Source organism: Chelonia mydas, chromosome 9 (genome assembly GCF_015237465.2).
Source record: "Chelonia mydas isolate rCheMyd1 chromosome 9, rCheMyd1.pri.v2, whole genome shotgun sequence".
NCBI classification, from domain to species: domain Eukaryota; kingdom Metazoa; phylum Chordata; order Testudines; family Cheloniidae; genus Chelonia; species Chelonia mydas.
In genome coordinates this window covers 60,005,176-60,076,354 of record NC_057855.1, presented here as the reverse complement: position 1 = coordinate 60,076,354, position 71,179 = coordinate 60,005,176, and the positions used below count along the sequence as shown (strand labels likewise).

The 71,179-nt window shown below is 50.9% G+C and overlaps 1 protein-coding gene across 1 annotated transcript; it reads right to left on the bottom strand.

The window, feature by feature from the left end:
* Positions 1–24,947: 24,947 nt before the first annotated feature.
* Positions 24,948–62,530, bottom strand: XPNPEP2 (X-prolyl aminopeptidase 2). Its single transcript, XM_037908823.2, has 21 exons — positions 62,285–62,530; positions 51,149–51,222; positions 50,499–50,609; positions 45,310–45,373; positions 44,382–44,486; positions 43,846–43,932; positions 43,458–43,604; positions 42,901–43,002; positions 42,095–42,176; positions 41,277–41,472; positions 40,293–40,382; positions 40,053–40,162; positions 39,155–39,232; positions 38,580–38,651; positions 38,230–38,290; positions 37,630–37,699; positions 34,282–34,386; positions 33,619–33,678; positions 33,172–33,248; positions 25,404–25,502; positions 24,948–25,326 (listed from the first exon to the last, which is right to left on the bottom strand). Exons 1-21 carry the CDS (start codon positions 62,331–62,333, stop codon positions 25,126–25,128), a joined length of 2,040 nt encoding a protein of 679 aa, XP_037764751.1. The 5' UTR covers positions 62,334–62,530; the 3' UTR covers positions 24,948–25,125.
* Between the last annotated feature and the right edge of the window lie 8,649 nt (positions 62,531–71,179).

Below are 71,179 nucleotides of genomic sequence, written 5' to 3'. Positions count from 1 at the left end.
GACTGCTGCGCTGGGCATCACAAAATGGGGAAGAGATGGCCAGCCCTCTGTAGAGATAGAGGTGGTTAGGGACTATTTAGAAAAGCTGGACGTGCACAAGTCCATGGGGCCGGACGAATTGCATCCGAGAGTGCTGAAGGAATTGGCGGCTGTGATTGCAGAGCCCTTGGCCATTATCTTTGAAAACTCGTGGCGAACGGGGGAAGTCCCGGATGACTGGAAAAAGGCTAATGTAGTGCCCATCTTTAAAAAAGGGAAGAAGGAGGATCCTGGGAACTACAGGCCAGTCAGCCTCACCTCAGTCCCTGGAAAAATCATGGAGCAGGTCCTCAAAGAATCAATCCTGAAGCACTTAGAGGAGAGGAAAGTGATCAGGAACAGTCAGCATGGATTCACCAAGGGAAGGTCATGCCTGACTAATCTAATCGCCTTTTATGATGAGATTACTGGTTCTGTGGATGAAGGGAAAGCAGTGGATGTATTGTTTCTTGACTTTAGCAAAGCTTTTGACACGGTCTCCCACAGCATTCTTGTCAGCAAGTTAAGGAAGTATGGGCTGGATGAATGCACTATAAGGTGGGTAGAAAGCTGGCTAGATTGTCGGGCTCAACGGGTAGTGATCAATGGCTCCATGTCTAGTTGGCAGCCGGTGTCAAGTGGAGTGCCCCAGGGGTCGGTCCTGGGGCCGGTTTTGTTCAATATCTTCATAAATGATCTGGAGGATGGTGTGGATTGCACTCTCAGCAAATTTGCGGATGATACTAAACTGGGAGGAGTGGTAGATACGCTGGAGGGGAGGGATAGGATACAGAAGGACCTAGACAAATTGGAGGATTGGGCCAAAAGAAATCTGATGAGGTTCAATAAGGATAAGTGCAGGGTCCTGCACTTAGGACGGAAGAACCAATGCACCGCTACAGACTAGGGACCGAATGGCTAGGCAGCAGTTCTGCGGAAAAGGACCTAGGGGTGACAGTGGACGAGAAGCTGGATATGAGTCAGCAGTGTGCCCTTGTTGCCAAGAAGGCCAATGGCATTTTGGGATGTATAAGTAGGGGCATAGCGAGCAGATCGAGGGACGTGATCGTTCCCCTCTATTCGACACTGGTGAGGCCTCATCTGGAGTACTGTGTCCAGTTTTGGGCCCCACACTACAAGAAGGATGTGGATAAATTGGAAAGAGTCCAGCGAAGGGCAACAAAAATGATTAGGGGTCTAGAGCACATGACTTATGAGGAGAGGCTGAGGGAGCTGGGATTGTTTAGTCTGCAGAAGAGAAGAATGAGGGGAGATTTGATAGCTGCTTTCAACTACCTGAAAGGGGGTTCCAAAGAGGATGGCTCTAGACTGTTCTCAATGGTAGCAGATGACAGAACGAGGAGTAATGGTCTCAAGTTGCAATGGGGGAGGTTTAGATTGGATATTAGGAAAAACTTTTTCACTAAGAGGGTGGTGAAACACTGGAATGCGTTACCATGTTGCCCAGAGTCACAGTCTTTTGGAGCAGGATGCAATTAATGGCCCTGCAGACGTCCAACAGTCGACTTTCCCACTCCGAACTGGTTAGTGACCGATCCGTAGAAGTCTGGAGTAGCCAGCTTCCATGATGCAATCGCCACGTGCTTCTACAACGGCAGGGCAGCTCTCATTCTCGTGTCCTTGCGCCGCAGGGCTGGGGCGAGCTCATCACACAGTCCCAAGATTGTGGCTTTCCTCATTCGAAAGTTCTGCAGCCACTGCTCGTCATCCCAGACGTGCATGACGATGTAATCCCACCACTCAGTGCTTGTTTCCCGAGCCCAAAAGTGGTGTTCCACTGTGGTCAGCACCTCCGTGAATGCCACCAGCAATCTCGTGTTGTAGCTTGTACGCATGGCAAGATCAATGTCTCACTCCTCTTGCCTTTGTAGTTTAAGGAATAACTCCACTGCCACTTGTGATGTTAGTCAGAGCGAGCAGCATTCTGGTCAGCAGCTCGGGATCCGTTCCTGCAGCCTGAAGAGGCAGGGCAGGGTGCGCAGTACACAAACCATTGAAAGATGGCGCCAAATGAGACAGAAGCACAGGGATTTCTGGGATGCGAAGCAATGCATCACAGGGCATTGGGACAGGACCCAGGATGTCCCACGACTCCCTCCCTCTTCCCACAACTCTTAGTGGCAGAAGAGAAAGAGGGGCTTGGTGGGATAGCTGCCCAGAGTGCAACGCTCCGAATAGCGCTGCAAGTGCCACAAGTGTGAACACGCTATTGCGCAGGCAGCTGATAGTGTGAACACACAGTGTTTCCCTTCAGTGCTCTCTCAGCGGCGCTGTGACTCCCAGTGCTGTAACTCTGCCAGTGTAGACATGACCTTAGGCGGGTTTATAGTAAAACCGAATTGCCCACATTATAGCGCTGCTGCGCTGTGACGTGGGCTGTGTAGTCACGCTTAGTCACCGGGGGAGAGCTCTCCCAGCAATTAAAAAATAACCACCCGCAACGAGTGGTGGTAGTCTATATTGGTGCTTTTCAGTGCTAAAACTTTTGTCGCTTGGGGGGTGTTTTTTCACACCCCTGAATGCCTAAGTTTTAGCACTGAATGTGGCAGTTTAGACACAACAGGAGCTTGAGATAAAGATTCAGGTAAAAGGATTTGGAGACCTAAGGTTAGAGGTAAAAGAAAAGCATAAAATGCTCTCTATGGCCTGTACTTATTAACAAGTCGAATAAGGCATTTCTCACCCCCTGGTTAGTTCTTGCAGCTCTTGTCCAGTTTAGAGAGCTGGGATCCACTGTTCATGAGACACCCCCACTGGCAGTCACTCCTCTGTAATGGATAACCATTTGGGCTATTTCTTCTCCTCTTATGCAGTCACAAGCGACTGTCTCTTAGCCCAGGGGGCCCCCTCTTCTGAGAACTCTGTTGGGGTTTGTTTGTCTTTGTAAATCTCCAGTCTGCATCTAGTCCAAACAGGTGTCTCTGAGGATGTTCATTGTTCTTATGTTGATTGGGTCAGCTCTCAACTCTCCCTCCTCAGGTTTCCCTCCCAATAGATGAGGAACAGAATATCCTACATGTTACATAGCTCTTAACTTGTTTCACATACAAACATCTCACAATAACCATGACAATCAGCTACTTCGTAGCTTTCGGCAGAAATCTCACGCGGCCCCTTTGGTGAAATACTGTGAAGATGGTCGGACACAAGGCTAATATGCCTGCCTGCCTGTGTTATAGGTGTCATGGACACCTATGCAGTGGACAGGTGAGGGGCTTGTGGGACTGAATGAAATGAAGTTGTGATGTGTCTCTTTCTTTCCCTATACGTGTCACCGTTGTTAGGCAGGCACAGGGGCAGGGTTTTCTGGTGGGGGTACGGTGGGGCTGTTTTCTGGTTTGCATCTCCCTTTGCCTAGGAACTCCATCTGCGAGCTGAGAATATTGTCAGTCTAGTTGAATTACTTGCCAGTCCTGTGAACAAATTTCACAGACTTTAAGGTCAAAAGGGACCATCATGATTATCCTGGGCACGTCTCAGGCCAGAGAATCTCACCCACCCAGGGGTGGCACGTCTGTAGAAATTTTGGTGGTGCCCAGAATGCCCAGAGCCTGCCCCCCACAAACTCCACCCCCCCCCCCCCGCACCTGCCTAAAGCTCTGGGAGGGAGTTTGGGTGCAGGAAGGAGGTCTGGGGTGCAGGCCCTGAGCTGGGGCAGGGGATGGGGTGCAGGAGGGGTGCAGGCTCTGGGAGGGAGCTTGGGTGCAGAAAGGATGAGAGGTTGGGCTCTGGGAGGGAATTTGGGTGAGGGAAAGGGTTTGGGTGCAGGATATGGGATGGAGTTTGGGTGCTGGGTGCAGGCTCTGGGCTGGGGCAGGGGCTGGGGTGCAGGAGGGGGTGAGGGGTGCAGGATCTGGGCTGGGGCTACAGGCTCCGGGAGGGAGTTTGGGGATGGGAGGGGGTGCAGAGGGAGGCAGTGCAGGCTCTGGGAAGGAGTTTGGGGGTGTCATAAATGTAAAGGGAAGGGTAACCACCTTTCTGTATACAGTGCTATAAAATCCCTCCTGGCCAGAGGCAAAACCCTTTCACCTGTAAAGGGTTAAGAAGCTAAGGTAACCTTGCCTCCACCTGACCCAAAATGACCAATGAGGGGACAAGATACTTTCAAATCTGGAGGGGACAAAGGGTTCTGTCTGTCTGTGTGATACTTTTGCCAGGAACAGATCAGAAATGCTAAGCCTTCCAACTGCTGTTAAGTTAGTAAGTAATCTAGCTAGAAAATGCATTAGATTTCCTTTTGTTTAATGGCTGGTAAAATAAGCTGTGCTGGAGGGAATGTATATTCCTGTTTTTGTGTCTTTTTGTAACTTAAGGTTTTGCCTAAAGGGATTCTCTGTGTTTTGAATCTGATTACCCTGTAAGGTATTTTCCATCCTGATTTTACAGAGGTGATTCTTTTACCTTTTCTTTAATTAAAATTCTTCTTTTAAGAACCTGATTGATTTTTCATTGTTCTTAAGATCCAAGGGTTTGGGTCTGTGTTCACCTATACCAAATGGTGAGGATTATTATCAAGTCTTCCCCAGGAAAGGGGGTGTAGGGTTTGGGGGATATTTTGGGGGAAGACATCTCCAAGTGGTCTCTTTCGCTGTTCTTTGTTTAAAACTCTTGGTGGTGGCAGCATAGGGTTCAAGGACAAGGCAAAGTTCGTACCTTGGGGAAGTTTTTAACCTAAGCTGGTAAGAATAAGCTTAGGGGTCTTTCATGCAGGTCCCCACATCTGTACCCTATAGTTCAGAGTGGGGAAGGAACCTTGACAGGGGGCCAGGGGGATGTGTGGAAAGGAGGTGGGGATGCAGGCTCTGAGAGGGGGTGTGGAGGTGCAGCACTTACCTGTAGCTCCTAGGCAGGGCAGGCCGGGGGGCCTCTGCACGCAGCTACCCCCATGCGCTGCCCCCACAGCTTCCTATTGGGGAGAAGCAGAGGCGCTTGGGGTGGAAGCAGCGCGCATAGACACAGACCCACCCTGCCCAGGGGCCGCAGGGAGGTGCCAGCAGCCACGTGGAGCAAGCAGGCAGGAAGCCGCTCAGCTCCGCTGTGCTGCCGGAGGTGGGTAGGGGCCCCAGGTCGTTTTAAATCACCTGGGAGATGCGGGGAGGGGGGGGAGAGCCCAGGGGCGGAAGGCAGGGCTGAGGCAGAGACCCGGCCTCAAACATTGCTGGAGCCCTGTGGGCCAGGAATATTCCTAGTGCCCAGGCACCACGGACTCATAAAATTCGCCACCCTTGCATCCACACCTCCTGTAATAGCTCCTACCCTCTGGCTGAGTACCTCTAGTCCTCAAACCATAAAGTTACAGAGAATCCACCATTTACACTAGTTCAGATCGGCAAGTGACCTGTGCCACATGCTGCAGAGGAAGGTGAAACCTCCCTGGGATCTCTGCCAATCTGACTTAGGGGAAAATTCCTTCCAGACCCCAAATATGGCAATCAGTTAGACTATCAGCATGTGGGCAAGACCCCCCAGCCAGACACCTGGGTAAGAATTCTCTATAGTAACTCAGAGCCCACCCCCTCTAATGTCTTATCTCCAGCTGTTGGAGACATTTGTAATAGCAATCGTGGATGGGGCACATGCCATTGTAGGATGGGGCACATGCCATCCCCTCCAGGAACTTATGAAGCTCAGTCTTGAAACAAAGTAAAGGTTGTTTTTGTGGGTTTTTTTTTTTGTCCCCGTTCACAGGCGCTGACTTTCAGCTTTCCCCAGGGGTGCTCCATCCCCGCTTGGCCCTGAGGCCCTGCCCCCACTCCACCCTTTCCCCCAAGGCCCCACCCCTGCCCCACCTCTTTCTGCCCACTCCTCTCCCTCCCCCCAGCACCTCCCCCATGCTGCCGAACAGCTGAGCGGCGCTGCGTGAGAGACTGTGACACGTGGCTAGAAAGAGTTAAACATCCTGCAGAATAAATAACCCTCAAAAGACATGTGGGGAGATAATGTTTGTGGTTTTGGATGTTTACATATGTGTGAGTAGGGTGGACAATGTAATCAACAGTCCCTGTCTATGCTGTATTCTGATAATTCAGACGTCAAAAGAACATCATCATGTAAATGAATTGTAAACAAGGGATATCTTAGTATTCATCTCACTTTGAAATGTACTGTGAATGGTGGATGAATGAGCAAATGGTCTTATGTTAATTCATATAGCTAAGTACCGGTGATGGACCTCCTTCAAAGTCATCCTAATTACCTTTTGTTCCCTGAGGAATTCCAACTCGTCAAAAGACATGAAACTGTATAAAAGATCCTTGGGTCCTGATTCTGTCATCTCCAATCTGCTTAGACTTCATCAGGGGAAGTTTGAGTCGCAAGACTGAGGTCCCAGTTATGCTGGTACGCCCTGAATATGAGATTTGGACATTGGACTGTCACCTATGAACTGAATTCTAAATGAACTCTTTGCAACTGCAAAGCTCACCATCTCTACTATGCAACTGCAAAGCTCACCATCTCTACAATGAATTGAACTCATGTCTGTAGATATATTGATATTTTAACAATACTCTCTCTCTCTTGTTTTTTAATAAATTTTAGTTTAGTTAATAAGAATTGGCTGTAGCGTGTATTTGGGTAAGATCTGAAACGGTCATTGACCTGGGAGGTCATGTGTCCGATCCTTTGGGATTGGTAGAACCTTTTCTTTTATATGATGAAATAAGGTTTACAGAAATTTTCATCACATTTGACGTGGGTACCTGGATGGAGGCCTGAGGCTGGATCACTTTAAGGGAACTGTGTTGTTTGGGTTTCTGAGTAACCAGTAAGGTAATAAAGAAGCTGTTTTACGCTGGCTTTGTGAATCTAAGTATTGGAATATCCACCAGCTTTTGGGGGTTTGTCTGCCCCATTCTTTGCAGTTCACCCTAATTGAGTGACCACAGCTGGCTCCCCACTAGGACCCCGGTCACAGTGGTGTAGTTGTGCTTGGATACACATTACCACAGGTGACTGGGTTTTTGTATCAGAACCACACACTTGTCAAAATTTAATTTTCATATTGGAGAGTTTAAGGGTTAAAAATCAGTTACAGTGAGTGACCCATGATCAAGATCCTGACAAAAAACCTGGAAGAATTGTGCTCACAGAAGGGGTTGTCTTTTAAGAAAAACGCCCCAGAGCAGGAACTGAAAAATCTAATTGCCAGTGATAAGGAAGCAGACCCAGCGAAAATGCTTGCAGTGAGAAATCAGCAGCTAGAACTTGAACAAAAGCAAAAGATAGCCGATATGGAAGGAGAAGCTGCTGAAAGAGAACCCCTGTGTTTTGAACATGAACAAAGAATGGCATATATTTGATTGCAGGAACTAGAAGCTAATGCAAAAGTGCACAGACTTAAGTTCCAACTCAAGAGAATAAAGGAACAACAGGAACTGTATCATCCTGAAAAACCAGCTCCTCTCAACAGCAAAGATGGAGATAAAATCTATCTAGGTTGTAACAATGTTGATATGTTGTTTGACTCTAAGGGCATGGCTACACTTACAGATGTAGAGCGCTTTGAGTTAAACCCACCTTCGGAGAGCGCAGTAGGGAAAGCGCTGCAATCTGTCCACACTGATAGGAACAAGTGCACTGGTGTGGCCACATTTGCGACACTTGCAGCGGCATTGGGAGCGGTGCATTATGGGCAGCTATTCCACAGAGCACCTCTTCCCATTCTGGCGCTGTGGCTTGTGGGAAGGGGACGGGGGATGCGGGGCATTCTGGGTCCTGTCCCAACACCCTGTGATGCATCGGTTTGCATCCCAGCAATCCCTGTGCTTCCATCCACATTTGGCGCCATCTTTCAATGTTTTTTGTACTGCGCGCTCTGTCTTCCCTTTCGGTCTGCGGGAATGGAGTCTGAACTGCTGAGGAGTATGATGGTGAATCTCGCCAGCACATCACGTTTGACAGTCGAGTTATTCCTTATGATCCAAAGTGACAGTGAGGGCTCCGACGATGATATTGACTTGAATAACGCATATGACATGAGTTTGCTTGTGGCATTCACAGACATGCTCACCACCGTGGAACGCCGCTTTTGGGCTCGGGAAACAAGCACTGAGTGGTGGGATCACATCATGATGCACGTCTGGGATGATGAACAGTGGCTGCAGAACTTTCGGATGAGAAAAGCCACATTCATGGGACTGTGTGAGGAGCTCGCCCCAGCCCTGTGGCGCCAGGACACGAGATTGAAAGCTGCCCTGAAGGTGGAGAAGCGGGTGACTATTGCAGTCTGGAAGCTGGCAACTCCAGACAGCTACCAATCGGTCGCTAACCAGTTTGGAGTGGGGAAGTCGACCGTCGGAATTGTGTTGATGCAAGTTTGCAGGGCCATTAATCGCATCCTGCTCAGAAGAACCATGACTCCGGATAACGTGCATGACATTGTGGATGGCTTTGCACAAATGGGTTTCCCCAGCTGCGGAGAGGCGATAGATGGCACACACATTCCAATTCTGGCACCAGCCCACATAGCCTCAGAGTATGTTAATCGGAAGGGGTATTTCTCTATGGTTTTCCAGGCGCTTGTGGATCGCCATGGGTGTTTCATTGACATTAACACAGGCTGGCCTGGAAAGGTGCATGACGCACGCATCTTTTGGAACACTGGCCTGTTCAGGAAGCTGCAAGCCAGGACTTTTTTCCCAGAGCAGAAGATCACCATAGGGGAAGTCAAAATGCCCATTGTGATCCTTGGAGACCCTGCTTACCCTTTAATGCCGTGGCTCATGAAACCCTACACAGGGAGCCTTGACAACAGCAAGGAGTCGTTCAACAACAGGCTGAGCCGGTGCAGAAAGACTGTGGAGTGTGCTTTTGGCTGTTTAAAGGGCTGCTGGTGCTCTCTGTGTGGGAAGCTGGACCTGGCTGATGATGGCATCCCTGCGGTTGTAGCCGCGTGCTGTACCCTCCATAACATTTGTGAAGGGAAGGGTGAACGATTCACTCAGGCATGGAACTCGGAGGTTCAACGCCTGGAGGCTGAATCTGAACAGCCAGAGAGCAGGGCTAGTAGAGGGGCCCAGCACGGGGCTGCAAGGATTAGGGATGCCTTGAGGGAGCAATTTGAGGCTGAAAGCCACTGGTGATGTCTGGTTCCCTGCACGGGAGTGAAGTGCAATGGTTCCAATGTTAGTAGGAATCTGTGTTTGCTATGCTGACTTGCAGTACCTGTTTCTTTCCTGGGCTAAGGTATCTTTTACTTTATGCAATAATAAAGAACGTTTTCAAAGCCAAAAAATCCTTTTATTGTGTAAGCAGAGTCAGGATGGGCTCCACCCTGACATCTGGTGGTGAGGTGTGGCAAGTAGTGGAAAAGAACTTCAGGGGCTGATCTCAATTTGCATAGGCACACCCACCCCGCCTAGAATGAGGCCATAACTGCCCAAATGGTCACTTTGGCTGTTGTGGGATCCCCAGTGTCTTTGTTATTGGGGCGGGAAGAGTAAATTGTTATTACCCTGATTATGGGAACTGTGCTTGGAACTGTACTTGGCCTTTTGTTATGATGGAGGGACTCACCATCAACTGAGTAGCACTCGCTAGGCAAGGGACATGGGTTCCAAAACTCTGTGAATGGAGAGAGACTTGAGACAGGTATTAGTACCTGGTGGTGTGGGCCCCTTTGTGAGGGCCTGAAGCACCAATTGCACCTCTGTCTCTCTCCACTGTGGAATGTCAGAGCTAATTTTGGGTCTATTAAGAGTCTTGCTGCAGGTACTGTGCTGCATTCACTTTGGCCTTATGGTGCACCAGCACTAAGGCCCCCACTACTATGAGCTGAAATCACTAAGAGCACTGTGTCAAGTAGTGGGGAGCCGAAAGATCTAGAGTGCAGTGGTGCTGTTCGTGGGACGGCGAGCTGTGCAGAGCGGAGCTGTTTGTGGGACGGCGAGCTGTGCAGCGTGGAGCCGGTCATGGTGGAGCGGAGCCGTTCGTGAGACAGCGGTGTGTTCGTGAGATGGCGAGCTGTGCAGAGCGGAGCCCTGTGGGGCAGTCAGCTTCAGGACATGTAAGGTACCCCTTTACCTCTTTCCCCCACACACAGGCACATTTTAGCCAGACTGGGGAGTAACACTCTGCAGATGAACTTTTGAACTCTGGGGCTGGACTTTTTGGATTTTGGGTGATTTGAGGATTGCTGGACTCAAGAGACGTTTGGGTTCTGGGACTCAAGAACCCGAGGGAAAGGATGTGGCCCAATTTTCTGGGGTGGGTCTTTGCTCATGGTTTGGTTAATGAACACTAGTTGTGGTGTTTCCCCAATTTAATGCTGATGTCGTTTACCTCATGTTATTAAAGATTCTCTACTACACCGAGACTCTGTGCTTGCGAGAGGGGAAGTATTGCCTCTTTGAGGCGCCCAGGGGGTGTGTAAGATTTTCCCAGGTCACTGGGTGGGGGCTCGAGCCAGTTTTGTATTTGCTTTGATGAGAGGGAACCCCTGTGTACTGAACCCGGCCCTTGCTGCTATCAACTTGGCCTGGCAGAAGGGTTACAATTGAAAAGAAACATAACTGCTTGGGAAACAGAAAGGGCAAGGGGGTGGGATGGGGAACGGTACAGTCACAGATTTGCGTATGTCCTGTTATCATACTCAGCCTTCCTGTCTGGAGTGCTGTGCAACGAGTGCTGCACTTCAGGATGGCTATACTGCATGGAGATGGGAGTTGAGTGCAGTGGGTAAGGGTCGTAGTTTCCAGGGCTGGGTGGTGAAGCTACAGGTGTTGGAGGCAGCTGGTGGCGGTAAGAACCCAGATGTTGGGGAAAGTGGTGACATGGGGGCACAAGGGAAAGAGTGTTGGGACAAGGGCTGCAGGGGGGCTCGGGCACGGTAGTGCTCCGCCTGCATGGCTACGAGCGCCTGGATCGAGTCCACTTGGCACTCAATTAAGCTTATCAGCCGATCCATGCTTTGCTGCCGGAGCACCACGCTTTTGTGCCGGCGCTCCTCATTCTGTGGGCGGATCCTCCTTTCACTGTTCCGCCACTCCTGCACTTTTCAATTTTCATTACTTGAATACTGCATTACTTCATGCAACATGTCTTCCTTGCTTCTACGTGGCCTCTTTCTGATTCTTTGGGGTCTTTCGGCCGGTGATAACACAGACAGCTGAGATCTCAAGGTTGCATCTGTAAAGGCAAAATGCAACACTTAACAGAGGCAGCATTGTTCACACCAGACAGAGCAATGATTCCCCCGTACTTAAGGGCAAGCACAGTCTACACAATAGCATAATTTGCCCGTCCCAAAGCGAGCGCACATAACCCACGGGAGCCCCAAAATGGTGAGTAAGCACAGGGTCAAGCGTGACTGATTGTTTCACGGCTGTACTGTCCTCTGGGTTTCTGTGCCTTGGGGAGAGCCAACAGCGGCAGGGGGCCCCTATACTGAATGCTGTCCCTACATTTTCCACAGGAGTTTGTCCTGGAAGATATCTCACTGCTGAGGGTGACCTGGGAAGCAAGGGAGGGTCTTCTACTGCAATGCAGATTCTGCCGTGCCCCATATGCAGCTTGCCTGTGTGCAGCAATGGTCCTCCCGCCCCTCAAGGCACAGTGGCATGGACACGTTAGCCTTACTGGGACAAGGAACACAGTGGCTCTCCTGAGAAACCTGCGCAAGCGCATTGCCCAAGTTCTGGATGAGACCTCTGAAGAGATCACTGAGGCCAATTACCGCGATGTGAGAGAGCACATCAACGCCCTATTCCGCATCTAGGCATGAATGGAGCTCATACCCTCCTCACCCCAAGAGTCCTTACCGAATAACTTCCTTCCCAAAATAAAAGCCGCTTACCGGGAACCTCCTCTGGTGTTTGTCCTTCCCTTAGCACTGGCTGCCGCGACTGGCTACCTTCCTTCTGGCTTGAGAACAGCTCCTGGCTGCATGCATCTAGGGATTCTGGGGTGTCTTCCTCCGCCTCAGCACCCTCGCTCCTGCTTTGCTGCTGCTCCTCCTCCTCCTGCCTTGTTGAACTGGGCTCTGAAATGTCCATGGTGGTACTTGGAGTGGAGGTGGGGTCGGCCCCAAGTATCATGTCCAGCTCTTTGTAGAAAGGCAGGTTGCAGGGGCAGAACCAAAGAGGCTGTTTGCCTCGCTGGCTTTGCGGTAGGCATTCCGCAGCTCCTTCACTTTAATCCTGCACTGCTGTGCATCCCAGTCATGGCCCCTTTCCATTCTGTCCCTTGATATCTGCCCGAAGGTATCATAATTCCTACGGCTGGAGCACAACTGGGACTGAACAGCTTCCTCCCCCCAAACGCTGATGAGGTCCAGCACCTCGCCACTGCTCCATACTGGGGATCGCCTCACATGAGGAGGCATGGTCACCTGGAAAGATTTGCTGAGAGAACTCCATGTCTGGCTGAGCAAATAGGTAGGGGATTTTCAAAATTCCCAGAGAATTTAAAGGATGGGTCTGACAGTTGGTCACCTGAGGGCAGGGCAGTAGAGTTCACAGTGATGACGAGAGTGGCTAGAACAGGCATTGTGGGACACTTCTGGAGGCTGATCAGAGCACACTAACAGACGAGGGTGTCCACACTGGCGCTGCGGTGCTCCAGCGAGGGCGCACAGAACATTATTTTACTCGCTGACGTGGAGTACCAGAAGCGGACCAGCTGCAGAGTCAGAGCGCTCTACGTGCCTTGCCAGTGTAGACAGGTAGTGAGCTAGTGCACTTGGGGCTCCTCTAATGCGCTGTAACTTGCAAGTGTAGCCAAGCCTTAAGCAGTTGTCTGTGTGTAACAAAATTTACCCCAACAGTGCCACATTTTATGTAAATGCTTTTACTGTGAGCTCAGGTGAAGGTAACCCCATAACTTATGCAGAGAAAGTAAAAGTCAACGGTAAAAGCTGTTTAGGGCAAATTACAGCTTCTAACATCACTCTTGTTAAAGCAGATTTTGTCAAAGAGGAAGATTATTCATCAGATCAGAGTATGAATATTTTAATCCTTGTGAAGCTCTGTACCTCAGGGGAACACCCAGCACCCCCCTGTTCATCCTTGTAAAATGATTGTGTGATATCCAGTACAAAGTTTGTCATGTCAGGTGTCTTCAGAAGGCTCATGATGCACTGAGCATTGTTATAGTGATGTGATAGGTTATAAATTCATGTATATAGTTATGAGGCTGAAAATGTGTCTTCATGGCTTAAAATAAACCCAGGCAAAAACTCTCCAAGAGCAGAGACGCAGTTCTCACCTCATCAGGGCATGTATGGGACAAACCCAGCCCAGCCTCACAGGAACAAAGGACGCTGGCCTAGGCAGCAACAAAATGATCTGTTTGACTCTCAAGTGAGTCACTCCCCTTCCTTTGGTCAGATTGGGACTGTGATGAGGTAATGCTCATCTGACTCTGAAGGGGGGGGTGCAAAGCCAAGAGGGAAGAAAGAATATGATAAAAGGGAGAGAAGTTTGCCATGCTCTCTCTCTTCCACCTCCATCTACAGACATTACCACCGGGCAACTGAAGTGCTGAACAAAGGGGAGAGCCTGGCTGAAGAGCAACCAGCCAGCCTGTGGTGAGAAGCATCTAAGTTTGTAAGGGCACTGAACGTGTTAAGATCAATTTAGAATGCATTTTGCTTTTATTTCATTTGACCAAATCTGACTTGTTATGCTTTGATTTATAATCACTTAATCTATCTTTGTAGTTAACAAACAAACACATTTATTCTACCTAAAGCAGTGCATTTGGTTTGAATTGTGTCAGAGACTCCCTTTGGGATAACAAGCCTGGTACATATCAATTTCTTTGTTAAATTGATGAACTTATATAAGCTTGCAGCATCCAGCAGGTATAACTGGACACTACAAGATGGAGGTTCCTAGGGTTGTGTCTGGGACCGGAGATATTGGCTAGTGTCATTTGGTTGCAAATAGCTGGGAGCAGCTTACAAGACAGGGGCTGTGCGTGAACAGCCCAGGTGTGGGGGTTCTGGCAGCAGAGCAGGGTAAGGCTGGCTACCGGAGTCAAGGATTGGAGTGGCCTAACAGATCACTGGTTCAGACAACACCAGGCAGGAACGTCACAATCCTTTATGAGTTTACTTTACCGTAAGTGTGCCTTTAGCCAGAATCCATCTTGAATGGAATGGTGTTAAACATAAAGGTATAGCTGGTGTAAGGAAGTTATTGCCTAAGGATCTTTTGATTGGGGATGATATTAAAACTTTGTTCAGTCAAGTTGATGACATAAACCAGTCACAGGAAAGAAATAATCCTGAACCTATGTCTACTAGGGGCAAGGATTTGCCTATGGAGGGTTTCTCCAAATGTTTGTATGAGGAAGATAGCTGTGCAAAGAAGTAGTGCATATGTGGAAGAAATTTCTGAGTGCCTGTCTGGTAGAGCAGACAGAAAAAGCCTGTCAGCCTATGATGGATGAAAATTTATCAGCTGACCCGGAGTTGATTCTGGATAAAACTAAAGCCCAGGAAGGAAGTTGTTCTAAATTTGTGTCTGCTATGGATGATGACATTGTAACTTGGTTGCATCCAGTCAATGTCATAAATAGTTCCCAGAGACCAAGTGATTGTGGTGCTTCTATTTTGCCTGTTGCTAGTATGTTGCTGGGTAAAGATATGACAACCTTGTCTGATCAGGGTGATATCATAGCCAGGGCACAAGGAAAGCATGAAGATGATTTGACTGTGTTACCCACTGACAATGTGGAAACTTGTAACAAGAAAGAGAATGTTTCTAATCGTGTGACTATGAAGTCTAGCGGTTTACCTGAAGGGGAGTTTTGTGAAAATCCTCCTGATGGGACAGAGGTGATTCTGGATTTAAATGAAACCCAGAAAGAGTCTGTTGTTGCTCAGGAAAATGTTCCTTTAGAGCAAGCCCTAGGTAAAAAGGGTAAGGGAAGAATTTCTGTGAAAAATAGGTTGTTGATTAGAAAGATTCCTGAAGAGAAAAATTTTCAGGGTAATTTTTGCAAGCAGTTTGCAGCAACTGATGGGTGTGGAAGTGATCTGATTGAGTTAATCAGGGTGAATCACTGCATAGAGAAAGCAAGAGTTTGTTTGGAAGCCTTGTTCCAGTTCCTAACTGCCAGAGTCTTTCTGATGTATATAGATCCACTGACTTTGCTTTAGAAAGACCTAGTGTGGATAGCTTTGAGAAGGTTTCAAACGAAATAAAAATTGTTAGGGAATTTAAACAGCCCTGTAAACTTAACCAGCTTGTTGGGGAGACAATGTTGTTGGAACATGACTGTCTCCATGTTGATTCTTTTAAGTAAGCAACCTTTGACTCAGGTACTGAGGAAAGATTAGGTTACTGGGTTACAAGGATGCAGGGGAGAGCAGGCAAACTCTCATCTCTAGATATTTTGGAAATGATTTGTAGTCTCTTAGTGGACTTGACATCCAGGAGCGGTGAGTTATATCTCCACGTGGTGCCTTACACCAGCAATATTCAGAGCCCAGGAGCCCAGCTCCACCAATGTTTGGGGCCAGGTGTCCCCCCGGCCCCACCTGCCACCCCCCCATTCCTCCCCCGGGCCCCGGAGCAGAGCATCCCTGCCTCTGCCTCTTCCGTGCAGCTCCATGCTGCCTCCCTGCAGCAACTGCTGCCGCAGGGTCCTAGTGCCTCCCATCTCGACTGCCAGGGCAGACTGACTGAGCCTGCCCTTCCACCTCAGACCCTCCCCTTTTCCGGCAGGACCCTCCACCAGCACAGGGGCCCCCCCTGCCTGCAGTCACCTCTCCTGCCCCATGCTGGGCAAGGGGCAGCCCCATCCCTCACCCACAGTGAGGCTACAGTCAGGGGCAACAGCAGGGGAGGAGGCGCATGCAGCACTCCCCGGCACCCACCATGGGGGAGGCGAGGGAGATTCCTGGACCTGAGACAGGCCTTAGGAGCATGTGCAGTGACAGTGGTGGGGGTGAGTGTGCTGCTGGGGGGGGGGCAGGAAAGGGGGGCTCCTCCCCCAGAGCTCGCTGCTGCTGGCAGGGAAAGGCTGGGGGGAGTCCTCTTCTCTGGCCCCTATCCCGGAGCAGCCTGCCTCCACCCCAGAGCCCACACCCCCAGCCAGAGCTTTCAACCCCCCACCACACCCTCAACCCTCTACCCTAGCCCTGAGCCCCTCCAACACCCCAAACACCTTATCCCCAGTCCCAACCAGAGCCCTCATCCCCCTGCACGCCAACCCTCTGCCCCAGCCCTGAGCCCCCTCCAACACCACAAACCCCTCATCTCCAGCCCCAGACAGAGCCCTCATCCCCCCACACCCCAACCCTCTGCCCCAGCCCTGAGCCTCTCTAACCCCCAAGCCCCCCATCCCCAGACAGAGCCCTCACCCCCCACACTCCTACTCTCACCCTGAGTCCCTCCCATACCCCAAACCCCTCATTCCCAGCCCCAGACAGCGCCCTCACCCTCTACACCCCTACTCTTTCCCTGAGCCCCTCCCATACCCCAAACCCCTCATCTGCAGCCACACCCCACAGCCCTCACCCCACAGTTCTCACCACTGCACCCCTTCCCTCTGTACCCCCTGCCTCTGCACCCCCTCCCATCCCCAAATTCCCTCCCAGAGCCTGAACCCTGCACCCCAATCCCCTGCCCCAGCCTAGGGCCTGCACCCCAGACCTCCTCCCCCACCCAAACTCCCTGCCAGCGCCTTGGGCAGGTGGGGGACAGAGTTGGAGGGGTGGAGTTTGGGCAGGGGCGGGTTCTGGGCACCACCATTTCTACAAACCTGCCACCCCTGTTGACATCTGATTCCATGTAGAAGTAGAGGTTGGTAATGGAAGGACAAAAGAACCTTGAGTCTAACATGGTAGTGAAAATAGATGGTATCTCTTTAAGACAGGCTTGGAATTGGTAAAGCTTGAGGATTTGAAAACTAGTAAACAAGCTCGTGTTTGTGTTGATGCAAATTACCTGACTCACTGGGGGGAGAAAGACTTGCCCGTAGCTGTTAGCAAAGAGGATGCACCTAGCCAGTCAATGGATTCTGTTACACAAACGAGTTCAGATTTTGACCCTACTGGAAAGGGAGGAAGGGAAGGATTAACCCTTGCAAATAAAAACCACATATTAACCCTAAAATACCAAAACACCAAGGAAGGGGTTAAACTGAAAGCCTTTGTTAAGGAAGACCCTGAGGTCAAGAAAAAGCTACAAAGATTCAAAAGGGATATTGAACAAGCTGACCTAAAGAATGATTTGTCTAAACCAAAGGCTTGGCATGACAAAAATAATTGTAAATGTACACTTGTGATAGAACTGATGTTAATGTTATTGCTAATGATTGAAACTAATTTGTTGCTGATACCAAGAACTGTAAAAATGTACAATGTGCATGGTGTTTTGGAAAAGTACTTGAACATGTTAAGAGTGGTACATAATAGAAACCCTTATGATTATGCTGTTTGGTTCAACAAGAACACGCTTTGTGTTAAAAAGCCTAATGATGTTGAGGCTTCACAGCTGATGAATAGACATATTTCCAAAACTTTCCACAGCAGAAAAACCAATACAAGCTTAAACTGCTATGCACAAAGGGAAACTGAGGTACAACAAGCCTTTATGGCTGAATGCCAGAGTAAGTACTCTCTGAAGAATGTTAATGGCTATGTTAACACATAGACCAAACCCTGGAATCATTGAAGTGTTTCACAAAGTATGTACTAAGTTTTGGCTGGGGCCAAAGCATGCATCAATAATTTGGCCTTACAAAGAATTCAATATAAACACAGCTCATATCTATGTTGGAAGGTACTTAAGGTGTATCCAGGAGCTTTAATTTCGCCCTTCCACACCAGTCTCACATTGGGGCTGTGACTTGTGGCTAGAAAGGGTTAAACATCCTGCAAAATAAATAATCCTCAAAAGACATGTGGGGAGATAATGTTTGTGGTTTTATGTATTTACATATGTATCAGTAGGGTGGACAATGTAATCAATAGTCCCTGTCTATGCTGTATTCTGATAATTCAGAGGTCAAAAGTACATCATCATGTAAATGAATTGTAAACATGGGATATCTCAGTATTCATCTCTCTTTGAAATGACTGTGAATGGTGGAGAAACAAGCAAATGGCCTTATGTTAATTCATATAGCTAAGTACTGGTGATGGACCTCCTTCAAAGTCATCCTAATTACCTTTTGTTCCCTGAGGAATTCCAACTTGTCAAAAAGACATGAAATTGTAAAAGATCCCGGGTCCTGATTCTGTCATCTCAGATCTGCTTAGACTTCATCAGGGGAAATTTGAGTCCCAAGACTGAGGTCCCAGTTATGCTGGTATGCCCTGAATATGAGATTTGGACATTGGACTGTCACCTATGAACTGAATTCTAAAGGAACTCTTTGCAACTACAAAGCTAACCATCTCTACTATGAATCTGCACCTCAATGAATTGAACTCATGTCTGCATGTATATTGTATCAGAGGGGTAGCAGTGTTAGTCTGGATCTCTAAAAGCGGCAAAGAATCCTGTGGCAACTTATAGACTAACAGATGTATTGGAGCATAAGCTTTCGTGGGTGAATACCCACTTCGTCGGATGCATGTAGTGGAAATTTCCAGAGGCAGGTATAAATATGCAAGCAAGAATCAGGCTAGAGATAATGAGGTTAGTTCAATCAGGGAGGAGGAGGCCATCTTCTAACAGTTGAGGTGTGAACACCAAGGGAGGAGAAACTGCTTTTGTAGCTGGCGAGCCGTTCACAGACTTTGCTTAATCCTGAGCTGATGGTGTCAAATTTGCAAATGAACTAAAGTTCAGCAGTTTCTCTTTGAAGTCTGGTCCTGAAGTTTTTTTGCTGCAGGATGGCTACCTTTAAATCTGCTCTTGTGTGTCCAGGGAGGTTGAAGTGTTCTCCTACGATACCCACACGAGGAAATAAGGAAACAGATCAAAAGAGCCAGACGTGTACCCAGAAGCCTTCTGCTGCAAGACAAGCCCAAGAAAGAAACCAACAGAACTCCACTGGCCATCACATACAGTCCTCAGCTAAAACCTCTCCAACGCATCATCAGTGATCTACAACCCATCCTGGACAACGACCCCTCACTTTCACAGGCCTTGGGAGGCAGGCCAGTCCTCGCCCACAGACAACCCGCCAACCTGAAGCATATTCTCACCAGCAACTACACAACATAGTAACTCTAACTCAAGAACCAATCCATGTAACAAACCTCGATGCCAACTCTGCCCACATAGCTACACCAGCAACACCATCACAGGACCTAACCAGATCAGCCACACCATCACCGGTTCATTCACCTGCACGTCCACCAATGTAATATACGCCATCATGTGCCAGCAATGCCCCTCTGCTATGTACATCGGCCAAACTGCACAGTCCCTACGTAAAAGGAAAAATGGACACAAATCAGATATTAGGAATGGCAATATACAAAAACCTGTAGGAGAATACTCAACCTCCCTGGACAGACAAGAGCAAATTTAAAGGTAGCCATCCTGCAGCAAAAAAACTTCAGGACCAGACTTCAAAGAGAAACTGCTGAACTTTAGTTCACTTGCAAATCTGACACCATCAGCTCAGGATTAAACAAAGACAGTGAATGGCTCGCCAGCTACAAAAGCTGTTTCTCCTCCCTTGGTGTTCACACCTCAACTGCTAGAAGAGGGCCTCATCCTCCCTGATTGAACTAACCTCGTTATCCCTAGCCTGATTCTTGCTTGCATATTTATATCTGCCTCTGGAAATTTCCACTACATGCATCCGACGAAGTGGGTATTCACCCACGAAAGCTTACACTCCAATACGTCTGTTAGTCTATAAGGTGCCACAGGACTCTTTGCCGCTTGTATGTATATTGATATTTTAAACATACTCTCTCTTTTGTTTTTTAATAAATTTTAGTTTAGTTAATAAGAATTGGCTGTATCGTGTATTTGGGTAAGATCTGAAACATTCATTAACCTGTGTCATAAATATAAAGGGAAGGGTAACCACCTTTCTGTATACCGTGCTTTTAAATCTCTCCTGGCCAGAGGCAAGACCCTTTCACCTGTAAAGGGTTAAGAAGTTCAGGTAACCTCGCTGGCACCTGATCAAAATGACCAATGAGGGGACAAGATACTTTCAAATCTGGAGAGGGGGAAACAAAGGGTTCTGTCTGTCTGTGTGATGCTTTTGCCAGGAACAGATCAGAAATGCAAGCCTTCCAACTCCTGTTAAGTTAGTAAGTAATCTAGCTAGAAAATGTGTTACATTTCCTTTTGTTTAATGGCTGGTAAAATAAGCTGTGCTGGAGGGAATGTATATTCCTGTTTTTGTGATTTTTTGTAACTTAAGGTTTTGCCTAGAGGAATTCTCTATATGTTTTGAATCTGATTACCCTGTAAGGTATTTACCATCCTGATTTTACAGAGGTGATTCTTTTACCTTTTCTTTAATTAAAATTCTTCTTTTAAGAACCTGATTGATTTTTCATTGTTCTTAAGATCCAAGGGTTTGGGTCTGTGCTCACCTATACCAATTGGTGAGGATTACTATCAAGCTTTCCCCGGGAAAGGGGGTGTAGGGCTTGGGGGGATATTTTGAGGAAAGACATCTCCAAGTGGTCTCTTTCCCTGTTCTTTGTTTAAAATGCTTGGTGGTGGCAACATAGGGTTCAAGAACAAGGCAAAGTTTGTACCTTGGGGAAGTTTTTAACCTACGCTGGTAAGAATAAGCTTAGGGGGTCTTTCATGCAGGTTCCCACATCTGTACCCTCGATTTCAGAGTGGGGAAGGAAGCTTGACAACCTGGGAGGTAATGTGTTCGATCCTTTGGGATTGGTAGAACCTTTTCTTTTATATGATGAAATAAGGTTTACAGAAATTTTCATCATATTTGACATGGGTACCTGGATGGAGGCCTGAGGCTGGATCACTTTAAGGGAACTGTGTTGCTTGGACTTCTGAGTAACCAGTAAGGTAATAAAGAAGCTGTTTTACGCTGGCTTGGTAAATCTGAGTATTGGAATATCCACCAGCTTTACGGGGATTGTCTGTCCCATTCTTTGCAATTCACCCTATTTGAGTCACCACAGCTGGCCCCCACTGGGACTCCGGTCACAGAGGCGCTCGGGGGGCGAGAGGGGGGAGCCGATGGAGTCCGCTGAACAGCTGATTGGTGGTTGGCTGCTGTTGGGTGCTGAGCACCCACTATTTTTTTCTGAGTGCTCCAGCCCCAGAGCACCCACGGAGTTGACGCCTATGCTCCTGCTATTCCCCTTGGGAGGCTGTCGCAGAACTTCACTCCTCTGAAAGTTAGAAACTTTCCTCTAAATTTCAAGCCTAAACTTGTTGATGGCCAGTTTATATCCAGCATTGGCTCTTAACTTAAATACCTCTTCTCCCTCTCTCGTGTTTGTTCTCTATAAATACATCAGAGGGATAATCATGCCATTTTGTAAGGCTAAACAAGCCAAGCTCTTTGAGTCTCCTCTCATAAGGTAGGTTTTTCATTCCTTGGATCATCCTAATAGCCCTTCTCTGCACTCGTTCCAATTTGAATTCATCTTTCTTCAACATAAGGTCAGCACTGCACACACTATTCCAGATGAGGTCTCACCAGTGCCTTGTATAATGGTACTAACACTTCCCTGTCTCTACTGGAGATACCTCGACTGAGGCATCCTAGGGTTGCATTAGCCTTTTTTATGGCCACATCACATTGCAGTGAAACTAGATATTCTCGTGTGACAGAATACACTCCTGTATTCACACCCTATGCACTGTTGCAATCTTTGTACAAGGTATGCCTTGTAAGGGATCATTTGAAAACTCATAATTTGCTGGTCAGTATTGTTCTGATAAAGTGCGTGGCAACACTGTATGTAAAGTTATAAGATTCCCCTGTATGGTGTTAACACATGTAGATGATCATAATGGTCCCTTCTGACCTTAATATCTATGAATCTATGTTCCAAACCCCACAATCCTGCCCAAGCAGAAGAGGTCTGTTTGTTTTGAACCAAGGAGTGTGTTCGCCTTAATTTGCGTGTAAGCAGTAAACAGAGTCAGCAAGCAGGAAGGGAAAACAAAGGCAGATCAAACAAGTGAAGAAGAAACAGCAGGGAACATTCTTCCACGCAGACTTTGTCTCCTAGTGCCCAGCTGGAAACGGTTTTCAAGAGGGGGGACTGAAACTATAAAAAGAAGGGGCAAACAGCCCAAGGCAACCCCCCTGCCCCTGTGTGTGTCCCTGTCTCTCTGGCATCACACCTAGGAAAACAGCTGTTGGTGGGGATGGGGTCCTGACCTGAAGAGTTTGGTCAGTAATCGTGCTGGAAGCATGTGGTGAGAAATTTTGCTTGACTTTAATATAGTTTAATTTAAGCAATTTATCTTTATTTTTCTTGTAAACATTTCTGACTTTTATGCCTCATTGCTTGTACTCACTCAAAATCTCTCTTTGTAGTTGATAAACCTGTTTTTATTGCTTTATCTAATCCAAGGTGCTCAAGCTGAAGCGTCTGGGTAACTCTATTTAAGATAATAAGATGGCATATTATTCCTTTTAAAGGAATAATGGACTTAATATATTTTGCACTGTGCAGCTGAGGGCTGGGCAGTACAGGACATACATCGCTGGGGGGAGATGCAGGGCTGGAGGTGTGCAGGGCTCACCCTGCGGTGTAACCAAGGCTGGTGAGAGCCAGAGTGTAGCTGGCTGGCGTGGTCCAAGTGGGAGCTACTTCAGCAAGGCATTGGAAGGCACCCAAGGTTGCAGGGCAGGGGGACAAAGCCGCCGCTCCCCAGCCTGGATTGTGCTCTGGTATGTCATATAGAGGGATAATGGAAACATGGTGGACTAGTAGTGATAACTGGAGCACAGGTATTGAAGGGTATGTATTGTTTGGTAAAGACAGCCGTAAAGGGGGTGTGGCATTGTATGTTAACAATGAGGTAGACTGTAAAGAAACTAGAAGAGAAGGAATGGATAAATACAGGAAAACACACCTTGCCATGGGGCCTCGCTGAGGGGCGTTTGCATTGCATTCTCTCACACTGCTCCCTGCGCCCTCAGGTTTCTTTATATTGCAAGTTCCGCAAGGGAAACCAAGGAGGAGAAGTGACTTGCCCAAGCCTCAGCAGCAGAGCCAGGAAGAAACCCAGGTCTCCTGACTCCCAGACCAGTGTCCTATCCATGTGACCCTGCCACCTGCTTCTCCGGGGCTGATTTGACCTGTGCCAGGTGCCACGCCAGCCCCTCGAGCATCATGGCATCTGGGAGGCACAAAGATGGCTTAGAGCTGATGGCTTTAGAAACTGGCCCAACGTCTGCAGGTGGGTAACTGCCTCCTTGCTCTATTAGCCCCCTTCTTCCCATCTCCGCTGTCCCTCCCTCTCTGCTGGCATCCGCAAGCCCACCCCCTCTATGCTGCTCCCCCCCTCCCATGAGCTACTCTCCCCTGCCCCTCCCACTGCAGACTATCAGCTTTGCCACTCTCAAGAGATCAAAAATCATGAGATTACCGCCCCCCCCCCCATCATGAGATTTTAAAAAAATACTACGGGGGCAGGGATTGCTCCATCTTTTGATGAACACTTCCTGCCCATCCCTAGTGTGTGTGAAATAATTAGTGGGGAGTCAAGGAAACAGCCACCCAGGCAGGACAGCCCATTCAGTCAGGGCAGCCAGCTGTGGGGCAGGTGGGTCTCCCTGCTTCCTCAAGAGTCTTTAGCCTCCCAGCATTATTTACAGGGAGCTGGGATCCCTGGGATGCTAACAACAGTGCTATAGCCAGAGTCCATGTCAGGGGCATGGTTTTCAGGGGCACTCTGCCCCCCTTCCCCCCCTCCCCCCACCTGCCACTGTGGCAGCATAAGGGACATTAAACTGGGTTGAAACAGAAAGAGGCTTCTGGGATTCCCCATGCATTGGGCAGTCACCACTGGTATGGCACTGGTCTACGGGCTCTCTGCTGCCCTGATCCCAGGCCTGTTTCAGGGGGTGGATCAGGGCATGGCCAGGGAGAGCTGTATGTGAGAGCAGCCCTAAGGCTGCTCTAATTTACATCAGGTCCAGGCAGTCCCTGCACTTCCCCAGAATACATGGGACCTGATTTTCCATTACCCTGGTCATTTGCACTAGTGCAAAGTGGGTGTCAGTCACTATTGTCAGGATGGGAGCATGCACGCCCAGTGTGCACAAGATGCGAGGCCATGGAGTATGAGGCCCTGGAGTGCAAAGGTGGCTTAAAGCTACCATAACACCCTGTCTGAAATACAGGGACAGAGTGATGGAGAATCAGGCTCCAGGTCTCTACATCGCCTGATGGGTTCAAATCTGGGCCTGTACCAGAGACTGGGCTACCCTAACTGTGGCAGGCATGGGAGGAGGCTAGGGAAGGGATGAGCCTTTGGAAATTAGCAGGGAGGTTGGAGAGGGCAGGCCCTGCCTGGAAAGGTGGACACTGGGGTGGAGCTGGCAGTCCAGCAGGCGGACACTAGTGGGCCCTAAACTAAAGGCAGGCCCAGGAAGTGATGACACAATGCTGCTATGTAGGGTGAATTTGGAATCTGTCCCATCAGCCAGCCTAGGTTCCACATGCATCTGGGCCGGCCACGTCAGCCTCCCCCTCCACAGAATTCAGTGCTTCACTGACACTTGCCCGTTGGCATGCTGTTGTGCCCCAGGCCTGTACATGGATGCCCAGGTGCATGCAGCAGCCCTGCACACATGCTCCCCCCCAACCCTGCACACACCAGCACTACACATATACACGCGCCCACCAGTGCCACAAGCACTTGCACGCAGAAGCCTTGCACAGGTACCTCAGCTCAGCCTGCACACCAGCGTCCCTCCCTGCATGCATCAGCCCCATTAATGCAACCGCTGGCTTGACACACACATACCAACCCTGCTCGTTTGTGCATGCCGCAGCCAAGCCCCACACCCCGAGGGCGCAGCAGCACAAGGGGAAGCTCTCAACCCCCTGCCCGGAGGTTACTTGTTTTTAATCATAAGCTAAAAAGGAAGTGAGGTAACAAGGGTGAGGGTGAGAAAAACATACAAACCACAGACTGCTTGGAAAAGGGGCTGGGAGACTGGCTTACAGCTGGGGGGTTAGACATGGCTGGGTGGTTGGGGGTGGAGTATCCCTCAGGCCTGTCTGTCAGGCAGGAGCGCAGACACCAGGGAGGTGATTGCCAGGGTGCCCAGGGAGGCGGCCACCAGCGTGCCCCGTGAGAAGGGCTGTGTGTTCCTCCTCAGCCACTCGTACTCCTCCTCCAGCTGCTGTCTCTGCAGCTCTGGCCCCACGAGCTGGCGGATGGTCTCATAGTGCGTGTTGAGATACTGGATCTGCAACCAGACAGGAGAAGGCCATGAGCGGTAGACGTGATGGGCAGCCCCAGCCTGCCCCGAGAGCCCCCACTCACCTGGTGCTCAGACAGGAAGCTGATGTCGATGAGGTTCCGGTCATAGGGCACCAGAGACACCACCTCGAAGGTCAGGTAGGCCTTCTCCCCTGCCCCATGCTGCAGCAGGAGAGAGAGAGTGAGGGGACCGAGCCCACCACCCCTCCCAGGCTGCTGTTTACACCCTGCCGGCCCTCCTGAGCCCTGACCTCCTCCTCCTCCTCACAGCGTGTCATGGCCCCAGTGCCACAGCCTCACTCATCTGCCACCACACCCCTCACTCGCTGCTGTGTGTCATGAAGTGCCTAGCTCTGTGCCACATGGTCAGTACCTGGCTTGAGAGACACGCCCCGCTCCCTCATGCCCTGTGGCCAAGGGAAAGGTGCACGAAGCTAAAACCCCACACGTGGGGGTTTCAAATCCCAGTGCCTCCTCCACTGACTGGTCTCCGTCTGCCTGGGTGTTACCCACCCTTCGCTCTCTGCATCCTCCTCTCGCCCCCCACCAAAGCATCTCCCCATTTTGCAGATGGGACAAGGTCACTGCAGACCCCCAGTCCCAGGGCCAGCTGCCTTGCAAATGGGCTGGGCCGGAGCAGCTCCCTGGGTGACACGTTGTCCCGCCCATGGCTAGAGCTCACCCGAGGTTTGTGAGGCTGCTGCTGAGCCCTGTGGTGTCGCTCAGGTGCTAGAGGCACAGGTGGGCACCTAGCTTTGCTGCCTCTGGCCACTGGAGAGGGAGGCTGGCCCAAGGGTTTGGCATTCGCCAACATGGGAGACCTGGGGTCAATTCCCTGCTTTGCCACAGACTTCCTGTGTGACCTTGGCCATGTCTCTTAGCTGCCACTGTTACAGGCTCTGATTTGGGTGAGTCACAGCCTCTCCCCACGCGATTAGCACCCAGGCCTCTCTCACATCTGAGCCAGTGTGAACCTCCCTCCCTTCCCTCTAACCGTGGCAAGAAGACAGAGCATCTCCCTACTGTTGGTAACCACACACCCTCCCATGCAGCCCAACTGGGAGGAATGGGGCATGGCTTAGTGCAGAGGCCAGTGCCTATTGGGGATGCTCAGTGTTGCTTATCTATGGTCAGCAGGCAGCATGGCTGGAAGCATGGCATGCAGGGCCTAGCAGGACAGCCCTTCCGTGCAGACAAAGTAGGGGCAACCGCTCCTTCCCCTCCCCCAGCCTGGCCTCAGGGGAGGGGCCAACTAGCCAAGCTTTGCTGACTGCTCATGGACAGCCAGACTCCCTGGAGCACACGTGTACAGCCAGCCCTGCAGCTCTGCTCCAAGTAACTCTGTACTGGGGTTGCTCAGCGCTCAGGTACTCCAGAGCAAATAGGCTCGGGGGACAAGGAAAAGGGGGGTTCTCAGGTGGCTGGTTCTGCAGACTCCCTGGGACTCATGAGTCCTGCTGGGCTCTCTCCAGCCCATGCATCATCCCCAGTATCTGACCCAGCAGGTGTGTCCCCCTGCATACAGCTCCAGGGAACCATCGTACAGCTGGACTCTGCTATCAGCGCTGTGTGACCGGGGCTAGGCATCAGCTCCCTCTCCGCAGCCTGTGAGTCAGTGTAGTGCCAGCTGGGAGCAGCTCTGGGGGGCTGTGGCTATTTTGTCAGTCGTGACTTTTGGCCCTTGCCTGAGCTATGGTCCCTTCACTCAGTTCCCGGCCCGGGATGTTCGTGAAAGGAGCCGTCACACCTTTCCCACTGCAGGCTCCTTCGCTGATTCCAGTCTGGGCTCTGCTGCAACCTGGCCTGGAAACAGCTCGGCTCCCTGGTCTCTTCCTTTCCTAGCTCTGGCTCCTTCCAGTGCCTCGCCCCCTTGGCCCCAGCCCAGTGAGTTGTGCTCAGGAACTGCCTTCCCAGCAGTGCATCTCTGCCATGGTTCCGGACCCGGTCCCACCTACATGGTGGCTCTCTTTTGGGATCCCACCAGGTTCCTTTCTCCAGCTCTGCTCTTTGCTCCCTGGCGTTTCTTCTCTGCTCACTCCCAAGCTGCCCCACCCGTGCTTTTCCACACCTCGCTGCCTGTCTGGGTCAACCTTACGTGGCTGTTTCTCCTCTTCCTGTGGCTGGACGGCTGAGACAGGTGTGTTTGCATTGAGCAAGAGGTGCCTGCCCTGCCACAGCTCACCGCCTCTCCCTTCCAATGTGGTTCCATTTGCCACACTCCCTACAGCCCAGTGTGGCCTGTCCTGCTCTCACACCTGGGGCTGCTAAGCCTCCATAACACCACTGAGGGTGAGGGCTACTACTCTTGGCTCCTGCTCTGCACACAATGTGCTCTGAGCTGTGATCGGCTCCACCCCAGCCCTCACTGCGCCCTCCACGTCCGTGCTGCAGCCTCTCCTGGGGATGCTGGCAAAGTGGCACCGAGTTCACTGATACTGGTGAAGGCTCATGTGTGGATCCCTTTTGGGGCTCACAAGACCCACACTGACTCAGTGGCATTGGTTTAACACATGGTTTTAAAATGCCAGGAGACCAAATCCAGCTAGACACCTATCTGGTCTCCCTGGTGCCCTAACTAGTGCACCCGCACTCCCTGGCTGGTGGGTGCAGCGGGGCACAAGGGCTATCATTTTGCACACACGCTACAGGGCCGCATCCTGCCACACAGACCCCGGGACGAACAGCCAGGCCCCACTGCCCCCACCCAGACGCCAGCATGTGCAGCTGGGTCCCTCTGCCCCACCCAGACCCCAGCACACACAGCCAGGCCATGCTGATCCTGCAGCCAGCAAGTTGAGCTCTTTGATGATCTGCCCAAGAACATGAATAAGTACAGACTCAATCTCCTGTGTGTTCAGAGTCTCATAGACTCCAAGGCCAGAAGGGACCATTGTGACCATCCAGTCTGACTCCCTGTATAGCACAGGCCAGAGAACTACCTCAGAATAATTCCTAGAGAAGATCTTAGACATCTCTGGCCTCACACACCCTTCCCCCAGCCATTGCTAAGCACCTGGTAGGGAACTCATAAAGCAGTGAGCAAACGACCAGGGAGCTTTGCAAACAGGGGCCGCTAACAGGGAGTTTGGAGAGGGACTTTGGAAGGGGAGTGGGAAGGGGGCAAGGTACACTTGCCATTCTTTAAAACCTTTACACTAAACTATAATCAAAACTTCTTGATTTAAACAAAAACCCTATCATTAACCTAGGTAACTAGGAGAAAATGCAGGCAGAAGCCCAGCAGCAGAGTAGGGGCTATCCGGTTTATTGCACTCAGTATAGCATGTATGATTACCTGCCCTGTGGGCGGGTGGCGTATGTGTGCATTCGGTGCAAGGAGCTCCTGGCCCTCAGAGACCACGAACGGGCTTTGGAGGCCAGGGTGGCGGAAATGGAGGAGCTAAGGGAGGCAGAGAGGTATGTTGATGAGGCTTTCCGGGACACTGTAGATTTGTCCCACCTCTGGTCAGACAGCTATTAAGGAGGATGAAAGGCCCAGAGAAGGAGAGCAGTCAACAGGAAGAGAGGGAAACCTTTCCATAGTTGGGACCCTCCTTCCAGATGACGTTGGGGTATCCTCTCGCATTGAAGTTACCTCACCGGGGGAGGGAACTCCAGTCATTAGGAAAAGGCAGGTGTTAGTAATGGGAGATTCGATCATTAGAAACATAGATAGCTGGTTTGTGATGACCGGGAGAACCGCATGGTGACTTGCCTGCCTGGTGCGAAGGTAGACTTATGTGTAGTGCTGGGGAGGAGCCGGTGGTCGTGGTACATGTAGGTACCAATGCCGTAGGGAAGAGTAGGAGAGACGTCCTGGAGGCCAAACTTAGGCTGCTAGGAAAGAGACTGAAATCCAGGACCTCTGTGGTGGCGTTCTCAGAAATGGTTCCAGTGCCACGCGCAGGGCCAGGTCGGCAGGCAGAGCTTCAGAGTCTCAATTCGTGGATGAGACGATGGTGTAGAGAGGAGGGGTTTAGATTTTTTAGGAACTGGGGAATCTTTGGGGATAGGGGGAACCTATACAGGAAGGATGGGCTCCACCTAAACTAAAGTGGATCCAGACTGCTGACACTTCACATTAAAAAGGTTGCAGAGCAGTTTTTAAACGAAGAGATGGGGGAAAGCCGATTGCTGCAGAGGCGCACGTGGATCGGACAGAGACTTCTCTTAGAGGAGAGTCTATTGATAGAGATGCTCTAGGGTTTAGTCAGGAGGAGGGGATGAAAGAGCACAAAGTATGGGCCAGATCAGACAAGAAACATTCACATAAAGAATCTGACACATCAGAAAAGGGCAGACAAATAAACAGTGACAAGTTTTTCAAGTGCTTGTACACAAATGCTAGAAGTCTAAATAATAAGATGGGTGAACTAGAGTGCCTCCTGTTAAAGGAAGATATTGATATAATAGGCATCACAGAAACCTCGTGGAGTGAGGACAATCAATGGGACACAATCATTTTACGGTACAAAATATATCGGAAGGACAGAACAGGTCGTGCGGGGGTGGGGGGGAGAGAATGGCACTATATGTGAAAGAAAATGTAGAATAAATGAAATAAAAATCTTAAATGAATCCACATGTTCCATAGAATCTCTATGGATAGTAATTCCATGCTCTAATAAGAATATAACAGCAGGGATCTATGATCGACCACCTGACCAGGCCAGTGATAGTGACGATGAAATGCTAAGGGAGATTAGAGAAGCTATCAAAATAAAAAAACTCAATAATAGTGGGGGGTTTCAATTATCCCCAAATTGACTGGGTACATGTACCTCAGGACAAAATGCAGAGACAAAATTTCTCGATACTTTAAATGACTGCTTCTTGGAGCAGTTGGTACAGGAACCCACAAGGGGAGAGGCAACTCTCGATCTAGTCCTGAGTAGAGAGCAGGATCTGGTCCAAGAGGTAACTATAACAAGAGCGCTTGGAAACTGTGACCATAATATAATAACATTTAACATTCCTGTGGTGGGAAGAACACCTCAACAGCCCAACACTGTGGCATTTAATTTCAGAAAGGGGAACTATGCAAAAATGAGGAGGTTAGTTAAACAGAAATTAAAAGGGACAGTGACTAGAGTTTCAGAGTAGCAGCCGTGTTAGTTTGTATCTGCAAAAAGAACAGGAGGACTTGTGGCACCTTAGAGACTAAAATAAATGTGTTAGTCTCTAAGGTGCCACAAGTCCTCCTGTTCTTTTTGCAGTGACTAGAGTGAAATCCCTGCAAGCTGCATGGACACTTTTCAAAGACACCATAATAAAGGCTCAACTTAAATGTATACCCCAAATTAAAAAACACAGTAAAAGAAGTAAAAAAGAGCCACCGTGGCTTAACAACCATGTAAAAGAAGCAGTGAGCGATAAAAAGGCATCTTTTAAAAAGTGGAAGTCAAATCCTAGTGAGGTAAATAGAAAGGAGCATAAACACTGCCAAATTAAATGTAAAAATGTAATAAAAAAGCCAAAAAGGAGTTTGAAGAACAGCTAGCCAAAACCTCAGAAGGTAAAAACAAAATGTTTTTTAAGTACATCAGAAGCAGGAAGCCTGCTAAACAACCAGTGAGGCCCCTGGAGGATCAAGATAGGAGCACTTAAAGACGATAAAGTCACGGAGAAACTAAATTAATTCTTTGCTTCAGTCTTCACAGCTGAGGATGTTAGGGAGATTCCCAAACCTGAGCTGTCTTTTGTAGGTGACAAATCTGAGGAATTGTCACAGATTGAAATGACACTAAAGGAGGTTTTGGAATTAATTGAGAAACTTAACAGTAACAAGTCACCGGGACCAGATGGCATTTACCCAAGAGTCCTGAAAGAACTCAAATGTGAAATTGCAGAACTATTAACTACGGTTTGTAACCTGTCTTTTAAACCAGCTACTGTACCCAATGACTGGAAGATAGCTAATGTAACGCCAATATTTAAAAAGGGCTCTAGAGGTGATCCTGGCAATTACACACCAGAAAGTCTAACGTCAGTACCGGGCAAATTAGTTGAAACAGTAGTAAAGAATAAAATTGTCAGACACATAGAAGAACATAAATTGTTGCACAAAGGTCAACATGGTTTCTGTAAAGAGAGATCATGTCTTACTAATTTATTAGAGTTCTCTGAGGGGTCAACAAACATGTGGACAAGGGGGATCCAGTGGAAATAGTGTACTTAGATTTCCAGAAAGCCTTTGACAAGGTCCCTCACCAAAGGCTCTTATGTAAATTAAGTTGTCATGGGATAAGAGGGAAGATCCTTTCATGGATGGAGAACTGGTTGAAAGACAGGGAACAAAGTGTAGGAATAAATGGTAAATTTTCAGAATGGAGAGAGGTAATTAGTGGTGTTCCCCAAGGGCCAGTCCTATGACCAAGTCTATTCAACCTATTCATAAATGATCTGGAGAAAGGGGTAAACATTGAGGTGACAAAGTTTGCAGATGATACTAAACTGCTCAAGATAGTTAAGGTCAAAGCAGACTGTGAAGCACTTCAAAAAGATCTCACAAAACTAAGTGATTGGGCAACAAAATGGCAAATGAAATTTAATGTGGATAAATGTAAAGTAATGCACATTGGAAAAAATAACCCCAACTATACATACAAGATGATGGGGGCTAATTTAGCTATAACTAATCAGGAGAAAGATCTTGGAGTCATCGTGGATAGTTCTCTGAAGACATCCACGCAGTGTGCAGCGGCAGACAGTCAAAAAAGCAAACAGGATGTTAGGAATCATTAAAAAAGGGATAGAGAATAAGACGGAGAATATCTTATTGCCCTTATATAAATCCATGGTACGCCCACATCTTGAATACGGAGTACAGATGTGGTCCCCTCATCTCAAAAAAGATATACTGGCATTAGAAAAGGTTCAGAAAAGAGCAACTAAAATGATTAGTGGTTTGGAACTGGTCCCATATGAGGAGAGATTAAAGAGGCTAGGACTTTTCAGCTTGGAAAAGAGGAGACTAAGGGGGGATATGATAGAGGAATATAAAATCATGAGTTTCAGAGTAGCAGCTGTGTTAGTCTGTATTCGCAAAAAGACAAGGAGACTTGTGGCATCTTAGAGACTAACCAATTTATTTGAGCATAAGCTTTCGTGAGCTGAGCTGTAGCTCACGAAAGCTTATGCTCAAATAAATTGGTTAGTCTCTAAGGTGCCACAAGTCTCCTTGTCTTTTTTTGAAAATCATGAGTGGTGTGGAGAAAGTGAATAAGGAAAAGTTATTTACTTGTTTCCATAATATAAGAACTAGGGGCCACCAAATGAAATTAATGGGTAGCAGGTTTAAAACAAATAAAAGGAAGTTCTTCTTCACTCAGCGCACGGTCAACCTGTGGAACTCCTTGCCTGAGGAGGTTGTGAAGGCTAGGACTATAACAGGGTTTAAAAGAGAATTGGATAAATTCATGGAGGTTAAGTCCATGAATGGCTATTAGCCAGGATGGGTAAGGAACGGAGTCCCTAGACTCTGTTTGTCAGAGGGTGGAGCTGGATGGCAGGAGAGAGATCACTAGATCATTACCTGTTAGGTTCACTCCCTCTGGGGCACCTGGCATTGGCCACTGTTGGTAGACAGGATACTGGGTTGGATGGACCTTTGGTCTGACCCAGTATGGCCTTTCTTATGTTCTTATGAACTGTCACCAGCTGTCACTTGGCTAAGCCCTCAAATCCCTTTACCCTCACCTGGGCTCCAAGTCTGGCCCAGCCCTCTAGAATTGAGGGAGAAAGTGCAGGGAAGGAGGGGAAGGGAAGGTGGCTGCCGACCAGTGATGCATCAGCAAGGCCTGTCCCATCAGGGGTGAGGAAGATTAATCACCTTGGTCTGAGCTTCCACCACCAGTGCCACGTCTTCAATGCGGATTCCAAACTCACCCTCCTGGTAATAACCGGGCTCTGGGGAGCAGACACAGGGAAGCCAGTGAATCCAGAGCCCTGACAACCCTGTCACGCTGTAACTGGGGTCTCTCTCACACCCCTGGGATCACAGAGCTCCAGCTGCATGATTCCCACTTCCCCAAATACCTCCAGGCCACAAGCTAGACACCAGGGCCCTGTCCCACAGCACTACCCCCCACCCCCTAGCCCTGGCAAGTGCCCAGGACTGCCATGGGGTCCTGGATGCATGTCATGTCATGGAGGCATGGGGTCCGGGGGATTTCATGAAGGGCGATGCTGCCTGAGAGTAGAAGGCACAAGAGCCCACGTCTCGGAGCACAGGGGTACTGGAAGTGCCCGGTACAGGGGTTGTGAGGGACATGCGTACCTATGGACGTGAACATCCCTTTGACCAAGGGCACGTTGTTGGACTGGAATCCCACTGGCCCTGCCGGGAGAAGACGCCAAGTTTATTTCTCCTTCTGGATGCTGGAGCAGGATGAGCCCTGAGACTGGAGACATCCTCTCCCTCCTCCATAAGCAGGGTCTAGTGGAGAGGGGGCTGCACCTTCCACGGGCTGCACCTTCCACATGCATAGGGCCTGGGGACCTGGGCTTATCGTGCATCTACCCAGAGCCCAGCCTGCTTAGCAACCCTTCACCCCCTGGCACCCCCAGACGATTCCCTCTGCTGGGCCTCTTGAGCCAGCCAGGCATCCAGCAGGCTGAGCTGCCACACTGCCCAGCCATTAGTATCCTTCAGACCCTGTGATGAGAGGTGCTGTGCTCCCTGGGGCCATGACGAAGTCACTGGGCGGGTGTGGGGCATCCAGTTGCCAGCAGGGGATTGAGAATTCTTGGTGGGCATAGGGCACCTGTATCACAGACACTGGCCTAGCAATGGGAGCAGGGAGACAGGGTGAGGCAGAGCTGTTGGCGCAGCTCCCCTGTGCCTGTCCAGTCCAAACTCCCAGGGGTGGGGGTGAGAGCCAAGGGGGCACAGGCCGTTGTGGTGTTTCCCTTGGGGACAGGCAACCAGCAGAGCACCTACACTCATGGACAGACAGAAAATTGCCGATGCCATGGCCAGTCCCGTGGCCGTAGTTGAGTCCAACTTCCCACAAGGCTCGGCGTGCGAAGGCCTCAACCACTCTCCCTGAAACACAAAAAGCCAAGAAGTCCTCAGAGAAGAAGCCATGCCCATCCCCAGTGTGCCTGCCTGCGTAGCAGAATGCTAAACTGTATTATACTGTTCACCCACTGGGTGTCGGTGTGTGTGTACTACCTCGTTTAAGCTAACCTTAGCCATACATGGCAGAGCATTAAAGGATCTTACAGTGACCAGGTCTGCTATGTCTCTCTCTGGGAAGGAATTTCTGTGGTCAGTCAATAGCTGGTACAGAAGCCTGACCTGCTAGAAGCAGCCCTGCTGCTATGTACAGGAAGTACATGACATAGTGTCAGAAGTAAACTAATGCCAGAGGAGAACAAACAGAAGGAACAAAGCAGCAAAGGTTGCAAACAGAAGGGAAAAAGGAAGAAAGGTTGCAGGATCTCATCAACATGCCACACTTCAATGCCCCCGAGAACTTCAGCTTTGACAAAGGGACAGACTGGAAGCAGTATTTTGGAAGATTTCCAATTGCTACACATTTATTTATTATTAAACTTTAATTTACGCTGTGGGGAAGCAGGCAGAGCATATCTTTAAATCCTTTGACTTTACTGAAGCCAGTCACAAAGATGACAAGGAAAGGGCTCTGGCTATATTTGATGCATACTTTATGCCTCAGAGAAATGTGGCTCATGAAAAACCACATTTTCACTAGAGAATTCAAGGACTAGGGGGAAATGGTGGACGTTTTATAAGAGCTTTGCATGCATAGACTGAAAACTGTGATTTTGGAACTGCAAAACATGAAAATATCAGAGACAAGCTGATTATGGGAGTAACATATAAAAATCTTTCACAGCAGCTACAACTGAAGACGACTAGCTGTAGCTACGGATAACAAAGTACTCTGAACTAGTCAAACAGCAGAACAAAAGGCTGGAGCACCTTCAGAAACCTGAAACTAGCTTAGACACTGTAAACAGACACTTGAGAGCACTAAAAGCCATTATCATAAAACCCCTGAGGCAAGAAGAGAGAACTCCAGAGGGATAAATTCCAGCCTGCATGCATTAGATGTGGAAAAAGTCCTATCCCAAGAGATGATGCATGTCCAGCCAGAGGCAAAAGATTCAATACAGGCACAAGATATGGACAGCACCAAAGCAGTGAAATTGAATATTCATAGCAAGACTATTGATTTTAAAATTGACTCAGGAACTGAAGTCAGTCATCTCAGAAGAGACGGACAAAAACCTGTCTAGCCCTGGAGGGATTCAGAACTGCATGGGCCAGTCCCCCACCGGAACAACTTACAAAGACAAAAGCTTTGCAGTCAGAGTGCACATGTGAAGAAAGGACCACAGACCAGCAGCCTTCTCAGCCCAGCATAGCTGCCAGGATGGGCCTAGTGAGGAAGGTGAAAGAACTCGATGGACTATTTGGTGATATTGGACTTCTGAAAGGGGATCCAGTACAAATAACCTTAAGAGACTATGCTGAACCATACAGTGTACGTACAGATCACAGGATTCCCATCCCGTTACTTCATAGAGTGGAAACTGAGTTAAAGAGAATAGAGTAGATTGGATTAAACCAGAAAATCTCTGAACCAACGCCATGGTGTGCTCCAGTGGTACAAAGAAAAATGAAAAAAAAAAAATCATTGTGGATCTTAAGAGACTCAGTGAAGCAGTTGTAAGAGAAACATATATCCTCCCAACTAGGGTTACCATATTTCAGGTTCCCAAAAAGAGGACACTGTCAGAGGGGAGGTGTTGGAGGGGAAGGAGGAGCTGGAGATGGGGTGCAGTTGGGGGTGCTGAAGGGGTACCTGCAGCGGGGGTACTCACTGGAGGTGAGGGGCAGTGTCACTCCCTGTCACGGTGGCAGGGCAGCTGGCACAAGCCCAGGATGCAGCAACAGACGTCAGTCAGCGCCTCTCTGCACGACCCCCTCCCCAGGGCTAGGAGCCAGCCTGGGTGGGCAGGATCCAGCAGCTGTGGCTTGCAGGGGAATGGATCAATCAGCTGCAGATGCAGAGGAGGGACCAATCGGAAAGCGGACCAATCGAGGCTCTTTCTGAACTGCTGCTTGTCTGCTCTGCAAAACCCCCGGACATTGCCTGTTATTTTTAAAATACCCCCCGGACAGAGAAAGGAGAATCAAAAAAGATGCTGTGTCCAGGGAAACCCGGACGTCTGTAACCCAACTGCCAGCACTGGGTAACTTCCCCCTCAAAGTGAAAGGAGGTACAGTATTCTCCAAGCTGAATGCCTCAAGCAGATTTTGGCCAGTTCCTTTAGCCAAAGAAAGTGCTAAACTGACTTCACTGATCACACCCTTTGGGGGACTTTGCTTTTGAATGTTACCTTGTGGGATTCCCAGTGCACCTGAAAGTTTCCAAAGAAAGATGGCAGAACTGCTAACAAACACAAATGGAGCTGTAGGTTTCATGGATGTCATTATGGGTCTTCGATAGGAGAACACAACAAATCCAGCAACCAAGGTCTCAGCCTAATCAGTCACTCTGGACTGAAGCTAAACAAGGAAAAGTGCATTTTCACCTACCCTAAATCAAGATTTTGGGACAGACAATAAACAAAGATGGAATCAGTCCTAGCCCTGAGAAAGTAGAACCAATTGGAGAATAGAATACACCAACGAACATACCAGAACCGAGACGAGTACTGGGGATGGTACATTGCCCTGGTCAATACCTACAAGACCCTTCTGCAGAGACAAAACCTCCGACTGAACTGTTAAAGTCCAACCCATCTTGGCTGTGGGGGCCAAGCCAAGAAATTGCCTTTAAAAAGGTAAAAGAAATGATCTCAACAGCTCCAGTTCTCACGTACTATGATGTGCTCACAATGCTCGGTGCGGATGCAAACAAGCTACAGCCTAGGTGGGGTACTATTGCCACAACATGGCTCTGAGTGGAAGCCAGTTGTATTTTGCTCTCTCACACTTACAGAAGCAGAAAAATGGCAGGCACAGATTGAAAAGGAGGGCCTGGCAAGAACATGGGCATGTGAGAACTTTCTCAGATCTCTGTGGACTGGATTCATTTACATGGGTAACAGACCAAAAACCTCAGGAACCCTCATCAACAGAAAACACCTGGATCAAGCACCACTGAGATGCCAGGGCTCTTGGGTGGGTTGATCCATCTGAAAAGCCAACTATGCCCCAGAGCACTGACTCTCAGGTTCTCCGTGGCCTTGTTCTCAGCATGGGGAGCAGCCAGTGATCCCAGGGCAGGGCTGTCCCCAGCTTGGCACCTACCTGACGTTTCGGAGGGGAAGACAAGCCTGGCCAGGTCGATGTTTCCCATCAGCACTCGTGTGTATGCTTCCTGCATGGGACAGAACAAGTCAGGGGCCACCTGCAGCACTTGTCATGGCTGCAGTGATGGCAATGCAAGGGGGCAGGGTGTCCATGCAGACCCACAACCCCTCTTCTGCATGGCATCAGAATTGCTCCGCTGCGGGCCCTATGACTGCTAGCAGCTAATGGAGACTCTCCTCTAGCTAGGTGGTGGGGCCTGTGTTTCTGTAGCAGGGGAAGGTGGGCATGTCCCAGCTGGCGCCATGAAGTCTCAAGTCTCAAGGTGTGGTGTTACCGTGGCTGTGAAACTCAAGCTGGCTGTGGATTTGAACAGGGTGCTGTCCTGTCCTTCTGCCTCTGGGCCCTCCAGGGGCTGGTGTCTGGGAGCCAAGGGATGGAAAGAGGAGAGGGCCCTTATTACTGACACAGGCAGGGAGTGGGGAGCCCTTGCCATCCCCGCCATGAGAGATGCACATCAGTCCAGGACTGTGGCAGATGGTGCCTGGGACCCAGCCACAGGCCAAGGGCAAGGGGTCCACATAGGGGCATGCTCAGTACCTTCTGGAAAGGGGTGGGCTCTCCCCAGTGGACAGTCCGGGTTATATCCGTGGTTCCATCCCTGCAGCAGAAGGAAAAGTCAGCAGCATCCCCAGGAGCCGTGCCATGACTTTGTGAGCCTGGGACTCCCCGCCTGCAGAGCACGGAGCTGGTCCCTCTGCTGGAGGGCAGAGCAGCTCCTGTCTGTCCTCCTGCCCGCTGTGGGACCGGAGGGGCACTGGGCTGGGTACGCCCTGGGGGAAGGCGGCTCAGTGCAACCACCATGGTTTGCCTGTTTCTGGACATGGTTAGTGCTGTTCTTGTGGGGACAGAGCTGGGGCAGCATGAACATGAGGCCTGGCCATACGCACAGATATTGCCCTCCGGAGTCCGACAGGTACATTTCATCCACAGACAACTTTCGGCTGCTGATGTTGGATGGACTGAAAGGGAAAAACCCCACAGTAACCAAGAGATTCCGCTAACAACCCCAGCGGACACCCCGACAGCCCCCTCGTGTACATGCTTGTGTACACTCACATACGTGCTCACATGCTACGGCAGGCCAGTCCGAGGGCCTGGAGCAACAGATAGAAATGGGAAAGCTCTGCAGGTCCCCTCCCCCAAGAATGCCCCCCCTCCTCACCACAGCATTGGAGCACCCCCCCGTGCAGCAGCAGGGCCCCCCACGTGCCATGTGTGCAGTGGGGAGCTGAGAGGAGCATGGCATTCAGCTCTGAGAGGGCTGCAGCTGGCTCCCCTCTCTAGGGCAGGGAGTCCCACTACCTGGGTCCAGCTCCTGGGGCAGTTCTGTCTCCTGCCCTGCTGGCTGAAAGATTACTGGTCCCGTGGGCAGTGAGTGTGGGGGAGGTCCTGGTTGTGGAGGGCACCAGGGTCTGTCCCAGCGGCACTGATCCCGTCCCTGGAGAGGCTGCTCCTTTGGTACCTGTAGTGGGCGAGTGCTGCGTTGAGCCCGCTGGCAGAGATGGTCTCAAAGCTGGGGCCCCTGCAGTGCTCCTTCTCTCTGGAAAGGAGAAAGGAGCCCGGGAATGGGGGAGGGATGAGACTGTGCAGCCAGGCCCCTGGGGGTGAGGAGGGGGCAGTGTGGCTGCCTCCAGGGACTGGGAGGGCAGGGGACATGGGTGCGCCCTACAGACCCAGGAGGGGTCAGAGCAAGCCCTGGAGAGGGTGCAGCTGGAGTGTGAAGAAGGGTAATCTAGCTGGACCCTGGCAATTGGTTCTCTGGTCTCCACCCTCCCCCGCCCATCCCCCTCCCCGCCGAGCCATGCATTGCTTCTTCCTCTTGGTTCCCAGTCTGGGGGGTGGTCTGGGGAAGGGAGGACACAGCAGGCTGGGGCTCACCCTGACCATCTCCCCCCCACACAGCTCCCTGGAGTCTGCTCTCCCCTCAGGCGGTGTGTAGCTGCCAGGGAATGGAAGGGTGATCAGCCTCTTTCTTCCAGTGCTCGGCTCTAGGACACCATCAGACTTCAACATCGCCTCACCACTAGGGGGCGCTGCTGATCTATATAAACCCGGCCAATGGAATGCTGGCCATGGGCACCCTAATGCTTGCCCTGCCCGCTCTCCATGCTCTGCAGGCATCCCTGTGTCTGCAGGCATCCCTGTGTGGCCGTGGCCATGCCCTGCTCACCGACAGGGTCAACAACACAGAGCGACTCCCTCTCTGGTCACTAAGGGCTCGTGGGGAGCATGGGCCCCAGAGCCAGATCCTGCCCCATGGGTCCATCTCCCACAAGGCCTGTGGCCCAGTCAATGTCCCATAGAGGCGGGAGTGGGAATTGCCAGGCTGGAGCCCAGGCAAGGGTCACGCTCATACTGACCTTCGTAGCTTGTCCACATAGCGAGCGCTGGAGAATTCATCCACCGACCCCTTGGGAACGTTCTTCTCCAGCCAGAGCAGGTACTGGATCACGGCCACGGCATCCCGCACCTGGGGGCAACCCACCAGGAGCCTGACTCTCCCAGGTGAGAGAAGCACCAGGCCCTTCCCCATGTCAGCCAGTCCCCCCTTCCGGGCCAGCCCCTCTGCAGAGGGAGAGCCAGCTCCTGCCAGCACTTACGTGGGCCACTCTCAGCAGCGCCTGCTCCTTGGCATTCTTCACTGCCTTGGTCATCATCACGGGGGAGTAGCTGCTTTCCACAAGCTTTTCCTGCAATGGGCAGGATGGGCCGGGTGTCAGCCGGCCAGAGGAGTGAGGCTTGCCAGCCACGCTGCCCCTGAGTGCCCTGTGCGTGCTGGGAGCAGGGGGACGGCTATTCCCCTGAGCTGCTGGCACACAGCAGCCCAGCTGGGGCCAGTGGCAGCTCCAGGCCCTGCACTTACCACCTGGCAGAAGAACTGGCTGGTTTCTGGGGGAGGAGGTGGGGGGGCGTGGGTGGCGAGTCACACACCCAGGGCCTCTCAACCCCTCCTCTCGCACACCTGGGGCCTCTCAACCCCCCTTCCCTTGCACACATGGGACCTCTCACCCCCTTCCCTTGCACACCCAGGGCCTCTCAACCCCCTCCCCTCACACCCGGAGCCTCTCACCCCCCCTCCCCTTACATACCCAGGGCCTCTCAATCCCCTCCCCTCATGCACCCAGGGCTTCTCAACCCACTTCCTCTTGCACAAACAGGACCACTCAGCCCCCTCCCATCACATGTCCGGGGCCTCTCAACCACCTCCCCTCACACATCCAGGGCTTCTCAACCCCCTTCCCTTCACACACACTGGGTCTCTCACTCCCTCCCCTCACACTCATGGGACCTCTCACCCCCCCTTCCCTCACATACCCGGGGCCTAACCCCCCTTCTCTTGCACATGCTGGGCCTCTTTCCCCCCTCCCCCCCCTGCTTTGCACACTCAGGCACATCACTGCTGTCCCCTCCTTGCATGCCAGCTCCTTACATGGGTAATGCTACCCCTGATGCCCCTCACACAGGCAGATTAGCCAAAGCCACTCCCAGCCCGGGGCTGGCTCAGCCTGTCCTGCAGACGCAGAAGAGAGGAGGTGGCAAAGGCATATCCCCTTGGCACTGGGAGGGCTGGGGCCGGCGCTCACCTGGGGGATCACTCCGTAGAGCCCATAGGTAGTGTATTCCGTCCCGATCCAGACCCGGACGTCTCCCTGGGCATAGGCCTGCACCCTGGCTCGCACCTGGCCGTACTCCTCCACCTGCACGCACAGGGGCCCCGGGCACTGTGCTCTCAGGGACTGCAGCGCCTCCGTGCTCAGGCGGCTGCTGTCCACAAACAGACTGGGGGGAAGGAGCACCGGGCTGGGCTCAGCTGTGGCCTCCACCACTGTCCAGCAGCAGCGGGGCCAGCACCCTAGACCAGAGCTGGGGAGGGAGTGGGGCTGGAGCCTGAACACTGGGAAGAGAGCCCAAAGGGGATTGGGGAGCCGGCCCAGTCCCCAGAAGACGCACTGGGGCTCAGAGGAAGTGGGGAGCCAGTTCTTGGGGGACATGAGGGGGCTCAGAGGATGTGGGGGAGCTGGTGCCCAGGAGATATGCTTGGGCTCAAAGGGGGTGGGGAGCCGATCTGGTACCCAGGAATGTACTGGGGATCAGAGGAATTGTGGATGTGGGGCCAGTCCTTGGAGGATTCACGGGCTCAGAGGGGATGGGGCAGCTGGTACAGTCCCTGGGGGAAATGCTGGGGCTCAGAGGAGCTGGGGGAGCCAGTCTGATCCCTGGGGGACACTCTTGGTCTCAGAGGGACTGGGGGAGCTAGACAGGTACCTAGAGGACATGCTGGGGCTCAGAGGGGCTGGGGAAGCCGAGGCCAGTCCACAGGGGATGTGCTGAGGCTCAGAGGGGCTCAGGGAGCAAGCCCGGGCCCCAGGGGATGTGCTGGGGATGGGGAGCTGCTCTGTACCTAATGTCTGATGTGGTCAGCAGTGCATAGGAGTAGAAGACAGGGTTGTACGAGATGTCATCTCCTCGGAGGTTGAAGAGCCCTGTAGGAACAAAGGTGTTATAGACCCTCCCTTGCGCACCAGGTTGCCTGCCCTGCCCTAGTGTTGCTCCCCGCTGGGTTCCTGGGGCAGTGCTGGCAGAGGGCATGGGCACGAAGTGACACTAGAGTGGTGCCATCTGTTGGGATGGGTGAACAGTGCCCAGCACAAGGGGCCCTGATCTCACCCCGTAACAGTGAACAGCCAGGCCGGGCAGGCAGTCTCGGCTTGGTGTGGGATGCCCAGCAGTGAAGCTGCTCTGAGTGGTGCTAAGGGCACTGGGGGCACCTGTTGGTATGCTGGGAGGGTCTGAAGGGTGCTGAGGACACTGGGGGGTTTGTTGGGGGGTTGGGAGGGTCTGAGAGGTGTTGAGGGCACTGGGGGTTTATTGGAGGCTGGGAGGGTCTGAGAGGTGTTGAGGGCACTGGGGGGTTTGTTGGGGGGCTGGGAGGGTCTGAGAGGTGTTGAGGGCACTGGGGGCTGTTTAGGTGCTGGGAGGGTCTGAGGGGTGCTGAGGGCACTGGGGAGCTGTTGGGGGGCTGGGAGGGTCTGAGGGGCACTGAGGGCACAGGATTGGCCGTTGGGGGGCTGGGAGGGTCTGAGGGCACTGGGGGGGTGGTGCTAGGGGCCTTGGACACCAGGGCTGCCAGCGAGAAGCCAGGGGTGTGGGCTGAGGCCATGGTAGGGAGGGTGCAGTGGCAGGATGGTCCTGGGCCACAGCGCTCACAGGCTGTCTCCTCCAGAGCCGACAGCAGCACTGCCGTGGGGCTCCTGTAATGCTGCTCCATCTGCCTCCGGATCCCGGACACTTTCTCCTGCCAGGTGCTGCCTGAAAGGACAGGGGGGGTTGGGCATGAGAGTCAGGTACACGCAGGGCCCCATGCGAGCCCCTGGCTCATCCCTGCCCTGCTGGAGACCATTCGTTCCTCCAAAGCCTGCCCTGGCAGAGGGCTCAGGGCTGGCCAGGACTCTCTCCGCAGCCACCCAGAAATGCTGTGCCCTCGGCGAGCAATCCAAGGACCTCCCAGCCTGACCCAGCCCAGCCAGACTCCACCAGGGGAGCCCAAAACATCTGGAGAGCTCCGGGGAGCACAAGCACCTCCCTGGGGCCAGCTGTGTGCGTGGCACTTAGACATTTGCCCTCCATCAGCACGAACAGGTACACGCCGCCGACATCCCAGCATGCCCAGCGGCATGCAGGTGATTGCTCTCCAGTGTCACCAGCAGGGGGCGCCAGGGAATGGGCTCACACGCCACACCTACCCGCAGGGAGCAAGTACCTACCCGTGAAGGTCTCTGGCAGCAGATAGATCTTGCTGGTGGGCAAAGGAGGCCGCTGCGTGCCCCAAACCAGGTCCACAAGGTTGTCCTCGATGGGAACCAGGGTCCTGCTGGAACCCTGCAGAACGCGGGCATAACTGTTCCAGAGATCTGAGAAGGGATGCAGCTGTCAGTTAGGCTCAAAGGTATGGTTAGTCTTCTGCGCCCTCCACAGGCACTGCTCCGGCCAAGGTTTCAGGGGGGAGAGCCAGGGCAATGGGAGCTGGGCTGCAGTGTTAAGCCTCCCGCCCCATGTCCTAGGCCTTAGAGGGCAGGTGCTGTGGAGTGGAATGGGGGGATGGAGGCTTGGCTCCTCGGGGCAGGTAGGAGACACAGGGAGCAGGGGTGATACCGATGGAGAAGAGGAAGGGATCCAGTCCAATGTTCTCGCCAGCGGGAATCTCTTGGAGCAGCCACTCGCCAATGGTATCAGTCCAGACTGCAAGACAGGGCACAGCACAGTGGCATGCGGGTTCTGGCGGGGGACGGGCAGGCTGGGAAGGGGGAGCAGGGCCCGGCACGGAGAGCTCAGGTGGCTTGTGTGTGCCATGCCTGGAGAAAGGCTCACAGCTCTGAGTGTCCATAGCTGATGGGCTGCCAAGCTGGTTCTGCCAGGAACCCAGGGCTCTGAGTCACTGCTAAACTGGCAGCCTCATGGTACCAGGGGCTGTTGTGTGCCAGGCCGGGTTTGCCTGCAGCTCTGGAGACCAGGGCTCCGCAGTGAGAGGCTGGGCTCATGGTCCTGGGACTCCCCAGCGCTGGGCACTCATGGCAGCATCTGGGCACAGAAAGGCCGCTGAGGCCCTGAGACTGAGGGTGGCTCTGGGACTGGAGTGGGCAGCAGAGGTCGGGCTTGGCACAATCTCCCTGCCCATTGTGGCTACTGACTTGTCTTCTGCAGCTCCCAGTTGCAGTCCATCTGGCGCTCAGCCTGGGTCCAGTACCGACTGTCTGTCCACAGAACCGCCTTCTTCGTTGTCACCACCCCAGTCCCTGAGACAGGGGAGGAGAAGGCTCATTAACCCGGTTCCAGACACTAGTGGTGCCAGTTGGGGGTGCTGTGGGGAGGGAATGCCCCTTCCAAGGGGGTTAGGGAGGACCCAGAGGGGGCCCTGTTGTGGGGGTGGGGAATGGAATTTGCTCCCAAGGAGTCTGTGAATTGGTGCCGCTGGCAGGCACATCTCACTGCCCCTCCCCTCCCAGAGGGGCTCTTGTCAGGACAGTTGCTGGGGTGGGCGACTCAAGCAGGGACCCGTTAGCCCCGGAGGCTAGTGCATCACTTGCCCTTTTGCTAATGCAGGGAGGGGCTTGCGTGGCACTGCACACTGGCCTGTTCTGCGGCTTTGCACAGAACAAATGACCCACCTTCCCAGCCTGCCTCTGCGGTGATGGCAGTGGGCAGCAGGATGGTGCCATGTGCCAACAGCCGGCAGGCGCAGATTGCAGACCCATAGCCCCTAAGGGATGGAAGGGACCTCAAAGGGTCACCTGCGTGGGTTTGTGTGCTACGGAGGGGGAAGGTCTGTCCAGAGCTAAATCTCACCCACCCCCACCCACCCTGTCTGGGATGCAGTCAGCTGGAGAGCTTGGGGCCTGGTTACTTTGTGTCCAGGGCGTGGGAATGGCCCCCCTGCGGATCAGGGAGAGAGCACACAGGGAGAGGCACCTTGTTCGGAGGGGGTGCTGGGAAGGGATGGGCCCACCAGGGGCATAATGAGGGTGCAGCCTGGCTAGAGAGGCCTGTGGGGTGGGGGATCCACGAGTGGGGGCAGGGAAGGTGAACGGGAATGCAGACAGGCCGTGGGGATGCACTCACCTGCAGATCCCGTGAAGCCACTAATCCACGCCAGCCGTGCATCCCGCTCAGCAATGTACTCACTCTGGGACACAGAGAGAGATGGCATGACAGTGCATGCCTGCCCCCTGCCACACGCAGAGAGACGCCATCACAGCGCACACCTACTTCCCTCATGCAGAGACACACCATCACAGTGCATGCTGCCCCACCCCACAGAGACACGCCATCACAGCGCATGCCTACCCCCCCACGCAGAGACACACCATCATAGCGCACGCCTACCCCCCCCGCAGACACGCCATCACCACGCATGCCTACCCCCCCCAAAGACACGCCACCACAGTGCACGCCTGCCACACCACTCAGAGACACGCATCACAATGCATGCCTTTCCCCCCATGCAGAGACATGCCATCACAGCATATACCTACTCCCCTCATGCAGGGACACGCCATGCCAGTGCACGCCTGCCCCCCTGTGATGCAGTGGGGATTTTCCCTTGTTAATGTTGTATGTGAGCCTATGTGAGTCCTACTGTTTTGCGTGAATGCTGTGTGTGCCTGAGTTTCCCTGTGTATTGCACCAATGTCTAGGTGGTGGGAATAAGGGGGTGTGACTTTTGTGGGGGCTGCTCCAGCTGCCTGCATGGATGCTATGGCCTCCCCTTCATAGCCTGAGACCCCGGGGGCGGGGATGCAACCAGGTGACTCTTGGCCCGGGAAGCGAGACAAAGGCCAGAGGAGGAGCAACGGGCAGGGCAGGGACCAGGCAGCTGGAAGCGAGTTGGCTGTCTTGGGGTACAAGCGGAGGGCCAGAGCCCTGACTCTAGGCTCCCCTCCTCCCAAGATGGACTTGGCTGAAAGTCACTGATTTCTGTGCTAACAAATTCTGTTCTATGACAGGGATTTCCCTACACCCCCCCTGAATTCCCCAACACCCCCCCTCCCCAGTTTTGAGAACTAGTCACATGCAGTGTTGCCAATGTAGTGATTGTTTGGAAATTTGAATTGAAATTGAAACATTAATACTGTACACACTTTGAAAGCATATAAAAAGCAGGGGTTCTCAAACTGGGGGTCAGGACCCCTCAGGGGGTCGTGAGGTTATTACATGGGGGTCGTGAGCTGTCAGCCTCCACCCCAAACCCCGCTTTGCCTCCAGCATTTATAATGGTGTTAAATATATAAAAATGTGTTTTTAATTTATAAGGGGGGGTCGCACTCAGAGGCTTGCTGTGTGAAAGGGGTCACCAGTACACAAGTCTGAGAACCGCTGATATAAAATGTATGATAACATACGTGTATCTGCAAAAGTATAATACATTTGAAAAGTATGAACATAGACTAGCTTCCTTGTACAGCTGTTGTTTTTTATGACAATGCCAGTGCATTCATTTCAGTGATGTTGGCCAACCTAATAATTTCAAATTATGATTTGTAAGCAAAGTCTAAATGAGCTCTCCCTGACAGCTAGTGATGAGCTGGGGGCTGGGGGGAAAGGCTTCAGGACCAGATTGTATTTGCATTCACACCTAATCTACCTAGGTATCCAGCAAACAGAGCTGTGTTGCCCAAGTGATAGATTTTGGCTGGGGTTGGGTTACAAATCACTTGAATGCAGGGGGTAATGAAATGTTGTTGTTCTTATTGTCTGAGTAAAGGGCAGCAGAACTGTACTTAGCCTGTGCTGATTGAGGGCATCAAGAGAGAGGGTGGGGACAGGTGTTTGGCTTGATGGTCTGCCTGAGTCACAAGTACTATTTGACCTGCCCATCTCCACTGTTTAAAGACAGAGCTGATTAGGCTACATAGAGAGTCTTTTGTTCTGTAAAGTGACCACTACGGCTAAAATCACTGATAATCAGGTCTAAGCGCTGAGACCTGCTGTGGGACAGGGTTTCTGTGGAAGAGATGGCCCAGTCTGCACTAGCAGCGAGGTTCCCCCACTGAGAGCTCAGCTGAAATCACTGAGAGCTGGGTGGAACCTCAAGAGACCAACTCGCAGATGTCACAGTGGCAGGTGGCAGCAGAAGGTGATGGCTCAGGGCCATTGGTAACAGATCAATGGAGTGAACAGTGGCACAACAAACAACAGTGGCCAGAGCAAACAGTGAGCAGCTGGAGGAATGAGCAAGGTGCCTTCTTGCCCCCAACCTCGGAGGTGAACTCATGTGAAAGCAACTCTGAACTCTGAGTCTCCACTGATCAAGGACGACACCGGTGAGTGTTAATGAGGCTGTTAAGAATACTGGAGACACAACACAGTTCATGCGAACAAACATGGCTGTGGCATCATACTTTCTATTTAAGCAAGAGATACCACACACTACAAACTGGAGGCCAATGTTAAGTGCATTGTCACTTGTTCATCCTGAAGTTGAACACTGGTTCTGAACAAGACCAGCAAATGCTCACTATCTTTCTGCAAGAAACTCAACTGACTGGCTAGAAGCATGTGGTGCAACAGTGAAAGACTCAACAGTTGAAAAAGTGTAGAACTCTCTCACCACATTCAAAAAATTCACATACATGGCTGATGAATGCACAAATGCAAATGGGCACCAAGTATTAAGTCATTGTGTATGTTATCTTGATGTCCGTGGTAGGCCAGTAGATGTATTTCTAGATGTTCAAGTTATAGAAGACACATTGGCTGCATCTGTGACAACCTACATCTTAGAAGAGTTAAATGCTTGTCACTTGGACCCCAAACAGATGGCTGCTTGTGCATTTGATGGACCTGCAAACTTCTCTGGAAGACATGGTGGAGTACAAGCTTTGCTCAGAGAAAAGTGTAACCCTAATCTCTCCTATGCAAACTACAGAGGCCATCTACTCCAACTAGCACTAGTATGAGCTGCAGACTCTTCAAAAGACATTTAAAAAGCTACAGATTTAATGTCTTCATTAGATTCTTTTTTCAGCAAGAGTCCAAAAAGACTGAATATCTTGGAAAATACAGAAGATATAGAAGATACACTGGGACTGAAGTTCAAATTAGTCCAACCTGGGAAAATCCTTTCGCTGTCTCTTGGCTGTTGTCTTAAAATTACTCCAGCCATTATTACTGGCTTTGGAAAGTATCTACCAAGATGGGATGGATCTAAGTAGTGAGGCTGGTGGATTACTTTTGCTTCTACGTTCAGAGAAGACTATTGCTGTTCTCTCTCTTGTAAGTCTACTGTTGAAACCACTTGGGTCATTAAACAATGCCATCCAGGCATCTGCTACAACAGTAGTAGATCTTTGTCCAGCAATAGAAGCTACATTTGGATCAATCAGAGAGCTATCCATTGAAAAAGTACTGGAAAAAGCAAAGACTTCAGTCCAGAAGTTGAGTAATGAAGGTATAATGAATGATGAAAAATGATGAAATGATGAAAAAGAACGCTCAACTGTAGCTGTTGTGACTGGGAGTAACAAGAGATGAATTCCTACTTTCTGCATCCCAGGAAACATAGCACAAAGATTGGGTCAAGCCACTAGTGATGATAAAAAAGAAGTTGAAGTCAAATCTTCATTTGTCATATGGTATTCCACTCTGTGTTCAAATTCTCTATTCTGTCCTGAGCACATGGCAGCCCCATTGCTTGTACTGCCTCACTCCACTCAACTGTCGGTGTTTTATAGGACCGAGATCTGTAAAAGCTACATAGAGGTTGAGTAGAATCTAGAAGTCGCTGTTGTAGATTTTTAAGAATCTAGTCTGTGTACTTTTTCAGTTGTCTTAACAAACACTTCTTGTCCTCTTCACTTAAGGATTCAATATATATTCAATATTGAATTTTCATCGTTGAATAGAATTTTGTGTTTTGAAAGAAGTCGCCTTCTGCCTGATCATGTGAATGAACTAATGAGCATATCAATTGAAGGAATGGAAGTACCGGACACACAAGAAGCCACCAAAGATGAACATATTGCATTCAAGAAGTTCATTAACAGAGTTGTGCGAAATTATAACAAGAAACCAAGAAGGATGTAGATGTAGTGCTTCATAGAAGGCTTGAGTAGCCAACTTTAAATTGGGTGATGATTTTAAAACATAAGTTAAATCTAATAAAATGGTCATGAAACATTTTTCAGTTTTTACTATGGTGCCATACAGCCCACCTTCAACCCCAGGGTCTCACCCCTCATCGGCCCTGACCCCCCCACCCCCGTAAATTCGAACAACCTCCCCTAATTTAAATTCCTGGGGAAAACACTGTTCCACACTGTGTTCCTATCAACTAATAAATCTTCTGTTTTACTGGCTGGCTGAGAGTCACATCTGACTGTGGAGTTGCGGGGCAGGGCCCTCTGGCTTCCCCAGGAGCCTCGCCCAGGCAAACTCGCTGCAGGAAGCGCACAGTGTGGAAGGGGATGCTGAACGCTCCAAGGTCAGACCCAGGAAGGTCGAAGCTGTGTAAGCTTCTTGCCCTGGAGACAAGAAGGCTCCCCCAGAGTACTGGCTTGCTTCGTATGGAGTAGTTCCAGAGCATCTCCCTGGTGACTCCATGACACCCCCATGCAGAGACACCCCAGCAAAGCACTTGCCTGCCCCCGCAGAGATACGCCATCACAGCGCTTGCGTGCCCCCACAGACACCCCAGAACAGCGATGCCAGCCACTCCAGGCAGAGACACGCCATCCCAGCACACGCCTGCCCCCTCCACGCAGAGACACACCATCCCAGCACATGCCTGCCCCCCACACAGAGACACGCCATCCCAGCGTACGTCTGCCTCCCCCCAAGCAGAGACATGCCATCACAGCATACACTTGCCCCCCAAGACACCCCAGCATAGCACATGCCTCGCCCCCACAGAGACACACTATCACAGCACACACCACCCCCCACCCCCCCGACACCGCAGCACAGCGCTGCTGCCCAGGGATGAGTGCGCTGAACAGTCTGGACACTGGCAGACACCAGCTGCCCAGTGGGACTCTGCCCTACAGCCCCTCCCACTAGCAAGGCTCATGGTGCCTGGGGGGCAGGGGCTGTGCACCAAGGGGAACAGGATCCAGGCAGGGGAAAGGGCAGGTGTCCGGGCCAGAAGCGCTGGGCCAGACAGCGAGGGCCTGAGCCACAGGCAGGCACTGTGCAAAGGGTGCCTCTTCCTGATGAGGGTGCAGCAAATGCTGGGGCCCCTGCCCCGGGGAATGGAGGGTGGGGGAGACCCTAGGGCAGGACAGAGACCAGGAGACTGGCAGCCTGAGCCTTACCATGTGTGCATCGGTGGCTGGGATGATGTAGGCACTGATGTTGTAGAACTGCATGCGCTGGCGCAGGGCATTTAGCTGTGCGCTCGTGTCCGTCACCGTGGGGGGCAGGAACTGAGGTCACAGAGAAACACGCTAATGAGGGGCCGACCCCCGGAGCAGCCCTCCGCCCTCCTGGCATTCCGTGGGGGCCCTGCACTGCTGGCATGGAGAGCAGGAGTAGTGAGGACGTGCAGCTGTGCTGACCACTCTACTCCTGTGTGCTGCCAGGCGGGGCAGCATGTCACTGAAACCACCCAAGGGCTGGCTGGCTGCTCCCTGGGGCCCCTAACAGACGGCCCTGGCAGCACGTGGACCCTCTGACGTGTACTGCCTGCACTCGGGGCCCTGGGGCTCAGAGCTGAGCACAGAACAGGACAGAGACAGTCTTCAGAAAGGCAGGGAGATGCCCCTGTGTTGTGGGGGGCTGGGCTTTCTGTTCAGGCGCTGGCTGGCTGCCCTTTGGCTACCCTGCCAGGGCATGTGGATCCCTTGCTTTGCACTGAGAAGCAGGGAGAAGGCTGGAGGCAGAGAAGGGCAGAGAGGAGGGAGAAGGCCTGGGCCCGAGAGAATCTGGCTAGTGGGGGGTGCAGTCAGGCAGGGGAGGATCTCACCGGAGGGGATGTAGTGCAGTCTCTGATGTCACTCCCGGCAGAGCTGCTTTGCTTCGGCCATCCCATGGCACAGCCTAGGAGCAAGGGAGAGAACCACGTCAGCAGCTGCTAGGATGTGCCCCTCTCCCTGAACCACTGAAATCCCTCCTCCTCGCTCCCTGCCAGGTGTTCCTGGTGCCCCGTAAGCCCCAGCGCTGTGAGGCCAGACCTCTCTTCCTCTGCAAAGCACGGCTGCTCAGAAGGCCATGCAGAGACAAGGAAGATGCCAGTGCCCTAGCAGTGGGCTTATGGGGCCCAGAGCCAAGAAGCAGGGCCTATCTCCATGTCACATTAGTACGTGACAAAGAGCCTGGTTGTGAGGAAGACTTCCCCCAGCCTAGAGACAGTACAAAGCCTGTGCTGCAAACGCTGGTGATAGTTGATGCTTTTCCTAAAGCTCCAGCTCCTGGAGTCCTGTGAGTTTGGAGAATCTTAGCTTGTGCTTTGTAAAATATAGTATGTTCCCAGCCCATGTGGTTGTGGAGAGAAGCCAGACATCATTGGCTGAGTGCAGCTGGAGGACTCAGAAACCAGGAAGTTTACATTTATTATTGTTTTAAATCTCATGACTTTTCAGCCAATCTCATGATTTCCTGACTCCAAGTTTTTGAGTGCTTGGGTTGGTGACACTCAAACCCAGGATTGGCCTGGCATCTGATCAGTCTCTACCACTGCCCCCTGCAGAAGAGCAGAAGCAGAGGCTTTGTTCGCTCCCCTGCCCTAAAGCAGAACGCAAGCCTGGTGCCCAGCGTTCAGCAAATAGCAAATTCACTGAAAAATGCATGTTTCAGGGTCCTGAACCTGTTCAAAAATTTGCATTGAATTCAGCCAGTCATTTCAGCCCCAAAAAGAAACATTTTGGAAATGCTGACTCAGTCTGTTTTAACAATATCCATTCAAAGCGACGTTTGAAATGCTTCATTCAACCTGGTTTTCATGTAGTCAAGAAACCAGTTCTCACTGACCCAAGGTTTTTTTTTCTGTTCAACCACAAAACCCCCAAATCAATGATTTGCTCAGCCCAAGCGGAACAGAGCTGTGGCCTGAGCAGGGGGCAGTACCTGGGACAGAGCACATCCTTGGGCCCGGCTTCGGTGCCAGTGTGGCACCCAGACTCACCTCGGCAGCAGATTGCATTCTGTTGGGCGTGACGAAGTTAGACTCCAACTCCAAGTTGCTTAAATATTTTAGCATCAGGGTGAAATGTTCAGACGTTGCTGACTGTAAGTGAACTAGGTACGTGGGGTAGGTTCACACAGTGTGTGTGTGTGGGGGGGGTGTCTGTGTGGTGCATGTGTGTATACTAGGGCTGCCAAGAGATTAAAAACATTAATCACGATTAATCGCACGATTAAAAAAATTAATAGAATACCATTTATTTAAATATTTTTGGATGTTTTCTACATTTTCAAATATATTGATTTCAAGTACAACACAGAATACAAAGTGTACAGTGCTCACTTTATATTTATTTTTTTATTACAAATTTTTGCACTCTAAAAATAATAAAAGAAATAGTATTTTTCAATTCACCTCAAACAAGTGCAGTAGTGCAATCTCTTTGTCATGAAAGTGCAACTTACAAATGTAGAATTATATAAAAAAACTACCCGCATTCAAAAACAATGTAAAACTTTAGAGCCTACAAGTCCACTCAGTCCTACTTCTTGTTCAGTCAATAGCTCAGACAAACAAGTTTGTCTACAAGTTTGTTTACATTTGCAGGCAATAATGCTGCCTGCTTCTTGTTTACAATGTCACCTGAAAGTGTGAACAGGCATTCTCATGACACTGTTGCAGCCAGCATCGCAAGGTATTTATGTGCCAGTTGCGCTAAAGATTCATATGTCCCTTCATGCTTCCACCACCATTCCCAGGAACATACGTCCATGCTGATGAGGGGTTCTGCTTGATAATGATCCAAAGCAATGCGGATCGATGCATGTTTCATTATCTGAGTCAGATGCCACCAGCAGAAGGTTGATTTTCTTTTTTGGTGGTTCGGGTTCTGTAGTTTCTGCATCAGAATGTTGCTCTTTTAAGACTTCTGAAAACATGTTACACACCCTGTCCTGATCAGATTTTGGAAGGCACTTCAGATTCTTAAATCTTGGGTCGGGTGCTATAGCTATCTTTAGAAATCTCACATTGGTACCTTCTTTGCATTTTGTGAAATCTGCAGTGAAAGTGTTCTTAAAACAAACAGCATGTGCTGGGCCATCATCAGTGTTCACTCTAATTTTTCCCATGCATGTGCGGAATGAATTTTGTTATGTGCACCAATATTGGTGCACATAATAAAATTCATGTAGTGTGGGTGGAGCCAAGGGGTTCGGAGTGTGGGAGTGAGGCTCAGGCTGGGGCAGAGGATTGGGGTGCGGGGGGGTGTGAGAGCTCTGGGGTGGGGCTGGAAATGAGGGGCTCAAGGCTGGTGCCAAGGCTTGGGGTGCGGGGGGAAGGTGAGGGCTCTGGCTGGGGGTGCGGGCCGGGGATGTGGGGTTTGAAGTGCAGGCTACCTGGGGGCTACGGCAGGGAGAGAGGACTCCCCCCAGCTCTCTCTCCTCACAGCAGCACCTGGGCTGGGGGTGGGGGAGGAGAGGCGCAAGGTGTAAATTTTAACACGGAGAGTAATTAACCATTGGAACAATTCACCAAGGGTCACGGTGGAGTCTCCATCACGGAACATTTTTAAATCCAGACTGGCTGTGTTTCTAAAAAAAGAACAGGAGGACTTGTGGCACCTTAGAGACTAACGAATTTATTTGAGCATAGGTTTCAGAGTAGCAGCCATGTTAGTCTATATTCGCAAAAAGAAAAGGAGTACGTGGGCTACAGCCCACTTCATCGGATGCATAGTTTATGCATGAAAGCTTATGCTTAGCCCCACCCCAGAGCCCTCACACACACACACACCCGCACCCCAATCCTCTGCCCCAGCCTGAGCCTCATTCCCACACTCCGAACCCCTTGGCTCCACCCACACTACATGAATTTTGTTATGTGCACCAATATGGAGGTGATGTGTGACACATCACCTCCATATTGGTGCACATAACAGAATTCATTCCACACATGCATGGGAAAAATTAGAGGGAACACTGATGATGGCCCAGCACATGCTGTTTGTTTTAAGAACACTTTCACTGCAGATTTCACAAAATGAAAGAAGGTACCAATGTGAGATTTCTAAAGATAGCTATAGCACCTGACCCAAGATTTAAGAATCTGAAGTGCCTTCCAAAAGCTGATCAGGACAGGGCATGTAACATGCTTTCAGAAGTCTTAAAAGAGCAACACTCTGATGCAGAAACTACAGAACCTGAAAAAAGAAAAGGAGTACTTGTGGCACCTTAGAGACTAACCAATTTATTTGAGCATTAGCTTTCGTGAGCTACAGCTCACTTTATCAGATGCATACTGTGGAAAGTGTAGAAGATCTTTTTATACACACAAAGCATGAAAAAATACCTCCCCCCACCTCACTCTCCTGCTGGTAATAGCTTATCTAAAGTGATCACTCTCCTTACAGTGTGTATGATAATCAAGTTGGGCCATTTCCAGCACAAATCCAGGTTTTCTCCTCCCCCCCCCACACAAACCCACTCTCCTGTTGGTAATAGCTTATCTAAAGTGACCACTCTCCTTACAATGTGTATGATAATCAAGGTGGGCCATTTCCAGCACAAATCCAGGGTTTAACAAGAATGTCTGGGGGAGAGGGGGGTGGTATAGGAAAAAACAAGGGGAAATAGGTTACCTTGCATAATGTCTTAGCCACTCCCAGTCTCTATTCAAGCCTAAGTTAATTGTATCCAGTTTGCAAATGAATTCCAATTCAACAGTCTCTCGCTGGAGTCTGGATTTGAAGTTTTTTTGTTGTAATATCGCAACTTTCATGTCTGTAATCGCGTGACCAGAGAGATTGAAATGTTCTCCGACTGGTTTATGAATGTTATAATTCTTGACATCTGATTTGTGTCCATTTATTCTTTTACGTAGAGACTGTCCAGTTTGACCAATGTACATGGCAGAGGGGCATTGCCAGCACATGATGGCATATATCACATTGGTAGATGTGCAGGTGAACGAGCCTCTGATAGTGTGGCTGATGTTATTAGGCCCTGTGATGGCGTCCCCTGAATAGATATGTGGGCACAGTTGGCAACGGGCTTTGTTGCAAGGATAGGTTCCTGAGTTAGTGGTTCTGTTGTGTGGTATGTGGTTGCTGGTGAGTATTTGCTTCAGGCTGGGGGGCTGTCTGTAGGTAAGGACTGGCCTGTCTCCCAAGATTTGTGAGAGTGTTGGGTCATCCTTCAGGATAGGTTGTAGATCCTTAATAATGCGTTGGAGGGGTTTTAGTTGGGGGCTGAAGGTGACGGCTATTGGCGTTCTGTTATTTTCTTTGTTAGGCCTGTCCTGTAGTAGGTGACTTCTGGGAACTCTTCTGGCTCTATCAATCTGTTTCTTCACTTCCGCAGGTGGGTATTGTAGTTGTAAGAATGCTTGATAGAGATCTTGTAGGTGTTTGTCTCTGTCTGAGGGGTTGGAGCAAATGTGGTTGTATCACAGAGCTTGGCTGTAGACAATGGATCGTGTGGTGTGGTCAGGGTGAAAGCTGGAGGCATGTAGGTAGGAATAGCGGTCAGTAGGTTTCCAGTATAGGGTGGTGTTTATGTGACCATCATTTATTAGCACTGTAGTGTCCAGGAAGTGGATCTCTTGTGTGGACTGGACCAGGCTGAGGTTGATGGTGGGATGGAAATTGTTGAAATCATGGTGGAATTCCTCAAGAGCTTCTTTTCCATGGGTCCAGATGATGAAGATGTCATCAATAACCCGAACCACCAAAAAAGAAAATCCTTCCCCACTCTGAACTCTAGGGTACAGATGTGGGGACGTGCATGAAAGACCCCCTAAGCTTATTCTTACCAGCTTAGGTTAAAAACTTCCCCAAGGTACAAACTTTGCCTTGTCCTTGAACTGTATGCTGCTGCCACCAAGCGTTTTAAACAAAGAACAGGGAAAGAGCCCACTTGGAGATGTCTTCCCCCAAAATATCCCCCCAAGCCCTACACCCCCTTTCCTGGGGAAGGCTTGATAAGCATCCTCACCAATTTGTACAGGTGAACACAGACCCAAACCCTTGGATCTTAAGAACAATGAAAAATCAATCAGGTTCTTAAAAGAAGAATTTTAATGGAAAAAAAGGTAAAAGAATCACCTCTGTAAAATCAGGAGGGAAAATACTTTACAGGGTATTCAGATTCAAAACGCAGAGGATCCCCCTCTGGGCAAAACCTTAAGAAAACAGGAATAAACCTCCCTCTTAACACAGGGAAAATTCACATAAAATGAAAGATAAACTTATCTGCCTTGCCTGGCTTACCTATACTGGTTGCAATATTGGAGACTTGGATTAGTATGGGTTGGAGAAGATGGATTTCTGTCTGGCCCCTCTCAGCCCCAAGAGAGAACAAACATGTAAACAAAGACCACAAACAAAAGCCTCCCCCCCCAGATTTGAAAATATCTTGTTCCCTTATTGATCCTTTGGGTCAGGTGCCAGCCAGGTTAGCTGAGCTTCTTAACCCTTTACAGGTAACAGGATGTTGCCTCTGGCCAGGAGGGATTTTATAGCACTGTATACAGAAAGGTGGTTACTCTTCCCTTTATATTTATGACAGTCTCTAAGGTGTCACAAGTCCTCCTGTTCTTTTTGCGGATACAGACTAACACGCCTGCTACTCTGAAACCTGTGTTTCTAAAAGCTCTGCCCTAGGGATTATTGTGGGGCAGGTCTCTGGCCTATACGATTCAGGAGATCAGACTAGGCCTTCTGGCCTTGGAACCTATGAGTCTAAGGCTGTGTCTACACTGCCACTTTCAGAACTAAAACTTTTGTTGTTCAGGGGTGTGAAAAAACAAACCCCTGAGCGACAAACGAAAAGCGCCGGTATAGACAGTGCTTTATTGCCGGGAGCCATGTTCCCACCAATAAAGCTACCACCACTTGTTCGGGGTGGATTTTTTAATCGCTGGGAGAGCTCTCCCCCACCGATAAAGTGTGTCTACACTGCCCACGTCACCGCGCGGCCGTGGCAGTGCTGCTGTGGCCATGCTGTAATGTGGATAGTGTAGACGTACCCTAAGAAAGGGGAATAGTGTTCTTACAGATTCTGGGTTTAAGGGATTATTCTTGGAACTGAGATGTAAAGACAGGGAGCCTGCAAGGTCTGAGGAGCACCCTGGGACAGCACCTGTCCACAGGCAGGAAGATGGGGCAGAGAGAAATGTATCTCATGGGATACAGAAGGGCCAAGGTTTAGGTAATGATACTGGTTTTGGGGGCTGGGGGATTGGAGATGTCCCCCACACGGGGGATCCTTCCACTCCCCTTGCTAGGGATCTCAAGGAATAGCTTGAAGATGCTCTTCCAAGGAGCACTTCTCCCCAGCTGTGTTGTGTTTCCATGTCATTGTCCAACTGGCAATTATGAGGCGCGAGCTCTGTGAGCCGTATGGATTTCCCAGCATTTCTGGAACACATAGATTTGATCCCTAGAGAGCAAGACTTGGCTTCAACAACACAAAACTGCACATCAAATAGAAACCGTGCAGTGTCTCACCCTCTAAACACGAGCAGGAGAGCGCCAGGATTGCGAGAGAGAGTTCCTGGAATCAGCCAGAGAGCATGAAGGTGTTTGCAGCCATGAGAAGGAGACTGATTGCAAACAGGGATTCTGGACACATTTGAGGTTTCCAATAAATACATTTTCCTGAATCCAAAGGAACCACAAGCACCTCAGCCCCAAGAGAGGTGCCTGCACCGGAGACCAGAACCGGAGGAGTCAGAGCAAGGTGCAGAAATCTGGAGAGCTTGTGGGTGGTGTAGATGGGAAGGGGAACAGAGTGGAGTCAGGTCATGCTCCATGTACTGGGGGAGCAGAGTGGATGGTTGTGACACTTGGGCTGTAACTTTTCCCTGCTTAGGAATTTATCACGGAAACTAGGTCAAGTTAGTTTCAATGAAGAACGTTATGAACAGGTGCAAGAGAACCGCAGAGACACTGGGCTAGTCGGAACCAAACAGGCCACGTTGATGTCATCCAAGGACTGCTGAAATGATGCTAAGTAAAAACAGATGATGATGTGGAGCCAAAATTGGGATGTTGGATATTAGGCCTAATTGGAGGAGAAAATAATGAGGGGCTGGACCATTCCACCCACCCTTCCCTGTGTGGGTCCTTAAAGAAAGAGCGTTTTGGGAGAAAGACAGAACGAACAGACAGAAGAGGAAGAAAAGATGGAGGCTACTGAAGTAAGCTTCACCGTCATAGGTACCACCCCCGCCCCCATTTCCTGGGACCCTGGGCCTTGGTCATCCTGCTCCTGAGAGATGTCCTGACCAGACCGAGCCAGAGGGAGGAACCTAGCTGACATCGCCACCTCTCTCAGCTCCAGTTGAATTCCCAGCACCTGGCATGACAGTTTTACTACCTTGACACTATCAAACAAGGGCTATTCCATCTAAAATCACCTTTTACAGCAGCTCATGCCCACCTCACCCAACTTCATCTCTTTTCCCGGAAAAGACAGGCTCTCCCCTTGTATCAGGGGAGGGGGAAGCAGAGAGGAAGCCGGGCACTCGCTGTGTATTTGGGGGCGGGAGCAGAGAGGAGGCCAGAGAGGAGGCTGGGCACTCGGTGTGTATCGGGGAAGGGGGGAGCAGAGAGGAGCCCAGCATTTGCTGTGTATTGGGGAGGGGGAGCAGAGAGGACGCTGGGCACTCGCTGTGTCTCGGGGAGGTGGGGAACAGAGAGGAGGCTGGGCACCCGCTGTCTATCTGGAGGGTGGGGGATAGAGAGGAGGTCAGGCAGTTGCTGTGTACTATTTACTATGGCTAAACATAAATGTGTCCAAAGAATGCAGACCACATGTACAGGATGGGGGACTCTATCCTGGGAAGCAGTGACCGTGAAAAAGATTTCAGGGGGTGGATAATCAGTTGAACATGAGCTCCCAGTGCTACACTGTGACCAAAAGAGCGAATGCATTCTTGGAATGCATAAACAGGTGTGACGAAGTGGGACTGTTCTTAATGTTTCCTCTGAATATTGTGGGGGTGCCTCAGTTTCCCCTATGCAGTTCTTAAGTATCTAGATGGTGGGATAAGGGTGTATGATCGTTGCAGAGCCCTAGAGGGCAGGTATGTGCAGGAGTCTGGACACAGAGAATGGCCAACACCCTGTTTCCTGGCAACTGATGGCCTGGGCCCTTCCCCACTGCAAGGTGAGAGCTAAAGGGTTGGAGAATAAAGGAATCAGGTGACATTCTGGCCCGGAAAGGGACAAAGCCCAGAGGAGGAGGGGCTGCAGGGGGAGGCAGTTTGGGGCTGGCTGGGGACTGGGAGTGAAGTGCAGACATGGTTGTCTGGCTCACTGCCCCCCAAAATGGACTCAGCTGAGGGGTCCTGTTCTCTGCACCTACAAGCTCTGTATTAGACCATGTTCCTGTCATCTAATAAACCTCTGTTTTACTGGCTGGCTGAAAGTCACGTCTGACTGCGGAGTTGGGGTGCAGGGCCCTCTGGCTTCCCCAGGACCCCACCTGGGCGGACTCGCTGTGGAAGCACATGGAGGGGCAGAGAGGATGCTGAATGCTCTGAGGTCAGATCCAGGAAGGTGGAAGCTGTGTGAGCTGTGGGTCCTGCAGACAGTCTGCTCAGAGAAAGGAGACTTCCCCAGAGTCCTGACTGGCTTCATAGGGAGCAGTTCCAGACCATCGCCCGGGGACTCCGTGACAACAGGGAATCTCGAGTCGGAGCAGAGAAGTTATTTTACCTCTGTGTTGGGCAGTGGTGCGACTGCTACTGGAATCCTATGTCCAATTCTGGTGTCCACAACTCAAGAATGATGTTGATAAACTGGAGAGGGGTCAGCCAAGAGCCACAAGAACAATTAAAGGATTAGAAAACCTGCCTTACAGTGAAGGGGCTTAATCTATTTAGCTTAACAAAGCGAAGGTTAAGAGGTAACTTGATCCCAGTATATAAGTACCTCCATGGGGAAGAAATCAATCTAGCGGAGAAAGTTATACCACGATCCAGTGGCTGGAAGTTGAAACTAGACAAATTCAGATGGGAAATAAGGCATACATTTTTATCTGTGAGAGTAATTAACCACTGGAACAATTTACCAAGGGTTGTAGTGGATTCTCCATCACTGACAATTTTTAAATCAAGATTGGATATGTTTCTAAAAGATCCACTCTGAGAATTATTTGGGGGCAGTTCTCTGGCCTCTGTTATACAGGGGCGGGGGGGGGCGGGTCAGGCTAGATCAGAGGTGGGCAAAGTACAGCCCAGGGGCCGCATCTGGCTCTTCAGACATTTTAATCTGGCCCTTGAGCTCCTGCCGGGGAGGGCGGTTCAGGGCTTGCCCTGCTCTGGCACTTCAGGTGAGAAGCGGGATCGGGGGCTTGCCCCGCTCCATGCGTGCTGTGGCTCCAAGCAGCTCCCGGAAGCAGCAGCATGTCCCCTCTCCAGCTCCTACGCGGAGGGGCAGCCAGAGGGCTCGCCACGCCACCCCTGCAGCTCCCATTGGCCAGCACCCCCATCCAGAGCCCTCAACCCCTCCCACACCCAACCCCCAATTTTGTGAGCATTCATGGCCTGCCATACAAGTTCCATACCCAGATGTGGCCCTCGGGGCAAAAAGTTTGCCCACCCTGGACTAGATGATCACAATGGACCCTTCTGGCTTTGGAATCGATGAGCCTATGAGCTAGGTAGATCTGCAGCATCATGGGAGGATGGGCAGGGACTGCGATTAGTGGGGACTTGCTGACCAGCATACCCTGCCTGGAGCGTTGCACCCCCTGTACCGTGTTCCCCCTAGAGACTGCTGGAACAGGGCTCCCTTCTGGTGGATGCTTGAGCCATTAAAAAACAAAGGAAATTACTGGACAAAAACATTATTAGTATGAGGTTAAGGTTCAGAGCGTGCCCACAGATTGGTCAAATTAGGGTACGAATCCTCACAAGAATGGGGTGGTTATCAAAAACCAACCGGTAAGCAGCCAGGCTATTCAGAGCCAAGGTAACTTTACAGCGAGGCAAACATATCAAAGCATGCAAATCCACACAAAAAGAGGGCAAACCACCTTGTAGTGATACCCCAAGGTGATCTGAAATGGAGTCAGGTTTAGCCATTCGCCAAGATCTTCACACAAAGCTAGAATGCCCCATGCACATGACCAACAGCTGTATTCTGCAGATTCGTGCTCAGATACACGGATGACTCCTGGGGCTGCCATTCCCTACTGTCTGCTGCTTACTCAGGGGCTTGTCCTGACAGAGGCCACTCAGCACAGCACAGGATCGGACGCTGCCAATTCCACATGCCAAGATGCTCTCTTGGCTGAGTTATCGACTGAGTCTCTGCTTACAGAACTGGAATCACTCTGATCTTAGTTTGCCGCTGCTGGGATTTTAATCTCTCTTGCTCTCATAATGTCAGTCACAGCAGGCCACCAGAGCACATCCCAGATCACTTGCCATCTGCTTGTGGAGGTGCCCAGCTGGGCCACTGATCTTCCCTGCACGAGTCCAGGCTGCACTGACCAGTGCTTTGGGGTTGGAAAGTCCATTGCATATTCCCACAGTTTGTCCTTTAGTCAGTCTGTCATGCAGGGGCCACAGATCAGTGCCCACAGGAGGGACAAGCCCCCAGGGCCAGCAGGAGCTGGAGAGCTCCGCTTCAGGTCTGGGGGATGGGGGCAAGGAGCAGCAGTACTATTGTCCTTTCTAAGAAGAAAACCTCACTTGTTTTCTCTGGGATGCTGAGCAAAGAGACTTGCCTTTATTTAACCTTAAACTTCCAACTCAGATCTCAATACCAAGACAGGCACATGGGTCCCGGCCCACGGCAGCGAAAGGAAAGGCATGAGCTAGACATTCGAGGGGGTGAGGGGAGATTAGATAGGTAGATAGATAGATAGATAGATAGATAGTCAGGCTCAGTGGGAACAATGGTTTGTCCCAGGCTCAGCCCAGCTCTCCATGCTGGTGCCATCTGAATGAAGACTCTCACCAACATACCAGGAAGGAGAAGTATCCAGGCCCATGTGGTCCAGTGAGAAGAGGGCATGTTTCCTTGGCAGTCCGGAGCCTTCTTCTTCCAGGTGGGATCAAAGAGCTGAGGTCTGAGTCTTTGTCTGACTCCCAGTCCCAGTCCTCCTGTCCGGGAAGTGTTACAGCTGTGCCCGCAAGATAGCAGGTCCTTAGTCAGCAACAGGCAGAGAGCTAGCTTTCAGATTCCTTTCACTTCCTCTGTCCTCCAGTTCAGATTCTTTCAACCAGATAAAAGCAAACAGATTATACAGCAAGGGACAGGGTCCCAAAGTCCAAAGATCCACCCAAAGTCAGCAGCAGTGACAGACAATATCAGAGAATCCAGCCTAGGCCTGCTCCCCTGGCACACTTCTGGGTAAGGCTGGGGCTTGAAAAGGACTGGAAAAGAAGCAGCATATGGGCATGTGCCTTGCTTTGCTCCTGCTGGCTCTTCTGAGGGCCTGAAAGGAGATTTGTCTAGCCGGGTGTTTATGCTAGAAAGGTCAGGGATACAGGGTCTCCCTGGAAGTCTCACAGACTCAAAGATCTGGCATAGGGGCATCCTCTGCTCTCAGCTGGCAGGAGTGGGGCACAATTGTTCACATTCAGATGTCTAAGGTCACCAGGTTTACGAAGCCAGGCAAAATTTAAGGGCTTTAAACAACCTGAGTGAAATCCCCTCCCCTCTCAAGTGCTCAGCTTGCAGCTCCTTGGGAGATCATCATCCTGCAAGTTCCCCAACTGGCCACAGAGCCTTTTAGAAGAAAGAAACAAGGGAGATAAGACCCAAATGTATACCTTAAAGAACAAGCAGCAGACAAACAAACCCCTTTGCAGGCCCTCTTTCTGCATCATAAAGCCACACACAAGGGCACAGAGCCAATTCTTTTCCTTTGCAGCTGATTTTAGTCCAGGCCAGAGGGAGGCTGTGGGGCTCAGGTGGGGGCCTGCCAGAACAGAAGTGCAGGAGACAGATGGACCTTCCTTTCCTTTCCCCAGTCTCCTGGCCTGGTTGGGGCAGAGGAGGGCAGGGCTTGGGCCCCACTCACCCCAGTGCCTGCTCTTACATTTTCCCTCCGATTTTGGTACTTTTTGACAACTGCAAGTTAAACACACTATGAGCCTGACGCACACTCAGTGTTGTAGCCAGTCATTAACATGCACAGCTAGGGCTGGGGGATGTCCTCAGAGGGAGGAGTGACCAGATCCAAGCCCCCCTGGCTCCCGGATTACACGGCCACTTCTTGTTCTCCGGACAGTTCCTGCTGCAGGAGCTGGGTGGGCTTCAGGAGTGGAGCTGTCTCCTAGCACCTGTGTTTGCTGCTCCTGGTGCAGGAGCACAGTCATAGAATCATAGAATATCAGGGTTGGAAGGGACCACCTCAGGAGGTCATCTAGTCCAACCCCCTGCTCAAAGCAGGACCAATCCCCAATTTTTGCCCCAGATCCCTAAATGGCCCCCTCAAGGATTGAACTCACAAGCCTAGGTTTAGCAAGCCAATGCTCAAACCACTGAGCTATCCCTCCCCCCGCCTATAACACCCCAGCACGCCAGAGTCCTCCCTGGCTTTACTCAGATATCGTGTGAGGGCCACCCATAGGGTCGACTCTCAGGGCTGGTGATGACCTTGGTGCGGAGGGTGTAACTGTGACTGGTGCAGGTTATCAGCCATTTGCTGAGTGGAATTTATCCTTCTGCCCGACCTGCATGGGTGAGACTGATTGCCGGTCCTGTCGCTGTCTCTCTTCTGGCACAGCTTCCTGGAGCACAACGCCGCCTGCGGTGCCTGACTCGAGGAGCACGTTAGATGTTGGCGCTGGGGTTTTTAATCCTTCTGACCATGAGCCTGATAAGGAATCAGGGTGTGCTGCAACAGCCTAACAGGGACAAGCATGGATCTGCTGAATCTAGTTTCTTATCAAGCTCTTTGCCACCTTCCTGCCAGCCCATTAGTCAGGGCTTACGGTGGCTGGCATTAACACAGCTGTCAGAACCGCTGAGGACAGACATGAACTGTAAGCCACGCCCCGTCATTCACTCCTCTGGGCTCCCCTCCTGCACTGCCCAGGAGGAAGAAAAGCAACCGCCAAGCCCAGGCCTTCCTCCAGCTGCACTGGGAAGGAGAGAGGCAGAGCTCCAGCTCCCCTGGGGCAGGGGAGGGAAGGGGAGGGAGAGGCAGCGGGGCAGCTGGAGGAGGAGACATTGCAGCAGGAGAGTGGCAGGGGAGGCACAGAGAACGCATGGAGCAGAGAGAGCACTCAGTGGGCAGGGACAGCCAGCCATGCTCAGCAAGTCGATGGTGGAGGGCCCGGCAAAGACACAGCTGGGCACAGCTGTAGATAAATCTCTGCATTAAGCATCTTCACATAACTTTAATATGACTATGTATTATGTCTCTTCATATAACCTTGTATTAAGCCTATCCACATATAACATCTATTTTCATACAACTTTGTATCAGATCCTTATATAGAAACTTTGTATTGAACCTTGATATAATGTTATAGCCCCTAAAATAGTATAATTAAGGTAGAAGACAAATGTCTTTTTTCTAGGAATAGAATTAGATCTCCCCCCCCCCACACACACACATTTTGTAATCAATTGCCCTGTTGAATGAATGAGGTGTGAATGAGTAAGGTGTGGAAGGCAAGCACCTCCAGACAGCTGCAACAGTTGGAAAGGGGATGGAAGCCAGACCCAAGAACAATAAAACTTGTCAAATGGACTCACTACAGAACAGCAGACATATTGACGGCCTTGGGGATTAGAAGCAAACACCTTCTTTTGGGAACACCCTCTTTGCAGCATTTGGACACCACCCAGAGGGAAGCAGCACAAAGGACCAACGGACACAGAGCAACTGACACAGACACAGATTTTGAATCTGGTATAGATTTGCATGAGAGGGAAGCTGCTATAAAAGTGAGGTGGCTTGCAGAGGACCCCGGGTCTCGTCTTGTCAACATCGGAGCATCAATCCGGATTGGCAGAAGCCCGGCTCCACCCGTCCCCAATCTAACTCACCTGGCCAGTGAAGTTAAGGGGAACAACTAGTTGGTAACAACAATAAGACGGCGTGTGCTTGTGCGTGTGTGAGAGAGAGTGCATGGTGTAATATATATCATATGCAAATGACACAGTGTTGACTGATATATGTATTACCAATAAATGTGGTGTTTTGCCTTATTCCCCCCGAACAGATCCTGTGCAGTACTTTAAGTACAACACAGCCACATGCCATCAGCTTCCGGCAGCTGGAACATCTCACACGCCTCCTGACAGTCTTCCCCGCCCTTCCCCCTGCTGCCAGAGCAGTGCCCTCTTAGTCCTCACCCAGCATGTTCCCCTGGTCTATGGCAAGCCCGAGAGCCTGAGTCTCATCGCATGAGCCCAGCACAGAACCAAAGTTCCCGGGAAACATGCCCAGTTTCCTCCCCTAGCCAGCCACCAGCCAGCTGCCTGTGAAGAGCAACGCTGGTGCATGTAGCACACAGAGCCGTGCAGCTGTCAGAGCGCGCCGAGGGCCCCCGGCAGTTATGGAAACTTAATAATGCCTCATAAAATGGCATTGGAGCAGTTTGTGTAGCGAGCCAGCTCCAGGACAGAGGGGAGAGTCAGCTGCTCCCACTCTCCCCTTGTAGAGCAGGGGCATTGCGAACCGTATCAGCTCCCTGCTCCCGGCCACAGTCGTGCCCTGAGGGGATCGTGCCTGGGGACAGGCCGGGGTGCAGCAGAAAGGTCCTGCAAAGCCAGCACACAGGAATTCTGGGGAGTTGCTGGGGGCTAGCCTGCTGGTCAGGGGGTGTTACCGGACCCCTCTATTCCTGTGTCTGTTCCAGCCCCAGCTTCCCAACCTGGCTCTGCAGCTCAAAGCTGTGAGACTCATGCTGTGAACTCCAAGTTTTGTGGTTCGGTCGCTGGTGTAAGGCCAGGAGGGTGGGTGTCACATACGCACACAGCCATCTTTCCACTGAGCTCCAGCGGGCGTCTCAGCCCATCCTGCCGCTGCTGAGGGGTTGTTGGCATGGCACCCATCTCTGCCAGCTGGGGTCTATGCTCTTGTTAACCCAGGGAGCCACGGCGAGGCGCTGCGGGTGCCCTGGAGTACGCTGTGCCCCCCTCACCTCTTCACCTCCTGAAAACCCTGCACATTGCCAAGCTCCGTATCCAGGAGGTGACCACAGTGCCTTCGTGCTGGAGCCGGTCCTGCTGGCACAGCCCTGCCTCCTGTGGCAACCAGCGAGCCAGCAAATGAGCTGCCAGCACAGCCAGGGATGCTCCTGTCATGCTCCAGCCCCACTTCGGGAAGCCACATGTGTGCTGGTCAGTTAGCCTGGAACAAGCACTGGAACCAGTCACCGAGTGACCCTGAGCCCAGCCGGGAGGGGTCCATTGAACCACTGAAGAGCCTCTAGGGCATGACAGTGGTGTACCCGCGTCCACTGAAATCAGTCTCTCCTTATGCAGCTCAGTGCATGGGTACATCCTTGTGTGTGCTGAAGCCCTGAGCAGACTGGCTGATCCCATCCTCTTGTCTCCCTTCCATTCCCGGGCCATGGGTGACTGACCAGAGCCCTGGCGGTGGCCAGGAGCCTGCCCTCACCCCGGGCACTCACCAATTCTGCAGAAGGCCGGTGCTTACTGCCCTCGCTACGCAGCTGCACCGGGCCTACCTTGTCTGGGATGCACACTTGAGAAGCTTGGTGAGAGATCAACGGCACATACCCAGAGCGCACCGCTAACAGGGTCACAGCTTGGTCAATCGAACCCACTTCCCCCCACAGCAATGAGAGCCTCCACACCTCACTGAAGACATGCAAGTCGTACGCCGTTTTGGCCCTTCCCCATGGGAAATCCATGCTCAATGGCAGTTAGCACCCTCTGGCTCAGATTTTGTTACCAGGAGACACATACAGCTGTGCACATAGAAACACACTCAGCATACACACAAACTTGAACACACACACACAAGTGCTTATGCACACACACACGCACGCACACACACAAAAACACAAACTGGTGTACAGCCCCCCAAAACTGTACACACACAGCATGCACACAAAAATGCATGCACACACACCTGCGTGTACATTCACATAGACAGAGCTACACACACACACACACACACACACAGATACATGCAAGGATACAGACCCTCTCCCCTTATAAATAATTCCTGCTGTGAAAGCTCAGTTATTGCCAGGAAGCAGGGCCTTCAGCAGAGCCAGTCTCCAGGCCACCTAACGAACGCAGCTGGCATGCAGTAGGCAGGGTGGCCAGATGTCCGGTTTTCGACCAGAATACCCAGTCGAAAGGGGACCCTGGTGGCAGTGCAGACCGGGCTGTTAAAAGTCGGGTAGGCGACGCAGCAGGGCTAAGGCAGTCTCCCTGCCTGCCGTGGCTCTGCATGGCTCCGGAAGCAGCAGAATGTCCCCCCTCTGACTCCTATGCCTAGGGGAAGCCAGGGGGCTCCGCACGCTGCCCCTGTCCCAAATGCTGCTGTGCAGCTCCCATTGGCCAGGAACCACAGCCAATGGGAGATGCGCGGGGCTGCGCCACCGCGTAGGAGCCGGAGGGGATAGCCACCTGTAGCCTGAACCCCTTCCCGTGCCCCAACCCCCTGCCCCAGCCCTGATCCCCCTCCCGCCCTCTGAACCCCTCAATCCCAGCCTGGGGCACCCTCCTGCACCCCAAACCCCTCATCCCCAGCCCCACCCCAGAGCCCACACTCCCAGCAAGAGCCTTCACCCTACCCCCGCATCCCAACACCCTGCCCCAGCCCTGATCCCACTCCCGCCCTCCAAACCCCTCAGTCCCAGCCTGGAGCACCCTCCTGCACCCCAAACCGCTAATCCCCAGCCCCACCCCAGAGCCTGCACCCCCAGCCAGAACCCTCATCCCCCCCATGCCCCTGCACCCTGCCCCAGCCCTAATCCCCCTCCTGCCCTCCTAACCCCTCCGTCCCAGCCCGGAGCATCCTCCTGCACCCCAAACGCTTCATCCCCAACCCCACCCCAGAGCCTGCACCCTGAGTCGGAACCCTCACACCCCCACACCCAGAACTCCTCATTTCTGGCCCCACCCTGGAACCCGCACCCCCAGCCCAAAGCCCGGACCTCCTCCCACACCCCAACCCCCTGCCCCAGCCCAGAGCCCCTCCTGCACCCTGAACTCCTCATTTCTGGACCCACCCCAGAGCCCTCGCCCCCTCCCACACCCAAACCCCCTGAGCCAGCCTGGTGAAAATGAGTGAATGAGTGAGGGTGGGGAGAGCAAGCAACAGAGGGAGGGGGGATGGAGTGAGCAGGGGGTGGGGTCTCAGAGAAGGGGTGGGGCAAAGGTGTTTGGTTTTGTGCGAGTAGAAAGTTGGCAACCCTAGCAGCAGGCTGCCTGATTGGCTACGTCGCCAGCCTGGCTGGAGCAGTCAGCAGACCAGCTCTTAAGCCCAGCAACAGTAGCAGTTCAGTGGTTGCTCAAAGCATTCACCCACGGCTGCCATAGCTCCTGCTCCATGTTCCCGCTCTGCTCCTGCCTTGATCCCAGCTTTCCCCCGCCTTAGCTCACTCCAGGTAACCCAGTCCTGACCCTCAGCTCTGACTCCTTTGGCGCTGACTCTCAGCTCTGATTCCTGGCTACAAACTTCTGCTCTAACCGCTGGGCCTAATTTCTGCTCCAGCCACGAGGCACGACCACCCACTTCCTGGTCACTGACAGCTTTCAGTAGAGGAGGTTTGGGAACAAATTGATAAATTAAGCAGTAATATGTCACCTGGACCAATACTCACCCAAGAGTTGAAGGAACTCAAATATGAACTGCAGAACTAGTAACTATGGCATGTAACCTATCACTTGATCAACCTCTGTACCAGACGACTGGAAGATAGCTAAAGTAATGCCAATTTTTAAAAAAAGACTCCAGAGATATCCTGGCAATTTTACAGGCCAGTAAGCCTAACTTCGGTACCAGGCAAATTGGTTGTAACTGTAATAAAGAACAGAATTATCAGACACACATTTTAACATGATATGTTGGGGAAGAGTCTACATGACTTTTGTAAAGGGAAATCATGCCTCAGCAATCTATTAGAATTCTTTGAGGGTGTCAATAAATATGTGGACAAGGGGGATCCAGTGGCTATAGTGTACTTGGACTTTTAGAAAGCCTTTGACAAAGACCCTCACCAAAGGTTTAAAAGCAAAGTAAGCTGTCATGAGACAAGAGGGAAGGTCCTCTCATGGATCAGTAACGGGTTAAAAGGTAGGAAACAAAGGGTAGGAATAAATGGTCAGTTTTCAGAATAGAGAGAGGTAAATAGCGATGTTCCCCAAGGATCTGTACTGGGACCTGGGCTGTTCAACGTATTCATCCATAAACAATCTGGAAAAAGGGATAAACAGTAAGATGGCAAAGTTTGCATGTGATACAAAATTACTAGGGCTGTCAAGCGATTAAAAAAATTAATCACGATTAATTGCACTGTTAAACAGTAATAGAATACCATTTATTTAAATATTTTTGGACGTTTTCTACATTTTCAAATATATTGATTTCAATTACAACACAGAATACAAAGTGTACAGTGCTCACTTTATTTTTGATTACAAATATTTGCACTGTAAAAAACAAAATAAATAGTATTTTTCAATTCATCTAATACAAGTGCTGTAGTGCAATCTCTTTGTCATGAAAGTTTAACTTACAAATGTAGAATTATGTACAAAAAACCACTACATTCAAAAATAAAACAATGTAAAACTTTAGAGCTACAAGTCCAATCAGTCCTACTTGTTCAGCCAATCGCTCAGACAAACAATTTTCTTTACATTTGCTGCCTGCTTCTTGTTTACAATGTCACCTGAAAGTGAGAACAGGTGTTTGCATGGCACCATTGTAGCTAGTGTCACAAGATATTTACATGCCAGATGCACTAAAGATTCATATGTCCCTTCATGCTTCAGCCACCATTCTAGGGAACATGCGTCCATGCTGATGATGATGGGTTCTGCTTGATAACCATCCAAATCAGTGTAGACCGTCACATGTTCATTTTCATCATCATGAGTCAGATGCCACTAGCAGAAGGTTGATTTTCCTTTTTGGTGGTTTATTTTCTTTTTTGATAGTTTCCACAACAGAGTGTTGCTCTTTTAAGACTTCTGAAAGCATGCTCCACACCTTATCCCTCTCAGATTTTGGACGGCACTTCAGATTCTTAAATCTTGGGTTGAGTACTGTAGCTATCTTTAGAAATTTCACATTGGCATCTTCTTTGCATTTTGTCAAATTTGCAGTGAAAATTTTCTTAAAACAAACAACAAGTGCTGGGTGATCATTCGAGACTGCTATAACATGAAATATATGGCAGAATGCGGGTGAAACAGAGCAGGAGACATACAATTCTCCCACAAGGAGTTCAGTCACAAATTTAATTAATGCATTATTTTTTGAACAAGCATCATCAGCATGGATGCATGTCCTCTGGAAAGATGGCCGAAGCATGAAGAGGCATGTAAGCAGAGTCAGGATGAGCTCCACCCTGACATCTGGTGGTGAGTTGTGGCAAGTTGTGGAAAAGAACTTCAGGGGCTGATCTCATTTGCATAGGCACACCCACCCCGCCTAGCATGAGCCAATAGCTGCCCAAATGGTCACTTTGGCTGCTGTGGGATACCCAGTTTCTCTGTTATTGGGGCAGGAAGAATAAATTGTTTTTATCCTGATTATGTGAATCAAGGACAGTGGAACTGTACTTGGCCTTTTGTTATGATGGAGGGACTCGCCATCAACTAAGGAGCACTCGCTAGGCAAGGGACATGGGTTCCAAAACTAAGTGAATTGAGAGAGGTTGGGAATAGGTATTAATACCTGGTGGTAGGGG

Excerpts from the sequence above, each read along its gene's own strand:
- XPNPEP2 (XM_037908823.2), bottom strand. The coding sequence starts at position 62,333 with ATGCCCTCTTCTCACTGGACCACATGGGCCTGGATACTTCTCCTTCCT. Across the intron at positions 40,163-40,292 it reads CGCTGCTGAGAGTGGCCCAC|GTGCGGGATGCCGTGGCCGT; the intron begins GTAAGTGCTGGC and ends GGTTGCCCCCAG. Across the intron at positions 25,327-25,403 it reads GCTTCCTGTCTGAGCACCAG|ATCCAGTATCTCAACACGCA; the intron begins GTGAGTGGGGGC and ends GTCTGGTTGCAG.